The sequence below is a fragment of the Carettochelys insculpta genome, chromosome 9 (genome assembly GCF_033958435.1).
Source record: "Carettochelys insculpta isolate YL-2023 chromosome 9, ASM3395843v1, whole genome shotgun sequence".
NCBI lineage: Eukaryota > Metazoa > Chordata > Testudines > Carettochelyidae > Carettochelys > Carettochelys insculpta.
The window spans coordinates 51066201-51138289 of record NC_134145.1 but is presented as its reverse complement, the minus strand read 5'-3'; the positions used below and the strand labels follow the sequence as shown (position 1 = coordinate 51138289).

At 40.6% G+C, this 72089-nt stretch overlaps 1 protein-coding gene across 1 annotated transcript; it reads left to right on the top strand.

Moving 5' to 3' along the window:
• Positions 1-25476: 25476 nt before the first annotated feature.
• Positions 25477-46043, top strand: RGS21 (regulator of G protein signaling 21). Its single transcript, XM_075002720.1, has 4 exons — positions 25477-25487; positions 30297-30373; positions 34910-35076; positions 45840-46043. Exons 1-4 carry the CDS (start codon positions 25477-25479, stop codon positions 46041-46043), a joined length of 459 nt encoding a protein of 152 aa, XP_074858821.1.
• Positions 46044-72089: the final 26046 nt, after the last annotated feature.

The following is a 72089-nucleotide window of genomic DNA, read 5'->3' as shown; positions in this document are numbered from 1 at the left end:
TCCTGAAAACAAACACAGGCAAAAACTAACTTTTGTAGCAGGAAAAATGTTATTACTTTATTCAACACCCCTCCCCCTAAAGAGATAAAATAGGGACTTTGGTTTTCTCTTCCTCTCTTCTTTGCCAGTTCATGAGACAGTAATTTATTATTTTTGTTATACGTATTTAATATATCACCTATTTGCTTAGATAGCTCTTAATGATCAGCTTTCATTAAAAAAAAATCCATGAAACCCATCCAAATGGCCATAGGCTGTGTCTACACTACTACCTTCCTTCGAAGGAAGGATGGCAATGAGGCTGTTTGGAGTTTACTAATGAAGTGCTGCCATGCATAGGCAGCACTTCATTAAGCCAATTGCCCTCCACAGCAACTCCAAAGTTTTAAACTTCGAAGTACCAGCATGTGTTTAGCTGTGGAGCTAAAATTTTGAGGAGTAAGGGGACTTCGAAGTTGCCCTGGCACTTCGAAGTACCGGTGGGTGCAACACAGCTAGATGCATGCCAGTACTTTGAAGTTTAAAACTTCGGAGTTGCCACAGGGTGGGCAGAATTTGTTGAATGAAATGCTGCCTATACATGGCAGCACTTCACTAGTAAACTCTGAACAGCCTCATTACCATCCTTCCTTCGAAGGAAGGTAGTAGTGTAGACACAGCCATAGTAAATTTTCTTGAACTTTTAAAGCAGTTTATAACAAATACATTAAAGGAGGCTGGTCAGTTCAAATACTAAATTATGTGTCCTGTCTAATTATTGACCCATGGAATCCATTTAGAAGAGAACATTTAGAGTCTGTATTCTTAAAAGAAGAGAAAACTCACTTCACATTAAATCTTTCTGTCTGATTTATAAAAAGTTAATTAAGAGCCTAGAAAAAGCAAGTAGGAGTCAGACCTACTGAGCATCTTTTCCTTCTAGGGCATGCTCAGAATAATGTGAATTAGGGAATGAGGTACGGAAGGTAATACATTAAACATAACATGTGGTGTCTACTACTTTGACTTGCAGTTTCTTTTCAAATACAAGTTACACACATACACAAAACCTGGTCCTGAGACAATAGCAGCTGACAATTATTCTCTTCTCCATAATTCAGTTCTCTCCCTCTCACATAGCACAAGAAGATTCTCATAACAATCATTTACTTCATTGTTGAGTGCTATATTTCTGAATATTCATTATCCTCATCTTAATAATTCATGAAATCCTGCAATTAGCATCAGTTTTCATACTTATTCTGTTAGATTTAGCAGTAAATTAAACGTCATAGACTTGTTTGCCATTGTATCTGTTATTAGTTTTCCAGAACATTTCTGTTTTGAAATGGTGATGAAAGAGACACTCGCTGAGAAACAGCTACACACACTTCCAGCTGGGATTTTGGTCGCATTACAACTATTTCATCATGCTGCCAGCTTGGGAGTCCCTAAGTAATAACATGAAAGTGAAGAGAAAAATCTCCATACGGTCATCAGAATCAGAGCTGAAACAGAAGGTGAGCTAGAGGGAAACACAATTCCCCTTGTAACGTTTAATTAATTCATTTAAATTTCTGCTGTAAAAGAAACAGTAACGGATAGTTACACTTAAATATTTTAATTCACGCCATGAGCTATATAAGCTTACTCATTGAAAGGACAGGTTCTGAAAATTATTGTGAACTATACACATCCTAGAAGTAACTATCTACCCCTCCTCCACCCCCCCTCAAAAAAAACAAACTGGTCTCAGAAATAGCAATGAACTAAAGTCGGGTGGCTTATGACCATGGTATGCCAGTGGACAGGAAAATAGGAGCACAGGATTCACTATATTCATTCAGATTTTTTTCTATATTTGTTACCGTCTCAACTTCCCATACCCCTGGCACATCCACCTCTCTGATGCTTCAGGGGAAGATGACAAAAATCTGCATGTATATCCCCAAAGTTTAGTCCTGAACCCTATGATGTCAACAACCTAAAGCTTTGGAACATAAGCTCTGATTATCCACTTATTTTCTTTTCCACAGATTTGGGAAATGTTTATCATGTGCAACTCTCCTACACTATTTTGCAGCTTCATTACTTTGTGGCTATGTCTACACTTGCCCCCTACTTCAAAGGGGCATGATAATCAGGCTGATTGGAGAATACTAAGGAAGTGCTGTGATGAATATGCAGCACTTCATTAGGCTAATCCCCCTCACAACAACTTCAAAGTGTCAAACTTCGAAGTGCCAGCGTGCCGTGTAGCATGCCAAAGTGCCTTTACTCCCCCAAATTACTTCAGGGTGCCCACAGCTACACTGCATGCTGGCACTGCAAAGTTTGACACTTCGAAGTTGCCGTGGAGAGAATTAGCTTAATGAAATGCTGCATATTGATCGCAGCACTTCATGAGTATTCTCTGACCAGCCTGATTACCATGCCCTCTTCAAAGTAGGAGGCAAGTGTGGACATAGCCAGTGTGTAATCCTGCATTTTTTCTTAATACAGGTTGAACCTCTCTAATCAGGAAGTCTGTCATCCAGCAACATCTATAATCCAGCATAATTTTAGTTAGCTGGACAACCACTACTCATGTGTATAGCCAAGTTTCCCATGGTCCCATAAAGTTTGTTTACAGCCACCACTCCTGGATCTCAGCATTCTGTGCTGTTATTTAGCTCTTTCCATACTCCTGGAACATCTGTCTTTTAAGACCCAGTCAGCAGCAGAAGCATTGGTAATGCTATGAGACGATATTGACCTCCTGTGGTTCAGCAAATTCTCTCATTCAGCACTGCTCAGGTCCCAAGAGTAGTGGACGGCAGAGGTTCAACCAGTGCTTTATTTTTTGCCTATTAAGTGCTGAGCTCTTTTACAGAGAATATAATCTATCACTGGATTTTGTTTCACTGATGGTATTAAGCTGTCAAGCTGAAAAGAGCTTGAAAAGAGCATTGAAGATCAGAAGAGACGTTTCTGAGGTGGCAGAACAGCAATATAGGATGAAATGCAATGCGTAAGGAAAGCAGCCAGAAAGGATAAGGAGAAATGGTTAGAGGAGCAATGTGAAGATATAGAGAGGTATTACTGAGAATGTAAGACCAGGGAGGTGCATAAAACAATTAGGAATATTAATAGGAAATGGCAACCAAAGCAGATGGTGATGCAAGACGAGAATGAAGAAGTGCTCATGAACAGGGAGAAGATTGTGCAGCAATGGGCGAGATATTGCACCGATCTATATATAGCACAATTGGACCCAAGTGTCTCAGAGAGACTGAAGAATTGAAAGAGATATCTCCCCCAAGCATCAAGATTGAGACCGATATTTTGAAGGAGGAAGTAGAAAAAGCAGAGAAACGACTAAAGAACAACAAAGCCCTGGAAATAAGAACACGGGAGAGATGATCAAATATGGCAGGGAAAGCATGATTCAGGAAATACACCGACTATGTAATATAGCATGGAAAGAAGGGAAGGTGCCTAAGCAATGGACAAGATCTGTGCTAGTGACAATACCCAAGAAAGGAAGTACACTGGAGTGCAAGAACTACAGAATGATTGCCCTAATGAGTCATCTTGGTAAGGTGCTGATGATGATACTGACTGAGAGATTAAGATCACAGATAGAAGAACATATAACAGACGAGCAAGCAGCGTTCACCCTACAGCAGATATTGGCACTAAGACTGATAGCGGAGAAAGCTCAATGAAAAAACAAAAATGTATACACTTGCTTTGTTCATTTTCAAAAGGCATTTGACAGTATAGATCAGAAAGTGACTTGGGCGGTGTTGGAGTCATACAGAGTGGATAGCAGACTGATACTGTTGTTGAAAGTTATCAATGATAATGCAGAGGCAGCAGTGAGAACATGCTGGGAGTTGGGAAGTTGATTTAAACCAAGTACAGGTACGAGACAAGGAGATCCAATATCACCAAGTATCTTCATCACACATCTGGAGACAGTGATGGACAAGATCAAGGAAGAGGTAGGAGGGATATCTATGCACAGGAAAAGAATTAACTTGAGGTTCGTGGATGATATAGTTATCATTGAGGAAGATGATGAGCTAGCGAAAATGGTGTGGGTGTTAAACGAAGAAAGGAAGTGGTGCAGAATGATTATGAACATCGACAAAACAAAAAATGGTATTTGGAGATAAGGAAATAGGAAGGAAGATCAGTGTCTTCGGTATTGAACTAGAAAATGTAGAGAAGTTCACATATCTGGGGAGCAACTTAACGTATGATCTAGACTGTAAGAAGGAAATAGCAACTAGAATAGCGAAAGCAAGAGCGAGTTTGAAGGCGATGGATAAGATCAGGAGAAGCAAAGCAATTAGCTTAAGAATGAAGCTGGGAGTCTTGAAAGCGTGTGTATTCAGCAGCATGTTGTACAGATGTAAGACATGGGTGATAAAGAAAGATTCAAAAAGAAGAATACTGGCATTTGAAAGGAGTTGTTATAGAAAGATTCTGAGAATAGGATGGATGCAGAAGGTCACCAATGAAGAATTATATAGAAAGAACAGCCCAAAGAGAACCTGCTGCAGAAGGTTATAAAACGGAAGCTACAACTATCTGGACATATTTGCAGAATGAACCATGGACAAAAAATCAAGACCCTAGTATGTGGCATAATGGATGCTTCGAATAGGAGAGGAAGACCCCACAGAGAATGGATAGCAGATATAGTAGATTGGTGCGGAGCTAGTCTACAGAAACTAAGCCACTCTTCACTGGATAGGGAAAGATAGAAGGAAATAGTGAGAGAGGCATCAGACACCAACGGGCGCTGAGCCCACAGTTATTGATGATGATGATTAAGCAGTTGCATATTGGAATGGGAGAAGGGAACAAGACATAGAACCCTGCACAGATAGATCAGGATCCTCTGAAATGTGTAGATGGGACCTTTAATATTTCTGAATGTTTTAATCATGACATCAGGGCCGTGCCTACATGGCCATTTCAAAGTTTACTAATGAAGCGCTGAAATACATATTCAGCGCCTCATTAGCATGCGGGCAGCCGCGGCACTTCGAAATTGGCGCAGCTTGCCCAGACGGGGCTCCTTTTCAAAAGGACCCCAGCTACTTTGGAGTCCCCTTATTCCTATCAGCAAATAGGAATAAGGGGACTTCAAAGTAGCTGGGGTCCTTTCGAAAAGGAGCCCTGTCTGGACAAGCCACGCGGCGGCGAGCCACATCAATTTCGAAGTGCCACGGCTGCCCACGTGCTAATGAGGTGCTGAATATGTATTTCAGCGCTTCATTAGTAAACTTTGAAATGGCCTAAACTTCAAAATGGCCATTTGCATGGCCATTTCGCAGTTTTTGGCTAGTGTAGACGTACCTCAGAGGTCCCAACTTACAGAGCAGATAGATTCTGAATTAACAGAAGCAGTTCAGCCAAAAATACATGGAAATTCAGGTTGTTTCAGGATGAATTGGCTACTGTTTTCTAGTCATCTTCGTGTGTGTGTGAGTGAGAGAGGAGGGTTGTTGCTGTTATTGCATTCATGACTTTTACAGCAGCTTACAGCTTCTTGTTTTTTGATTGCCCTGGAGTTCAATTTCCGCTCCTTCCAGTAAATCAGAATGAAAGCTTTTCTTGGGTGATCTGGCTGCTGTCCAGCTAGCCAGTGATTGTGTGACCCTCCCCTACTGCCTGGCTGCGCATACTAGCAGCATGCACGTGACTGTGAAGAGACATAAAGGTTCCAATTCCTTTATTCAGCTCCTGAGTCTGGAACTCCAACCACCACCACCCCCCTACTCTGGTTGAATAGTACCAGGAAAAAGTGAGTTGAGGAGCAGGAGGGTTCCATCCTTGTTTAAAAAAAAATCCTGGAAGGTGGAACAAAAAAGTTCCTAGCCCAACTGCTGCATACGAGGTGGGAGAGAAAAGCCTTGCTAAATGCTGGAGAGGAAGCTCCACGTGCACATCCCCAGCAACCAGATTGTGCAAACTGTGCACATGGACTGCAGAGTTTAAAGTTCTAATGCAGACTAGTTCCTTTCACCTCCTTCCTGAGTTCCCTCCGTGTATGATCCAACCAGTATTTATGAACAGGTTCAGTCTTATGGTTAAGATCAGGTTTTTCAGCTCCAATATCAAATTAGTCCTAATGCATGGAGCAGAAACTGGAGAACAACAAAGAGGGCTGTCAAAAAAATCCAAACGTTCAGCAATAACTGCCTCCGTAAATCCTCTGTATCCACTCGCAGTACACTATCAACAGCCAAGACCTGTGGCAACTGACTCACCAACTTCCTGTCGAAGAAGATATCAGAAAGAGAAAATGGCAATGGATTAGACAGTCCTTAGAAAACTGACCACCAACATCACGAGGCAACCCTTAAGTTGGAGCCCACAATGAACAAGGAAAAGAGGGCACCCAAGAAACACCTGGCATAGAGACCTGAAGGCAGACAATAAAAAGACAGGATATGCCTGGTCAGAAAAGCTTGCCCAGAACAAGGGATACTGGTGAATCATTGTCAATGGCCTATGCTCCAAGATGTAGAAGTGGAAGAGGCTTACTACTGCTATTACTCAGTCCTATGGACTTAATGAGACTTCTTACACATGTCAAGCTATAAATATTCACAATGTTGGGCTCACAAATCCCTGCCTTTTCATACATTTGTGCATCACATTATATTCACTGAACATTGCATCTCGTTTTGCAATTGGAATTGGTTACTTTGCAGGTACCAGTCCCTATTCTGCATGTTCTGTCTATACACAATCTCCATGTTTTAGTTTACTCTTTATCTAAACTTTCCATTTTCAGGCTACCTAATCTGTTCTTCTGAGAAATGTGACTTCCTAATGTCTAATTACTTGAGGCATGAAACTAGACTTTTTTCTTTTCCTATCATTGTTTTATGTGAATTACATTTTTTAAATTTGCTTATTATTTAGAAACACATCATTAAGATTATATTTGTTGTACTTATAAGTATATAAGTTCAAATATTTATAATAAATGTATAATATAAAATTATAATAATAACATGATATACTTATATTTTCTATGATAAAATATGAACGGAGGGGTACAAGCTATGTTATAGCTCACCAGGGTGTAATTTTACATTATAAACTTGCTTTGATTTTAAAGCATCTTCCATTTTAATTTTGCTTTTATTTTAATTACATTATAAAAATGGTACAAAATATTGTTCTTATTTATTACCACAGGAAATATAGGTATGATACAGAACATAGGGCAATTAAAATAACATTTCTGGGTTCATGCAAAAAGCTGGGTGGGGAATATTAATGAGGGCAGTAGTGAAAGGGGGACAGTCTCACAGGTAAGGGAGCAAGTCAATAATCAAGAAACCAGAGGAAGACCCTGTTCTTGAGTCTCAGCATTCCTCAGCTTCCAGGATTTAGCCTAACACAGGGGGCCTGTTGAGACCCTTTTGGCTCCACCATCCACCCAAACTAGGAATAGGAGCCTATTCTGGTAGGTACTGTGGATCTAGCTGATTATGTGTTTAGAGGGTCAGGAAGGAATTCCTCTGCTCCTGCAGGCCAGCGGGGAAAGAACCAGGAACGTTTTTTGTTTTTAACTTCCTTGAAGCACCTTCAAGCCACAGTAGGTTAAGTTAGGAAAGACTTGGTACCTAATTGAGACTTTGGTTGGAGATAGAATAATAGAATCATAGAGCTGGAAGGAACCTCAGGAGGTCATCTAGCCCAGCCCCCTGCTTCAAGCAGGATCAACCCCAACCAAGTCATCCCTGCCAGGATCTTGGCAAGCCAGGACTTAAAAACCTCATAGTGATTCATCATAGACAGCTTCTAATACAGTTAAGAGAATAAACTGAATGGTTCTTCAACATAAAAGACCTGGAATTTCTGTAATGGGACTTGGGCTTACATAGCAGAATGAGAGTTTGTGGCCTTTGTGGGCCAAAGTCAAACCTTGTGCCCTTCATGGGCTGAGGTCCCCAGTCTGCTTCACTGTTTTGTCTCCATCATGGAGAAGAGGGTATTAGGATTTAAAGAAAGCAGAGTACTGGGAGGATGGGGGTGAGCCGAGGAGAGCCTACCCCATGTTGTGGATTATACATTAAAGAGCCCTATGGCTTCCACATTCGTTGATAATGTGCAGCTCGTCTACCTGTTGATTTATTACAGAATCACTATTCTGGTTTTGGACCTCTTTTATTCCCTAGCTTTATGTATTAATTTATGTATAACTTTTATAACTTTTTTAAATGTTAAAATTTGTAAAAAGCATTGGGATACTCAAAGGATTAACTAACAAAATTAAGAATGCCAGGAAAACCTTGGCTGCTTCTGAATAGATTTTTAGACTGAATAGTCTTCAAGACTACTATATCATCAAACTCAGCTCAGTCTACTTTCCCTCCCACAGTAATATCACCTCCGTGTGAGAAGTAAGTGAGGCCATGAGGAGCTAGGAAAAGCCACACAAAATGGCAGGTCCCTGCTCACAGAGCTGGGGCCAGTCTAGGGTAGCCAACTTTCTAACTGTACAAAGCTGCACATCCCTTACCCTGCCACATGCCTCTCCCTTTCACAAAGGCACTGCCCCCCTTTCTCCATCCTTTCTCCCTCCATTGCTTGTTCTCCCCAGCTCTCACTCACTTTCATTGGGCTAGGGTGTGGGGTTGTGGTTCGGGGGCGGGGGCAGAAGGGCTCCGGAATGGGGCCATGGATAAGGTGTTTGAGGTGCAGGAAGAGGTTCCAGGCTGGGGTTGGGATGCAGTGGGTGTGAGGACTCTGGCTAGGGGCGTGGGCTTGGAGAATTGGCTGGGAATGAGAGTTTGGGACACAGGGGTTAAGGTGTTTTTGGGGATGCAGGCTCTTGGGAAAAGTTTGGGTGTGCAAGAGGACTCTGGGTTGGGATCAGGGGTTGAGATGCAGGTTCCCAGCAGAGCTTAGTGCAGCTCCTAGGAAGTGACTGCCAGTTCAGTGTGGCCTCTAGATGTATGGGTAGCCAGGGAGGCTCTGTGTGCTGCCTCTTGTGCTCTCAGGTATTGCCCCTGCAGCTTGCATGGGTCATGGTTCACAGCCAATGGGAGCTTTGGAGACAATATATTAAGCAGGAGCAGCATGTGAAGCTACCCTGTGCCCATGGACCTAGGGGCAGCAGGTACCTGGTGGTGACAGGCATTTTGGGAGTAAGGGAATTTTGAAGCTGGGTGTGTGTACTTCGAAGCAGCCTGGCTAGACTGCCTGTCAGCACTTTGAAGTTATTAGCATCACATTCATGCAGCTGCCATTATGCTAATGAGGCACTGCATGTGTATGGTAGCACCTCATTGATATTCCCCAGTCTGTGTCATCTTCATGCCCCCTTCAAAGAAGGTGGCTAGTGTAGACACGGCCTAAGAGAAAGTAGGAATTCTCCCACACCACACACACACACCCTGCACAGGACACTTGGATCTGGGCTTAGGTCAGGAGTTACATACTCACTGCTTGCTGGCTCTGAATCACACAGATGGGAAGGGGCAGAGCGTGGACGCAATACTAGCTTTGCTCTCTGATGCACAAGTTTGAACAGCCTGGCCTTTATTGTCTACCAGCAAGGAAAGGACTTGTGGCTCAGCAAAGCTTCAAGGGAACAATGTTGGTTGGTGCAGTTTCTGTCTTTTGTCCAAAGTTGTACCTACATGCATATTCTGACCCTAAATATCTGTATTGTATTGAGGTTCCTGGCCAGATTGTATTCATTATTAAATGATATTTGATATAAATAACAGGACAGAGAGAGAGAATTGTGTGTTGTTCCAGCACTTTGACCATTAAAACTCAGTAAGAATTCTCGTATGTTTTCCTGGGAAATTTTTTAAATTCTCATTTAAAAGATGCATTCAAAGAGTGGTACTTTGAAATTGCTTGTTTTATTTACACACACACACATCCACACCCACACACAGACGGCTACTCAAAATTTTGAAATCTTATACTTAAAACCAGAGTTCCTTTCATTTGGCTTTCAAAACATTTTACCTGATGAATATGCATTATTTGAGTGCAAAAAAAAGAACTGATTTTCTTATGCAAAACTACTTTGTGGCATGCTGAAGACAGGCAAATTATGCCTATGGAAAAAAATAGTTTTCTAAAATGATCTTGCTCTTCTGAATCTGTGCAGTGCAACTGTAACATGGAGATTTGCATAGTGTTCTGACAAATATGCATTTGAATGCCACATGGCAGGTGGCTCCATATTACTAAAATGCTAACTGTGTTGTGAACATCTAGTGCACCTTTATTTTTCAATAGGATAACAATGGCAGTGAAGGTCTTATGGTTCACTTGTTCAGACTGATCAAACAGAACATATCCTTTCATTCCATTAACGTGACTCAGACTAAACCCCAAAAATCTAAATAGATGCTGGGTGTGGGATGGATTCAGCAGTGGTTAAGTGTTAGCTTGAACTAGGTGCTCAAGAGACGGCAAAGCAAGAAGAGCACATTTGGACCCAAACTAACCGAAGCGCACAGCTGCCTCGTAACCAGAATCAAAGCAAAGAGCAGAGAAGCACAGTTCCTTCTCCCACATTGTCTAGGTGAGTACAAAGGAATATTTTAGGCATGCAATGCAAAGGCACTTGACTTACAATGAAGATTTTTGAAAGTAGTGGAATATTGTATAGTAATGGTTAAAGTTGAGCAAATATAGATATGTTAAATATTTAATAAAACATAAGCCACCACTATGCCTCATTTGGCAATATTTGTAGGAAAAATGTCTACACTAACATCATAGAATGGTAGAATGACAGAATTCTAGGGCTGGAACGGACCTCAGGAGGTCATCTAGTCCAGCCCCCTGCCTAAAGCAGGATCAATCCCAACTAAATCATCCCAGCCATGACTATGTCAAGCTGGGACTTAAAAACCTCTAATGATGGAGATTCCAGCACCTCTTTCTTTCCTAAAGCTTTAACTTGAGTTTCCCAACAACATGAGTCTCAAAGAAAAGAAATTCTCAAGGCATGCCTTGCAAAGTTATAGGTGTTCTTCCCAGGGTTACTTCTGCTGTTTGAAAGTTTTCAAAGATGATTGAGTTGGTATATTATGGATGGGCTTCACTTGCAAACTACTCCACACAACATGGAATGTGAATCCAGCACATCCCTACTATTATAGTTTTATACAGTGTTTGTATTTTATTTGCCTTCTTTCTCAACTGACGGGCTTGAGGAGGGCGGGGAGAAGTTTAAATACTGATTGGTCAAGCTATTAGAAAAGATTGTCAGGGCCACAGTCACATATGTCTCTAAAAAATCTGACTCCCACAAGCTGGGATTGCGTGACAGGGCCTGGATCACTCAGTAATTGTCCTGTTCTGTTCGTTCCTTCGGAATCATCTGGTACTGTCTACTACTGGTCCAAAGGGACAATTGGTCTGGCCCCAAATGGTCCTTCGCATGTTCTATTGGTTCAGAAATGAACTTTTATTTATAAACAGGCATTTTTCTCTTGAATTGTTTTCATATTTTTCTACTAGTAATAAAACAGTTATCAGAACAGTTGGGTTCTGCTTCAGAAATAATTTCAGTAGGATATTAAAGCCCTAAGAAAAACTTTTCATTAATCTCTAAATGGAGTAAATATATAACAAGGAGTGTTAATGTTCTTCTTCCAGGTTTTGGGGTTCTAAACATTAAAAACAAATCGTACTACTAATTACTTTATCACTGGTGAAATCATTAGAATTAATTTTGTCACTGTACACGTAAGAATTCTACTGTAATAAAGTAGCCATATTATCTGCTATGACATCTGTGACATATTAACTGGTGCTCCATAGAGGAATCACAAGATCACTAAGCCAAATACTCCTTGTTGCTGTTTAGCCTGAACTGCAATGAGACTTCTGCTCCTGTGTGTATTTCTAAAGCATAATCAGATACTGGACAACATGTACAATAACAAGAACTGCTGATGGCTGTTTGGCAGCCGATGGAAATTGAGACTATTGTCCCAGCCCCAGTGGTGGCCTCACTGGGATGCTGGGGTGCTAGATCTAAGGGTGCTGAAAGAGCTGCTGCACCCCTGGGTTGGAAATAGTAACGACATACACTAATTACATGGTTTCCATCGTCAGCACCCCCCACTGAAAAAATAAGTTCCGACATCCCTATCTTGTCCAGTTCCTGGGAGCTTGTCACCTGCTGCACCAAAGCACCACCAGTAGAGATGACACTTGCTGACAATCAGAGCAGATTAAAGGACTAATGGGCTATGTTGTCTGAACTGCCCTCTTCACACCAGAAATATCCTTCCACAGACAGGGCTGAGGCACTTCGTATATTGACAGATAAGATGGGGAAGCTGTCCCTTCTACACTTGTGGGGAGGTCAACCATCACTCACCAGCACTAAACACACTATATATTACAACACTCATCTGATTGTATATAACGCTATTGCAGTAACTAGTTGTATGCTATCAAAAGGGTCCATGGTCATTACATCTCACCATGTCTGCTATAATGATTTGCTGTGCAATGAATCTCTTTCACAGTGGAATAATAACCTTAATGATACTTAAAAACTATGGAAAAAATCATGTGATGAGGAAAACCAAATGTAACATTTCTAAATGCATCTAAGTCTAAATTATTTGCAAAATAATCCATTCTAAACATCTTGAACTATAAAGCCAGTATTTTAAAATGGGGAAGATGTAATTTAAAGCTTGCTACAATCTGAATCCCCATTAAGATAGAGTCTCAGAATTTATGTACTTTTAAAGATAAATGTACTGTTCATATCTTTATCATTATGGCTATAAGATCTCTTTTTTTAAAAAGAGTTACGGTACTTGTGTCTCTCTTGTTTTAAGACTTCCAAATCTTCTAATTAAAGTTTCTGTTCACACTTTAAAAAAAAAAGAAGAAGAAAAGACAGGGGCTATTCCTGAAAACTCTCGCTCACATGAATAGCCTCTTTGAAGAAGAAGCACATCCATTGATTGCCAAACGTATTGTGTCTTTCAAAGGCGCAATATTTCTAGAGGCCTCTGGATCAAGGGGAAGGATACCTCTTGCTATAGTGGAACCAATGGTATAACCAGCCTTTCACCAATCCAGCCACCCTCTTCCCAGCCATTCAAAACTAAGGCTGTATGTCTGCACCTTTGAAAGGCTTACTTTGGATCATAGTAACTATAAAATGCACTAAGAGCCTCACTATTGCCAAAATATTTTAATTTCCCTTTATTTGAATTTCCAAATTGTTCCCACTCTGACATGATAATCCACAAAGAATGTTCAATCTGTTATATTATTCAAACAATAATGTCTCCATTTTGCAACAAAATAAAAGATTTTGTTCACTTTCCATCAGCTATCGAAACCAGGTATGATACATTGCATCCCCTCAAAAGTACCAAAATTAGTTAATTTATGTTGTTAAAACAGTGAATAAAAAACGTATTATGATTTGTCACAGTGTCTGAATTTAAATCCAAATGCACGAAGGGGTATATGAAGCAAGATCACAATTGGGCTCTAATTTAGGTGCAAGTTAGAATATGCAAATACATATCAATTTCTAGATTTCGTTCATTTATTTCCACACAGGTTCTGTAAGACAAAATCTTCAAAATGATTACTCCCCATGTGACTAGAAAGGTTTAATTTTGTTTATATTATGTTCCTTTTTTATTTTTTTCTCTCTTGTTCTTTACTTTATGTCATCAACATGATGATGACTGTAAATTAAAGCCCTTCATTCTCTACAAAGTCTTCAGGTCCCAGAAATGTTGTAATACCCTCTGTCACTCGCAACACGAAGGCCGTGTCTAACTTACAAAAAACTTTGAAATGGTCATGCTAATGGACAAATCGGAGAATACTAATAAGGTGCTGAAATCAATATTCAGCACCTCATTGTCATGCTGCCAGCCGTGACACTTCGAAAGTGCCGCATTACACTTGCATGTGACTCGTCTACAAAAGGGTCCTTTTCAAAAGGACCCCACAAACATCAAAATCTCCTTATTGCTATCAGCCATATCGAAGTTTTTCGTACGTGTAGATGTAGCTAAAATGTGAAAGACAGATACTTTCATTAATAAAACTACTATCAATGGTTTGAGGAATAATTAATAGATCTGGGTGTCTTTGAACATCAAAAAACAAAAAACAAAAAAAAACCCCTCAAACTGAGAGAGCACAAACATGCCCAATCTTCATGAATTTGTACCTTCTGTAAATGAGGACCCTTCAGGACACTGGAGCTGAGCACCTGAAACCAGAATGATCCAAGATGACTCCTATTTTGGAAAATATTAATGATGGGACATGATTTGTTAGAATTCACAAGATGAAATGTACAGTAAAGCCTTGAAATGCTCGATTTTGAGTTCCGCTGAACTCGCATTAACAACTCAAAATCTCACTCCCTCAAGCCCCGGCTCAATGCCCCCAGCCCTGGTTCAAACCCTCCATGAGTGGCTCCGGCTCACTTCCCTCAGCCCCTATCATCACCTGTTCACAGCTCTGGATCACACCCTACTCCCACGCCTGGCTCTGGCTCACCACACAACCCCCCTGCCATCCTTGTTCAAACCCCCGGCACGTGGCTCTGGCTCAATTCCACCTCCCTGCCCACCTGCAGCCCTAAACCCCCCCACCTCAGGTTTAACTCCTCTGCCCCCTCTCCCATGGTTCCAACCAACCGGCAGGCTTAACCCTCCCCAACTGCCCCCCCAACACCAGGACTTACCTTTCTGCTGCTTCCCCAGCAGCAAAAACATGCTTTCTGCCAGAGGAAAAAGCCACCCCACGACTTATGTGAAATTCGAGTTACCCAAGGGTATGAGGGTCCACAACCCTCGCATAAATCGAGGCAGTACTGTATTATTTCATACATGTGGAAAATTGCCCATGTATGCATAAAGTTATTTTAGTCTTCACTGTGTCACAAATTTCAGCACACACCATTGTTTCACTGAAAGCTCAGAATTGTTTCACTGAAAACACAGCACAGAGGAAATATGTTCCTGTTTAAAACACTTTAAACCCTAATCAGGAGCACAAATCATACCATGTATGTGAGAGTAACCAACTGCATAATACTAAACAAACAGTTTCAGTGTGAACAACTGGTGGATGATGTGCAGTAGGAATATTATTGATCCAAATTATTCAGCAATGAAGCTTATAAACCTGAAGAAAATCAGGATCAGTCCACAAATGAACTTAACACAAAAAAAATCAGCATTTTTTTACAGAGGGTATTTATGAATAATAGTAGGCGGGCAAGCTCAAATAACCATAAGAGCATTTCTATCAATTCATAGTTATTCATATTATTCATAGAACTATACTAAAGGCACAGGAGTTAACGAAACAGGGGAAAAAAACATTAAAGTAAAAGATTTGCTGCAGCAGATCTGACCATTGTCCATTTATGTGACATCCTGCATACAATGACCAGTGGCTTATGCTTTATGGAAAGACAAACGCAAAATAGACCATAAGGGAGCTCACGTCTCACATATCAAAAGGGTCACTGCAGCTTATGAGTTTGACAAGAGACTGGGTGGCTAAAGTTGGGCACTTGTTTCCGCAGCGTGAAGAGTTTCCAAGCAATGCTCAGTCCTCCAGGAATGGAAAGTGTTCAGCATCTCTGGGGAAAACAAGCCACCTTTCCTCTAATACAACAGATCTCACCCTCAGCTGGTGAAAGCATCTTAGTTTGATTGACCTCAATACAGCCATATCAATTTTTTCTAGCTGTGGAAATGGCCCAATGTTTAGTTCTTGATTTGCAGAGTCAGCCTGTCCCCTTCTCCTCCCTGCTCCCATTCCCTGACTAGATACACGCTGGCACAACACATGGTCCCAATACACATCAAAGTATTAGCAGATTTAAAGTTTACTTTGAATCCTGATAAATTGATTAAAAGCAGCAATTCTGAAAGCTTTTTTCATACAAGCATAGAGAACCCTGTTCATCAACCCTTATGTCTTCTGGGAACAAGCTCCAGGAACTACTCTGGGGCTACATCTACACTAGAAGTATCTGTCTACAGAAGGTACTGCCAGAACAGATGTTCCAACAAAACTTCTGTCAAAGAATCACATCTAAACATAAAAGCGGATTGATTTTTTGATCTGTTCTGTAGACAAAAGGGCTACCTGGAGCATCTACATGGCTGTTTTGTTGACAGTTTCTGTTGACAAAAAGCATGGTGTGCAGATGCTCCACGAGTTTTGTTGACAAACTCGTTTTGTGTATTAAACTCTAGTGTAGACGTAGCCTGATAGTTTACTTAAGACGGCTGAATTTGGTGAAATGTGGACTCCCACTAACATTGCTGAGACGGCCTGGATTCAGGTAGAACATGTAACATTGCACACAGAGTACTAATGTAGTAAATCACTCAGGGAAATGAGTGGCATTTTTAAAAATGGTGAAATATGCCCATTTACTATCATCAGTAATAGCAGGAGAATCAAAGTGCCAAGAAGCCCCTGTCACGGATCAGGAACCCATGGTGGTAGGTGCTTCAAAACACAAAACAAAAGGACTATTCTTCACAAAAAGAGCTTACAATCTACTCATATGTGGTTCAAAGTGAAGTGCATAAAAGTTGTCAGAAAACACTGTTAGGAGGTATAAATAGCTTTTCTCTATAGATGAAATTCACCTATATTGGTCTTATGTACCATTTAAGAGCTCAAAATAGGGCTTAAGTGGGATTCATATGACACACAGAACATGTGCAGGTTGTTTAAACTGGGATGAATTTCACTGCATCTGACTTACCTATCAGCCATTTTTTCTATGCCCCCAGAATTTTTTATGTATATAATTTCCCTGATTGGTGAAGTCAGGTGAATGACCCCATTCTTTTTCAAAAAATAAAATAATCTGGTCTTTTAGTGGCATCTGGGCCTCTAAATATCACTATTAATTAGCTTACAGGTCTGGATCAAGCTTGCTCAATTCACTATCCCTGGGAAGCATTATTCAGATGCAGTGCCATGCTACATTTAAGTGTACTGCAGGAAGTATTTACTGTTCTTAATGCATTTATATACATTACTATCATCCTGCATAACTTCATTTCACACCTCACCATGTAAAATGGTCTAACTTCTTTCTTTTTTCTCTTGCATTTAAAGACTTAGAAAACTTCTGCAGGTATAGTCAACATCTTTTGCTTTATTTTAAAGGCATGGAGGGAGATTTCCAAAGGTGCAAACAGATGTAGATTCACAATACTCATTAGACGTCAGTGGGAAGATAGCTGCCTAACTTCCTTTTGTGTTTTTAAACATCTCCCCCATGTTATATATGTATGGCAAACACACATGCCCCTGAGTTTGCTCACACACATTTAGCACTTCAAAAATGTATTCCGCCTCCCTGGATTTCGTGGCTTACTACCCAAGCTGTGACAAACTAACCATTTAACATGGTTTCAAGAAAAAAATATATTGATTGTCGGAAAGTTAATTGGTCAAAAATAAATACATATACAGCTTTGCAGAGTTTCCTGTTTGCAGCCTGGAAAAGGCCACCCAGGGACCACAAATCAGAAGATTAGAAAACCTAAAGTGGTCAACAAATGACAAAATCGATTGGAGGAGTTGTTACTGCCTGATTCAATGGAGCACTCTGACTTGATGACTTCCAATCTTCTTCATAATGTTCAAAGCAGTGAGCTATTACAACAGTAATTGACAAATTAAGAAAAACTCATTCTCAATCTGTCAGAAAATTAGATCTGTGACTATTTACAGGTGCCTGGGCAGAAACTGTATCCATAAATATTGTTAAGGATGACTACGTTCTTTTTTAATTCTCTTTCCCTGGAGCCTAAATCTGGAAGTTCAGTCACCCAGCATTTAAAATAAAGGCAAATTTTAAGCCCTTCAGGTGGCATAGCTGAAGTTATCAGCATTGTCAACATGCTTCTTGCACTTTGAATAGAAAAGGGAACTAACTTTTGGTCCTCTGTGACTGGATATTGTAGTTCTTGGTTAATTATTGTCCTATGGGGGCCCATTGATGACCAGATGGGGGAGATTAAACAGAAAGAACTACAAAATGAGGTGTCAGTTTTTTTTTGTTCTGATTTGTTTTGGCCCTTTTAGGCTGGGTTTACACTTGCCCCCAACTTAGAAGGGGGTATGTTAATCAGGAAGATTACTAATGAAGTGCTGAGGTGAATAAGCAGCATTTCATTAGGCTAATTCTCCCCCGCGGCAACTTTGAAGTGTCAGCTCAGAACTGGTGGCATGCGTGTAGCCACAGGAACTTTGAAGTGCCCATGCTACTTCAAAGTTCCTTTATTCCTCAAAATTTTGGGGAGTAAAGGCACTTTGAAGTAGTGCAGGCAACACACACCGGCACTTCGAAGTTTGACACTTCGAAGTTGCTGTGGGGGAAAAATTAGCCTAATGAAGTGCTGCAATCTTCCATCACCCTGATTAACGTGCCCCCTTCGAAGTTGAGGGCAAGTGTAGACAAGCCGCTAGAAAAAGAAAGATATGTATTATATACAGCACTGTCAGTCAGAAATACATAAGTTAGGGCAGGGGATGAACTATTTAGCTTAAAATCAAACTCCTCCTTCCAAAGAAAGCTTCTTTTACATTTTGTTTCACAAATGATTTTTAATTGACTATGTTTTGTACCGTCCATCTTGCAACATTGTTGTAGTGATGTACTACTTCTGCCCTTTCTCTAAAAGGAAGCTTTCAATCAATACAAGCAATTTTACTAAGTGTACTTTTTCTTCAAAAAGCTTTCTATTCCAGTCCATAATCTGAAGTGTGCTGTTTGTGAAGAGCCTGCAAAGAGGTTGCCTGCTAAGTTTCCTTTCACGTTTCTTCTGTTACAATTCCAAAACTACACGTTGGTCTTCACAAAATTAATCCCAAGCATTGTTACAGGCTGCAGACCGACTGGCTCAGCAGCAGTACGATGGAAAGGGACCTAGGGGTTATGGTGGATGAAAGGCTGGATATGAGTAAACAGTGTGCCCTTGTAGCCAAGAAGGCTAACGGCATACTAGGGTGCATTTGGAGGAAAATTTCGAGCAGATCTAGAGAAGTAGTTATTCCTCTTTATTTGGCACTGGTGAGGCCACATCTGGAATATTGTGTCCAATTTTGGGCCCCCCCCAGTATAAAAAGGATGTGGATTTGCTGGAGCAGGTTCAGTGAAGGGCAACAAAAATGATTAAGGGTCTGGAGCACAAGACCTATGCGGACAGGTTGAGGGATTTGGGCTTGTTTAGTTTACAGAAGAGAAGACTTAGCGGTGATTTAATAGCAGCCTTCAACTTCCTGAAGGGGAGCTCTAAAAAGGAGGGTGAGAAACTGTTCTCAGTGGTGTCAGATGGCAGAACAAGGAGTAATGGTCTGAAGTTGAAGAGGGAGAGGTGTAGGTTAGATATTAGGAAAACCTACTTCACCAGGCAAGTAGTGAAGCATTGGAATGCGTTGCCTAGAGAGGTGGTGGATTCTCCATCTCTTAAGGTTTTTAAGTCCCAGCTGGGATGACCTAGTGGGGCTTGATCCTGCTTGAAGCAGGGGGCTGAACTAGATGACCTCCTGAGGTCCCTTCCAGCCCTGTCATTCTGTGAATTTTCTTCTTTTACTACAGAGTAGGTCTGAAGCTACTTTAATGAGAATTTATTTACAATGTAAAACTAGAATCAGATAATAAATAATACATTAATGGATTCTGAAACCCTTGCAGTCACATTGAGCTTGCTTACTTATTCACACAATTAGCCTCCTGAAACTCAACAGAGTTCAGAAACACTTATGATAAAGGTTCCAATTCTGAGGTCCTGCAAGGAAGCCCAAGCTATGTGATTAGTCCCATTCAACATTAACAGGCTTGTTGACTTATATAAGTATTATTTAAAGTGAATAAACATTGTACAATTGGTTTGTGTCATTCCAGTACTCTGCTCGTGATATTTTTATCAACTTGCATCATTAGGAAAGAAACCCAGCATACTTCGTACAGGCTGAACCTCTCTAATCTGGCATTCATCTGTGATCCAGGTGATTGTGATCCAGCATGAGTTTAGTTACCTAAATGTCCATTTATCATGGGTGCGGCCAAGCTTCCTATGGTTCCATAAAGTTTGCTTGCAGCCACCAGCCCTGGCTCTCAGAGGTCTGTGCTGTTATTTAGTTCTAGTTTACCCTTAAATATATCTTCTAAGAACTCAGTGAGAAGTGAATGTGTTAATAATGCTTCTAGACAATATTGACCTTCCATGGTTTGCCAGATCCTCTTGTTCAGCACCAGTCAGGGCCAGAGAGTGCTAAACTAGAAGGGTTCAACCTATATAAAGAAAGAAAAATATGAAATTGAAAGAAAAGAGTAATGATTAGGTGGAATAGATGTCATTATCATTTAGTTATCCACAGTATGAATAAAATCATAATGTGGAGAACTAGTAAAAGGCCTAACACCTACTTCATTACCTATATATGAACCAGTTGGGAAGTTACCTAGGTCTCATGATGGCCCTATGGCAAGGCAAGAACTTATCCTTTAGGAATATATAAATGAAAACCCAATCTTTGAAAATATCTATCACCAATAAATATTAACACTACTGGAGTCTTTCCATTAATATAATCTTTTTTAGAGAAACAGAAGTCCCTTGTGATGACATACCTTTGTGATGTCAAACGTGATGCTCTGCAGAAGACTGAGATAAGATGTGCTTAAAATGAAATCCCCTTTTGCAAGGGTGAAACATTATGGGAAGCTGGGGAAATGCGTGTTTTTTATATTCTTTTCTTAACTTCCAAGGCAGTCCATGTTGTAGGTATAATAATAATGAGTAAGAGAGCACCTTCCATTGTGATTCAGTCTGCATTAAGAAAAATGAAGTTTTTCTTCATGCAGCTCACAGTAAGCCTGTGGAACTCCTTGCCAGAGGATATTGAGAAGACCAGGACTTTAACAAGATTGAAAAAAGAACTATATACATTTCATGGAGGGTAGATCCATCAATGGCTAATAGCCAGGATGGGCAGGGATGGTGTCCTCAGCATCTGTTTGTCAGAGGCTGGAAAAGGATAACAGGGGAGGGATCGCTTGATGATTCCCTGTTCTGTTCACTTCCTCTGGGGCATCGGGCATTGGCCTCTGTTGGAAGACAACATACTGAGCTAGATGGACCTTTGGTCTGAATCACTATGGCTGTTCTTATGTTCCTATGTTAGCCATTCCCTCATTCAAAAAAAAATTCAAGGACTCTGCCAGGAAAAAAATAACTTCTTCAATCCCCTACTAAGTTCTGCAGAAAGGCCCAGTTCAGCAGAGCACTTCATTGTTAGCTGAGCTTTAGCTATTGACATTTCCAGGTCTTAAGTTAAGCTCCTGCCTAAGTGCTTTGCAGAGTAGGGGTGGACTTTAAGCACATGCATTAAGTTAAGCATATATCTGAGACCACTGTGGAATCAGGGTCACAATACACATCCCCCCCATTAGGGGGCAGTGCAGACACACTTCTTGAATTCACAACCTTGGGTTGAGCAGGCCAATGTTAACTATCACTTGGAGGGGAAGCTCAGAAAAAGATCCAGGGACCCTAACTTTACACACAGAATCTTGGCTTTGTCCTTTGTGCCTCACTAAAAAAGTAATTATATTCCTTGAACAATGCTCTTGTATATTAACCATGGTATGCATTATAGCTGTGAGTCCTGAGCCTGCACACAGGGAAGTGTAAAGCTATGCTTCCTGACCAACAATACCAAAGCATCCACAGATGGAAGAATGCACCCTTACAGTCCATCGGAGGTGCTGTAAATTCTTCCCACAGCCTGCCAGATCTTCAGTCCAAATTGGAGGAGGAGTCAGGCCCCCTGGCATGCCTGCTCCATTCCCATGTGGGTTAGCATGTACCTGAAGAAGTACTATGCAGGACACAGCCCTTGTGCTTATTAGACAGTAGATGCTATGGCAGTGTTCTCCCCACACCACAAACACCTGAGGAGGGGTAAGACTGAAAGTGGTTCTGTGTAAATTAATTACAGGGTTTGCCAGCCAAGAAGCTGCATAAAGTAGCCCCTCTCTTTGCCCCATGCAGCAACCTGACTTGTCATACTCAAATTATACAGTAAACTCTTTGGACCGAGTCCACGTCCATATTGTCTCTGCACATTCTCTAGCTCAGCATTTTTAAGATTGTACCATGCTTTTGACACCCAAAACATCATTTTTAAATGTTTCGGTTTGGCAATACAGTAAACCCTCAATTTAACGGACTAATGCAGGGAGCGGTGTCCATTAATCCCAAAAGTCCATTAAATCCGAGGGTTTACTGTATTGTCAATCTCACTGAACAATAATAATTACTGTTATGAGACTCATTGACATATAGATCTTCTTAATGATTAAAATACCAGCAATATACCAGAAGCTGAGGACACCCTTCCCAGCTTCTCTCCAATCCAGCACTGAAAGCAGAGCGCTATGGTTCCTTCAGGTCCCAGCCACCTGGGCTGTGCCCTGAGCATGGGGCTCCTCCAGCTTTGCGCCACCTATGCTCTGCCCTGAGCACAGGTGGCTTGGAGCTGGAGGAGCTGCCATGCTCTGCCCTGAGCGTGGGCAGCTCAGAGACAGAGGACCGCTCCACTCTATGAGTGCAGCAACTCCTGCCGCTCTGAGCCACCCATGCTCAGGGTAGACCATGAGGGCTCCTCAGCTGCAGGGGGTGGGGGGCAGTAGTCTCAGCCGCAGGAGGTACCCAGCAACTGCTGCCAGGGACCCCAGAGCTGTGGCAGTCTCAGCTGTGGGGAGAGAAGACCCAGCAAGCGGTCTTAGCCATGGGGATGGGGGGACCTTGTGGCAGCTCTGATGAGTCACCATTTTCCGTACTGTACAGTACAATACTTTAGTTTTTGTGGGGCAGGGAAGGAGGCTAGAGGACATCTGTTATTACCAATGTCTGGTAAAACAGGGTCTGCTTTATCAAGGGTTTACTGAACTAATAACTGCAATCAAAATTTGGTCCCTTTTCTCCAAATGTCCTTGAGGAAAACAATACTGATCTGAAGAAGTGGTCGGTCCCACAAAAGCTCATCACCTAATAAATTATATTGTTAGTCTAAAGCACTACAATACTGGTTTTTTGTTTTGTGAAGATACATACTAACATGACTACCTCCCTGCGACTTTCCTTAAGGTGTTTGTTAACTCTTCACAAACTGCAGTTTCTCTCTGCTTAAGGATGTATGACAATGAAAGGACATATTGTAATGTTTTTTTTCTGTTATACGAATAGCCTGTGGGAACCAAGCTACTACTTTTTTGAACAAATGAAAACCTTAAGAATACTCTTTAAGCTTACTACCAAGTCACTAGTTACATGTCCTTGGGCTAATACAACTGCCAGGAGTTTCTACATAATGTTGAATTTTAAGGTTTTGTAATTATTTAAGATAAGATTTTGTTGTTCTGTTAGATACATTTGCATTTAATTTGCATTGTCATCAAAATCACAAGAATCTGCTTTTGCTTACCAATGAAAATATCTTGCATCTTTGTTGTGAGTGTCTTGCTGAAATACTAATGCCAACTCATACAGCTAAACTAATTTTTTAAAATATTGAGCTCAATCTTAATTTTTTTCTTTAAAAACAGATATTGGCTACGTCTACACTAGCCCCAAACTTCGAAATGGCCACGCAAATGGCCATTTTGAAGTTGACTAATGAAGCGCTGAAATGCATATTCAGCGCTTCATTAGCATGCGGGCAGCCACGGCACTTCGAAATTGACGCGGCTTGCCGCCGCGCGGCTCGTCCCCATGGGGCTCCTTTTCGAAAGGACGCCGCCTACTTCGAAGTCCCCTTATTCCCATGAGCTGATGGGAATAAGGGGCCTTCGAAGTAGGCGGGGTCCTTTCGAAAAGGAGCCCTGTCGGGGTGAGCCACATCAATTTCGAAGTGCCGCGGCCACCCGCATGCTAATGAAGCGCTGAATATGCCTTTCAGTGCTTCATTAGTAAACTTCGAAATGGCCATTTGCGTTGCCATTTCGAAGTTTGGGGCTAGTGTAGACACGGCCATTAAGAACTAATGAAGTTTTCAAAATAGTGAAGTACTTCTATGGGTAATATTGAATCAAAGGTCTCAAAAGACTAAATTAATCTCTTCTGGGATAAGTTATCTAAGGACATCCTACAGTTACCCTTTAAAAGCCAATGCAATAAAACTTGTCCCAACTGATTTTCCAGGGCATTAGCAAATATTGGTTGCCCAGAATAATCAGTCTTTGAATAAAGGTCAACCAATATTGTACTGGAAATTGTGTAATAGTACTTTGAAGAAGTCCCTAATTCAGGGAGTTACTTATTGAAGACAGACTTGTGCAGGTTTCACTTGATTAAAAATTGCCCCAACATTTATTAATTCAGACATCTTATACACTCACGGAAACCTAATAATGAATGATCAACTAGGCAGAATGTGCAGAAGAACATGAGAGGAGGAGCTACAACCAGTCTGCAGGCCAAGGTGTTTAGTGGAGTGCAGGGAGAGAAAGACGCAAAGAAGGACAGAAAAACAAGCAGAAGAAGGAGGAGAATCAGGTGGTATGAAGCAAGGGCTGGGAAGCATGGGAATAAAGAACAGAGAAAAGGAAAGATAATGCAAAGAGCAGAAGGATACAACATGAAGGAAAATACACTTATAGCACTAAGCACCATTGAAGATACCTACAGAGGTTATGTAGAAAAGAGATGTATTATGAAAGAACTGCTGCAGTTGTCACTGAGATGTTGCACAATTAGATTAGAAGAAGTAGAAGTAGTAATAGAAGTAATTACTTATTATAACATGTAAAGACCCAGCAAGCACCTCTGTGCTCTGAGTGCTGTATAAACACACAAAAGGAGCAATTCTGTCTTGCACTGCTTACAGTTGAGAGACACTAATAGGAGGAGGCCAGAGCATGTAGATACAACATAAAGTACCTGAATTCGGTACTGGATTGGCAAAGCATTATCAGGTGTATGTAGTATAGGGTCTAGTGGTTGGTTGGTTTTGGTTTTTTATTGGGGCTAGAGCAAGGGAAGATGGAGTAGGGAAAGGAAAGAGGAACAGGCCCACATTACAGAGTTTCACAGCAGGTTGATAACAACATCAGTTCAAGACCAGGCTGTAGCCCACCGGGTGATGTCTCTGTGAAGAAGTTGTCCAGAGTGTAAATAATTAAAAATGGTTTAGATGGAAACATCTCTCAAACTTTAAATAGCTATTCCTTACACTGGGGAGATTGAATTAGACTGTCTGTGATCAAAAACAAGCCATGTTTGTGAAACAGAAATAATTTGAAAGCAAGCAGTAAAACAGAATGTCAATTTGCAACCCGCTGTTTGGTTATTTGCATACTAATTGTAACATTCCTGCTGTCACATTACCTTCAGCTTGAAGATCAGTCAGAAAGAAAAATTCTGCATTACCTGTGACAGTCAGACAGTGGGACGAAAAATGCCCGTGAAGTGAGTTGTGCTTTATGGCTATTTTCATCTGAGAAGATATATGGAATGGGACAGGTGACGTCTGATTAGCCTAGACAGTCTTTATTTCCTTCCTCGTTTATAATTAATATGTTGATGTTGGTCCTTGGGGCAATTTATGCACCATACTCATGAGAGTAATCCTACTGAAGTCAGTAAGATCACTCTGAATAAAGCAAGCAGCACTGGTCTCATGAGGAAAATGTGTGGGATTAGGTCCATTCTTTCTAATTTGCCCTGCTCTTTCATACTGCTTCCCCAGGAGATTTGAAAGCAGTTAAAAATGTGCTGAACTTCCCAAGGATTTGTTATATATTTGATTAATGTTGTTTACATTTACTGGTCCAATTTTTCTGCTGGCATAACTCCACCAAAGGCAGCAGAGAACTGTCAGGCTCACAGATTGTCAGACAACAGACAATGTCACAGTTTCACATAATATATTTTATCATTTTAATTGGTTTTTAAAATATATAGGCTATACTTAGTTTCAGTTTATATAAGCATTTGTATTCATTTTTATATAATTTTGCAGTTATGATGCAAGTAAATTGACAGCTATTTCCAAATAATGCTTGCAATGTTATAGTATCAGTGCAATCCTCTGAAAACAAGGGCACACATGACAGCATGTTGATGATCCCATACCGCAGCTTGATAAATATGCTATTAACAAGGGAGGGATAGCTCAGTGGTTAGGACATTAGCCTCCTAAAGCTAGGGTTGTGCATTTCATCCCTGAGGGGGCCCTTCAATGGTCTGGGGCACATCAGTTTAAAAAAAAAAATCTGGCAGGGACGGTAATGATAGGTCCTGCTGTGAGCGCAGGGAACTGCATTTTTTTTAAATGGGAGGAATGGCTCAGTGGTTAGATTATTGTCCCTGTAAACCCAGAGTTGTGGGTTTAATCCTTGTGGTGACCGTCCAGGGACAGGTTAGATATAAATAAATAAATCTGTCAGGGATGGTGATAGGTCCTGCTGTGAGTGTGGGGGACTGGACTTGATGACCTCCCAAGGTCCCTTCCAGCTCTCTGAGTTACATATCTATAGCTCCATGTTTCACTGAATAACATTATCTGTAATATACTTCCATAACTGTGTGTAGAACACAACTCACAAACTCCCGTGTGCTTCAGTAAGGGCTGACACAATTAAGCTCTCAGCCAGTAGTTAAGAATATCAAATATAATCATACTTCAATCATGACTGAGTTGAAATTTTTAAAATCCCCACAATTTGTTAGAATGAAGTCTGAACAGGTGTTTAGCCAATGTTTTTTAATCCAGTAGGTACAGGAACATCAGCCCCTACTACGGTCAGCTGTTGGCATAAAGAACATAAAGAATAACATTCCTTAGGTGATTTCCAGAATGGATTTGTCAATCCAACAAGAACATCATACACTTCACATTAGAGGTTACCATAAAATTCTCTCCTGACTGATGGATGTCCAGTCAACCCTGAAAAAAACTGCCCTCATATTTCTATTTCAGAGAAAGCAGCAGCATAGAATTCCTGATCAGGTGTTATGCAGTGGCAGAAGAAAGATTCCTCCTGCCAAGAATTACAAATACCCTCTATAGCTGACAGACATAGGAAGCCAGCAGTGCTTTGATGAGCCAACAATCTCTAAATCTTTTAGCTGGACTGAGCTCCTGTCCTCACTAGGGGCCATAGCTCTGTGATCTAAGCATGAGATAGGAACGAACTAGACTTCCATATATGGAACCTAGCAGGTCAATTTAGATCATTCATTGTTCTAGATAAAATGAGGGATTTTCTTACCCAGTTTACTCTGTGTGAGTCTGTAATAGGGTGGACTCAACCCCATGATGCCTCCCCTGGTCTTCTCCAACTTTCTTTCCCCTCCTTCTGCTTCCCTGGGCCACTTTCCCACGGTAGTCCACAGCACCATCATTGGTCTAACACTGCACTCTCCATGGTGCTAATGGTTCCCACCCCTCCCTCGCTGGGACTCAACTCCTTCTTCATGGAGGGAAATTGAACTACTCCATTCCTCAACTCTTTTTACACAGGGCTTGCTCAGCTCTAATTGGCTTTTCTTCAAGCTGCCTTCCTACTGGCTGGCTATGATGTAGCTTCCCTGGTGCTGCCTTTAACCCTTGCAGGGAACTAGTGTGGAGGAAGTGCTCCATCACAGAATCTTTTGGATAAAGACACTCATGAGAACTAATGAACTTGCCCAAGAAGGCAGCAAATGGGGCATGCAGTCAATCAAATCAGGGGGGAGGGGAGTCAAAGAGTTAGCAGTTTTGAAATTGTCCAGGATAACCGTGCATTGAAGACATACTCTCTGTGTTTCGCCCGCTGAAGCCTACTCATTACACAACTGTGTGGGATAAAACACCTCTGTCCAGGCTCAGACAGAAACGGGTGTATATTAAAGAAACTTATTAGCCTTCACCGCCTTTCCTTAGAGGTACTGGGGTTCTCTTTTCTCCTGCGGAAGTGAAAGTGAAGTTATCCATACAACAATTTTAACCAAATTTATAAACAAAAATTACAAAAAAGAGAAAATGGAATTAAAACAAGCCATTTGCTTAACTTATATTGCTTTACCCATTTGATAAACTAAACGAAATAAGGACATTTTGGAGCATAAGCTTTCGTGGGCAAAGACTCACTTCGTCAGATGCATGAGTGGGTGGGTTTCAGAGGAGGGTTTAAAGAGGGAGTCCCAGTCAAGGGGAGGGCCAGAGTTAACAAGGTCTGTTCAGGCATGGAGGATGTGGTGCATTATCAGATGTTAATGTGGAGTTGTGAACATCAAGAGAGGAGAAATCAAGTCAGTTCAGTCATGGAGGATGTGGCCCTTTATCAGTAGCTAATGTGGAAGTGTGAACATCAAGAGCAGAGAAACTGCTTTTGTAATGGGCCAGATCAAGTAAAGAATTTTCTCAACAAAACTGGGGTTTTGTTGACAAAACTTGTGGCACGTCTACACTTAAAATGTGTTTTGGTGGGAAACTGTCTACAGAACACAGCAGTTTCCTTGGGAGACTTCTGTTGCTCCCATATGAGGCAGAATGCTTCTGTTGACAGAATCTGTGGACAAAACTTCAGTGTGGGCACTCCAGGGGACCTTCAGTTGACAGCCAGGGCTTCCAGATCACTGGGCCGACCTATTTTCAAACCTTTCTGTCAGTCGTTCTGTCAAGAGAGGGTCCGGAAGTCTGGCTGCTGTCTGTTGACAAAGCAGATTGCTCTTTTGAGTTGTTTTTATGTGTAGATATGATCTGTCAGAGGTTTTGTTGAAAGATATCTTCCAAAAATAACTTCTGTTGGTGGATCACTGTAGTGTAGACATAGCCTGAGAGCTTATAGCTATACTGGTTAGAGGAATTCTTTTGTTGACTGAGTGCTGTCTATGTAGGGAATGAAGTTTGTTTAGGTATGCCTCTTAGGGGTGTGGATTTTTACACCGGTGAGAGATATAGCTATGTTGATGTAAGTTTTCAGGTCTAATTTTGCATATATCGTCACATTCACTAAGGGCGAAAAGGTATATTTAAAACATGTTAACATCCTAATTTAGAGAATGCAAATTCCAATTTGAACATATTAGGTGGTCGAGAATAAACGTTAAGTACAGCTACAGTTTTAAGTGTAAACTGGCCTCGCTTATGCTAGAATTTTAACATTTTAGTCAACAAACCTTTTTTCCTAATATAGACATGGCCATATATCTGAGTGGCACAGTCATTCTACACCGTATATCAAAATGCAAAGCACATCTTGATGAAATGCTAAAATGTAAGTAATGGGTGGTTTAAAGGTATCTAAGCTAGAGAGATTATTCTATGAATATTTTGTTCGGTAATGTCTTTAGCAAGTGGACATTTTTAAAGAATGCAGCCTGACGAATCAACTGAACATATAAACAACCACTTTTACTGCTCTGCATCAGAAACACTTGTAGTGGAATACTTACATAATAATGGGTTTTATTCACTAGCCAGACAATGGATAACAGTTCAGATGCTCAACAAGTCTGTTTTAGATCATATTGCACAAGCATCAAGTATAAAAGGATGTTTCATTGGAAGGAAGGTTCATTCAAAATTATTAAATAATTTGGAAAAGATCTTATTCTGCTCTGACAGTTTCCTAGAATTAAATACATCAGCCCAGAATTCAAAATTTATCGAAATAATTGCATTCTTGTATGCTTCAGTAGGGGTTGACACACTTTTAGAGGTGGGAAAGAGGAACCCCCAACACTAGTAAGGAAACAAAAGAGACAGATTTGTTTAACTTAAATAAATATTTAATCAAAACCTTGCTGAGAATGAAAACGAAGAATGGATTCAGACATTTATAATCACTAGCGAACTAAGAAATAGCCCATTTATTTCTCCATTGCTAGTGCGGTAACCTTTTAGATAATTCAAGTTTTTCCAGGCAAGAAGTGTCATGTAAATTAATAGTTAATCCATTCAAAGTTGAAAAGAAACCTAGCACTCCACTACAAAAGAGTAACTAATATCTCTCCTGTATCTTAATAATAGTCCAGTCAATTGCAAACATTATTACTACTGTCTCTGAGATTAATAATCAAGTTGCCAGTGTCAAATTATATCCTACTTTGTGGTGCTCTATGGTCATCTGAACACTAAAAAGCCCAACTACTTTTAACCTTTCACTCTTTCATATAAATGGTGCAATGCTCATCACGCTTTGTTAGTGAGGTGAGAATGACATGCTCCAAGTAATAAAAAAGCTAACAGACTGTATAGGCAAAAGATGACAATGCTATTTTCAAGAGTAGATGTTGTTTCCACAGGTCAACCTCTAGGCAAACAATGGAACGGTCTGAGTCTGTGGATACACTGCTGGCAAATAAAGGTAAGAAGTATCTGTGACTGTAAAAACATGTCGACTGACCCTGTTTATCTGAGATCACTGAAAGCTTTGGCACTGACTAGAGAGGGGGCAGATTCAAGACCAAAGTTGCTATAATTAAATGTCAGTTTGATCTGACTATACCACCTACAGCTCGTAATTTTTAAAACTATCTGTTTTTTTAAAAGAAATATAAACATGTGCCTTCAGTTAAAACACCACTGAAGAATTTGGATTATTTTGATGATGTTGCACAGCCAAGATGGAGGATAGAATTTTTCCAGAGCATCTTCTAATTTGACTTCAGTTTTTCTACTCAAGGAAGTGAGCATTTTCTTTAGTTATAGTATCACACCTGAATACAAAAGAGTTTCGCTTCATTTACAGGATCGGACTAATACAGTAGATAGTCTCTTTCTGCCTATTTGCATCTGCAAAAATATTCTAAACAGTGGCATCTTGAAGATTTGGGACTACATTCTCCAGTGATGTAATCGATGATTCATTGATTCTTGTTTCATACTTCAGGAGTCTGATCCATAAAACAGTTATTCACATACATTGTCTTTGTGTGACTAAAAGCTACTTATTATGTAAGTAAGATTTTACAGAATGAGGTATAAGAGAAGAGGTTGAAGGAGTTTGTAACTGCATGGGGAGCTGTGGTGTAGCACTCCAGAAAGCCAGTGAGGAAAGAAGGTTTTCCCTCTGATCTTAGCACAAGGGGAAGCAATGCTACAGGACTCATTTCTCTCGCCTAAATACACCAACACACTTTATCATATTCCAAATGTAAGCTTGCAAGTATCCTAAACTGATAGGTTGGAACTTTGCAATTGTGCAAAGTAAATATATCTTCATTCAGATGCCCAGAAGTTAAAAGAGGAGCTGGAAAAGCAGCTGAGGTTGGTTGTAAAGGAACAGGTCAAGGAGAAAGTCTCACTAAAGTGTGTAATCAGTGGTGTGTAGGTCCAAAACATGACTATCATTGAGGCACCAGATAAAGTGGCCTTCCCCACAACTCTCACCTTAGATATAATTAGAATGTACATAATCAGGACCATGATACTCTTCTAACCTCTTTGTTAGGTGGCACTGAAGGGTTTATGGGTCACAGGAACATTTACATAGCCAAAATTATGTGAATTTAAGGCCCTGTGTAGAACTAAGATTTAATCACCGTTAACTCATGCAATAAACTCAAAAATTAATTGCAATTAAAAATTAATTATGATGAATTGCAGTTTTAATCACACTGTTAAACAATAAAATATCACTTAAAATTTATTAAATATTTTGGCTGTTTTTCAACATTTTCAGATATATTGATTTCATTGTCACAGTTTTTTTTATTTTACATTGTAAAAACGATAAACAAAAGAAATAGTATCTTTCAACTTACCTCGTACGTTTGCTCTCTATCATAGAAGTGCAATTTACAAATGTAGGGTGGTTCTTTTTGTGTTATATAACAGCATTCAAAATCAAAACAACATAAAACCTTATCACCTACAATTCTACTCAGTCTACTTCTTGTTCATCCAATCACTAAGACAAACAAGTTTGTTTACACTTACAGGCAATAATGATATTGACTTATTTAAAATTTCACCAGAAAGTGATAACATATTTTCATGGGACTTTTGTATCTGGCTATGCTAAATATTTGTGCTTCCACACTTCCACCACCTTTCCAGAGAATATTACCATGGTGATGACACTTGTTAAAGATGCATTAATTAATTTTGTGAATAAACTCCTGGGGGGGGGGATATTGTGTATATCTAGCTCTATTTTATCTCCAATCTGCCAAATATTTTAAGTTCCATATGATGACTCCGCACATTTGTATTAAGAATTTTGTTGCAGATTTGACAAAACACAAAGGAAGTGTCAATGAGCAATTTCTAAAGATAGCCACAGCCTAAGGTTTAAGAACCTTAAGGGATCTCCAAAATCTGTGAGGACAAGGTGTGGACCATGCTTTCAGATCTAAAAAGGCAAAGCTCTAATTAGAAACTTTAGAACCCAAACTGCCAAGAAGAAAAAACATCAATCTTCTGCTGGTGACAACTGACTTAGATGATGAACATGCATCAGTCTGCTCTGCTTTGGATTGCTCTTGAGCAGAACCCACCATCAGAATGGATGCATGCCCTCTGGAACTGTGGTCAAAACATGAAGGGTCATGCGAATGCTTACCGCATACGGCATATAAATATGTGACTCTGGCTACAACAGAGCCTTGTCAAAGTTTGTTCTCACTTTCAGGTGGCATTCTGAACAAGTGGGGAGCCCAATCTCCTGCAAATATAAACAAACTTGTTTGTCTGAGAAATTGGCTGAACAAGAAGTAGTATTGAGTGGACTTGTAGGGTTTAAAGTTTTACATTTTTGAGTGCAGGTATTTTTTGTACACAATTCTACATTTATAAATTCGACTTCAGTGGTAGAGATTGCACTATAGTACTTGATTTAGTGATTTGCAAAATACTATCTGTTTTGTTTTTACATTGAAAATAATTGTAATCAAATCCATAAAGTGTGCACTGTTCACTTTCTTTTCTGTGTTGTAATTAGAATCAGTATATTTGAAAATGTAGAAAACTGCCAAAAATAATTAAACAAATGGCATTCTGTTACTGTTTAACAGTTCAATTAATCTCATGATTAATCTCAATTAATTTTAATCTGATGACATCCCTTATTTTTTGTATTTCAGTGCTTAATGTGCCGTAAGCTACTATGTAGAATTCATTTTCTTTTCAACCAACATCACAGCCTTCCTCAGATGCCACTGAAGGAGCAACATAGTTATATCACAAAGCTAATTTAGACCCTGATGTTACAGATCTGCATGCGCTTCAATTTGTACACTATAGGAAGGGTAGGGCTCCAAAGCACACTTATTTTCAAATAACTGCAGTTATTTCAAAATAACTATGGTAGCGTCTACGTGACAATCACCATTTAGAAATAATTTTGAAATAGCAGCCATCTTATTTCAAAATTGGTAAACTGGGGCTGTGTCTACACTACATTCCCCTTTCAAAAGTGGATTGCAAATGAGTGAGCATATTCTCAACTTGATCTTGCTTCTGGGAGAGCCTTTTCCAGAAGAAAAACAGCCATGTAGAAAGGTTTCCTTCGAAAGCAAACCCATTTCCAAAAGAACCCTTCCTCCTGAAACAAAAACAGCTGTTCCTGAATAGCTTCTTTCAGAATAAGTTTGGTGTGTAGATATATGCTTAAGACTACTCACATAGCTTATGTCTACACTAGAGTGATCTGTTGGCAGAAGGTACTGTTGGAAGATATTTTCTGAAAAAAAACCTTCTATTGACAGATTGTGGCCAGACTGCAAAGCAGATCAAAAGAGCAATCCACTCTGTTGACACAAAGTATCCAAACTGCCCGGCCAATCTATCCGTGTAGTTTAGACATAGACAGAGACAGACTGAGCCTTCCCCCTACAGCCTGAGCTGAGAACCAGCTGGCTTTTAACTCAAATTGCACAGGCTCCTGCATTAAGCTCCAGAGGTCCCCTGTTGACGTCAGCCTGTTGATGGCTATACTATCAGGGTATGTCTGCACTTGTCCCCAATGTGGAAGGGGGCATGGTAATCAGGATGATGGGAAATTACTAATAAAGTACTGCAATGAATATGCAGAGCTTCATTTGGCAAATTCTCCCCAACAGCAACTTCAAAGTGTCAAACTTGAAAGTGCCTGCATGCCGTATAGCCACAGGCACTTCAAAGCGCCTGTGGCTACATGTATGCTGGCAGTTCCAAGTTTGACACTTCAAAGTTGCTACAGGGGAGAATTAGCCTAATAAAGTGTCACATATCCACCACAGCGCTTCATTAGTAATCTCCTGTCATCCTGATTACCATGCCCCCTTCAAAGCTGAGAGCAAGTGTAGACCCACCCTACCAGTACTATACCTAGTAATGCCTAGAGGAGCCACCTGAGATTAAAGCCCCCTCTGGAGTCAACACTAGAAACAAACAGAAGGAGAAGCACCCATCCCCAGAATTCTTAGCAACTAAATAAGCAAGATTAACTGGATTTCCTGAGTATCCCTACTCTGGAGAAATGAGGCAAGAGAGTTCAAAATGCCACAGTGGAATTCTGAGGCGTAGTCAGGAACCAAACAGCTATCTACTACATCCCACTATGGGGCTTAAATCCCCAAACCTGTAAACAGTAGAAAGTTAAGACTTTTTCCAGGCATTGGTCAATCATTCTAATATAAGTAAATATCTTCCAACAAAAAATACTTTTTACACATCAAATTCTGCACTTCTTTGTTGGAAAAAACTCTCCTTGATTACTTTATATATTTGCGGAGAGAAACACAATAAAGAAAACAAACAGAAGCCAACTATCTTCCTTCAACAGGAGTTTGTCTGAATGGTCAGCCCCCAAATGCTAACAGTTCCTTATGCCAATATAACTAAATCCTGTGGTCAGTTTTCAGACCAGACTGCTACTTCGGTTACATCTGTCTACTAATTTATTCTTCTATTTCTGCAGATGGCTTGGCTGCCTTTAAAACATTCCTGAAGTCTGAGTTCAGTGAGGAGAACATTGACTTCTGGCTAGCCTGTGAGGACTTCAAGAAAACCAAGTCTTCTGCTAAAATTGCCTCAAAAGCCCAAAAGATTTATTCAGAATTTATCCAGGCTGATGCTCCAAGGGAGGTAAAATAGCCATTTATGCATTCTTCAGATAGTGTCTAGGGATAGTCCTCAACTTGCAAAGCTAAGATTCAGAATGTCATGATATTCAGGGCCACAGGGTGTCTACAAGAGAATGCATTCATGAAAGACAACTAGAGACAACAAACAGCTTGAATTCCAGCTAAGCTTTTCTCATTTACTAGAGAATACAGCCTTTTTAGAACTCTTGAAAGCACATGGAGACATCTAGTGTCTGAAAAATATACACTTCAAATAAATATTGCATAGGATTTGGGTTCAGCCCTATGTCTTAATGCATGCATTCTTGTTTTGATGCAAGAAGAGGTATGCATAATCACACTCTCAATTTTATCATGACTTTAGCAGTTTGGGGGCATTTTTATTGGTCTCATGTGAGCAGCCTTTCATCATGTTAACTCATGAATTTTCCCTTACTCAGACTGTCATTTTCATTACTGTCAAGGGGATTGACAAGAGTACGATGGTAATTTCCCTACAGTCTAGCTGCTTGTGGAAGTGAGGCTGCCTGTAATCAATGTGGCTGCTACCTCCAAAATGACTCCCACTTTACAAAGGGCTCAAGTAAAAAAGCTGTTAAAAAGCAGAGTGTAAGGAGCATCAGAGAACCAGTAAAAAGTGCATGTACAGAATGCGGGAGGAGCAGGTCGGGTGGTGAAGAAGCAGGCTTGCACTGCAACTCTAATGAAGGCTGGAGGTAGGCTGAAGAAAGAGGAGGTATGGTAATGGAGTTGGAGAGATGTTAGGTGGCAGCTTTCCCACCTTAGAGAAGGAAGAAGGCAAGAAGAGCACCCCTCTTCCAGTAATCAGGGGAAGGACACATTTTTCATGTGTACCTGAGGTTGAATTTTGACCCTTAAAAGCTCTCACACACTTGGGAGCAGGTGGCATCCCTCTAAAGCTGGCATATAAGAACCCCCACAAATTAATTATTTTATAGCATCTCAAGATTGATAAGCCAATGTCGTGATTTTTGAATGGTAGGAAATTGGCAGTTCGAGCCGCATGTTCCCTTTCCTTGGTTTTTCATTGATTATAGGCTTCTTTATCATATGATAAAGAACATTCCTTCAACAAAGTAAATTAGTGAATGCTGCTGGCTACTATTTCTTCCTTTAACAAGCATGTGTTTGGTGTAATGAATATTGAAACATTACTTTTGAAATACTCCTGACACAATGTCCACTTTCATCATGGAAAAAAAAATGAATGAGCAAATGTATGAATTAGCCACCTTTATGAAGTGTGCTCCCTTACTGCCCTTTATGCTGACGTTTCTGCTTTTGATAGTGACAGTGTTTTGAATGTACTGATATCTTCTGGGTGATCAAAGCTCTTTTATTATACAATTGTTATTATTATTGTTAAAAACAAAATTACAAAAATTGTAGGCCAAATCCAATCATTTTTGTCTTACTGAAGTCAATAAGTGTTGCAGGTACTCAACACCTCTAGATTCAGAACATGAAAAATGTGAATTAAGTTATGTGGCTGGAATGTGAATTAAGTTATGTGGTGATAACTAAAAGGATATTATAATTACATGCAGATAGTGCCAAGTAATTAAACAGCAGAGACTTTAGTTTGATACTTAACCGTCCATAAATCCCACTTTTCAAAAATTATTTTGTAACATGCCCTTTCTTCTGCATGAGGTAAAGTAACACGTAGACTTCGCAATTTAAAAACAAAATAAAAATATTAAAATGCCCTTTAAAACTTCATTGTCTATAAGGCCCTCTAATTTCGGTTTTTACCAATTCCCACTTTGCCCAAATTTTTTTTCCACCTAATTTTTGGACATACCAGAAGTCTATGGATCCACCTCTTCATTCTGGACAGAGAGATGGTGGCTTGGTCCCCCCTTTCAGAGTCCCTGCAGAATGACACAGTATGCCTGTTCAGAGGACTGATGTTCTGTTTGGTGGCTGCTGTGAGTGAGTAAAACAAGCAGGGAGTTGGGAACTAGCAGTCAAGACCAGCCAACCTAACCTCTGCTGCAAGAGATCCACAAGACTTCCTTAACTTCACCATCATGGTGAGTAGGAGGGACTTCTACCATGAAGTTCCTTGTGAGTACCCAAGCTATTCCTCCTCTTTGGGATATCCCACTATCCTCACCTGATACCTCCCAGGGGTACTCAGGTACCTCTCAACACCACTTAATGACCTCTGTGAATACAATAGGGCAACATTTCTTCCTCCAGACATCCCACGGTCTCTGCCCATTGCCACTTCTGTGTAGAGAGCATGTTGACCCCTTCAGATACCTATCCTACTGCCTGGCTGCTGCTAGCCATGCATACAGGGAACCATGCCCCCACTGGTTAGCCCATGTTTGCTGCCCTCTCTTGAGTGCCATGTGCAAGAGAATGCCAAATGATATGTACTGTTCAGACTCTAGTTGGTGCCACGTGTAACACACCCTTCATTAAGCTCACAACCACTGTCCTTCTTGGCAATATAATAGAGCACCTCATAGTAAATTAGAATGTCTCTCTAAGAAGGAAGAGCTGTAGTTAGGTACAAGAATCAGACATTCTAGTAGAAGCCCTACAAATCTACTGTGCACAAGGAGCACATGGCATGGTGTCAAAGTAAAAGTAGCCGAACTGGTGCCAGAAGAGACTACAAGCAGAAAAAAAATGGTAATAAAACATTGTAAATGGAAAGGATACAGCAACAAAATTTTCAGGAACAATCAAATCAAGAAACCACTCTTCAATGGTCCTGAGAACTTTAGTTTTAAATGACTTTCAGAATGGACAGTCTAGCTGTGGTATTTTGCAAGTTTTTGAGCCAATAGAAAATTCCACCAGGAAACTGAAGGTATTCAGGTCTCTTCTTTAATATATTCTATGGCAAAGCAGGCAACGTAGATCTTTAAACCTTTTGCCTTTACTGAAGACTATTACAAATACCACTAAGAAAGAATTTAGTATGCTTTTGATTTCATACTTATATCACAAAGAAATGTGGTCCATGAAAGAGCATGTTTTCACCAGAGAATCCAAGAATCAGGAGAAAAATTTTGATTTTATTTTTTGTAATAAAACTTCTGCATGCATTGGCCGAAAACTTTGATTTTGGGACTGCAAATATTATAAAAGCACAGATTAGATAAAACTATTTCATGTGAATTATATGTTAAAGACACACTTAAAAACACATATTAAAAACAGCTAAATGTACAAACTGCTACCCACTTAGCAAAAAGGTTTGAACTAGTTTAACAGTAGGATGAGAGGCTGGAAGAACTTAAAAAAAAAAGAATCTTGGTTAGAAACAGTAAAAAGATGCACCATTCTTGTTAAGAGTCATTACTATAAAAGCCCTGAAGTTCTGGGGAAGTCACAAGCTACCAAGAATTTCTGACTAAATACACAGGATTTGGAAAAATTCATGGCTAAAGACGTGTGTCAAGCTAAACACAAAATATATAATAAGTGCACAAACTATGGACACTTTGCAGATGTTTGCCATAGCAAGGTCACCAGGGAATTGACTAATATTACTGACAACCAAAGCCCTTTGATTCTGGGACATATCACATGTGATGACAGCCTGTGTGGAGAGCAAAACTGAATATTCACGGCAATACTATTGACTAAGTACCTGATGTGACCATTGTCTCAAAAGGGACCTGTAATCACCTACAACCTCTCCCAGAGCTGAAATTAACTGCCATCTAGTTTACTAGCCCAGGGGACGTTTTAAATTTCATGCATCACTTCATCAGAGAAACAATTTACAAAGACAAAAAAGCTTTGTATTCCAAATACCTGTGATCAAAGGATCAAGGTCCAACAATCTTCTTAGCCACACCATGGCACCCATAATGGGTCTAGTGAGAAAGACAGAAGAATTTGATTTACAGAGGCTGGGCTCTTGAAAGGAGATTGAGTACAAATAACCTTAAAAAAAAACAATGCTGAATCAAATATTTTACACATCCATTGCAGGATCAAATAGATAGGCCTTTCTGAACAAAATGTAAGCCAACATGGTGATCTGCTCCATTAGTCCTGGTTATAAAGAAAAATAGAAACATACAAAGTGGTATGGAACTAAAAGATTTAATGAAATATTTGTGAGAGAAAAAAAAACAAAATGACATTTTCCCCAAAGCAAAAGAAGTTACAGTTCTCTCCAAAATGGATGCTTCAAACAGATTCTGGCAACTTCCGTTAGTCAAGGTGTTCTAAACCGACTAAGAAGATTTTGCTGTTGTGATTACCATTGCAGCTGACATTTATAATAAAATAATAATGGCAAAACCGTTAAACACAAATGGAACTGTAGCTTCCATGGATGACATTTGGATATATTGTTTTTTGATGAAAGAACACAATAAAATCCTTAGAAAAGATCAAAGCCTAGTCAGTCAGTCCAGAATTTAGCTAAACTAAGAAAAAATCATTTTCCAAATAGCTCATATTGAGTTTTTAGGGCGATGAACCAAGATAGAATCAATCCTAGCTCTGAGAAAGTCAAAGTTATTTGAGAATTGAATGCACCAACTAATGCTCCTGAACTGAGAAGTTACTGAGGATGGTAAAACTACATTGGCTCATAACTACAAGGCTTTTCTATAGTTACAAAATCATGAATGAACTGCTGAAATCTTAGGTATGGGGGTGAAATTAAGAAATTGCCATCAGAAAGGGTAAAAGAATTTTTCTCAACATCTCCAGTATTCAAATATTGTGATGTGACCAAACCCACAACGGTCAGTCAGGATGTGAGAAACTATGGTGCTGATGGGGTTTGTCTACACTAGACCCCTCTTTCGAAGGGGTCAAGCTAAGCAAGCAGTTCGGAGGAGGCTAATGAGGAGCTGCAATGCAGATGCAGCACCTTATTAGCATAATGGTCTCCATGGGAACTTCAAAGCATTGATAAGCAGTGTAGGCACGAGTGCTTCGAAGTACGTGCCAAACTTTGAAGTTCCCTTACTCCCAAAACGTTTTGGGAGTAAGAGAACTTTGAAGTTCGGCAGGTACTTCAAAGCACCCACAACTACACTACCTGTCAGTGCTTTGGAGTTAGCAACTTTGAAGTTCCCAAGGAGACTATTATGCTAATGAGGTGTTGCATCTGCATAACAGAACCACATTAGCCTCCTCCAATTGGGCTGATTAACATGCCCCCTTCGACGGGCAGGGCTAGTGTAGACAATCTCATGGTGTATCATTGCAACAGCATGGGCCTGAGTAGAAGCCAGTTCTGTTTTGCTTTCACATGCTCACAGAAGCAGAAAACTACATGTACAGATGACAAGGAGTACCTGGCAGGTATAGGTCATGTGAGAATTTTTACAAATATCCATATGGATCAGGTTCTTTTACACTGATAGCACACTATAAACTGCTTGTAACTCTAATTAATGGGAAAGACCTGGATCAAACACTGTTGTGATGCCAACACCCATCAATAAAGTTAATGTGATTTAACCCAATTGCTAAATATGTTTCAGAGAAAATTGGACAGTAACAGAATCACTGTTTCAGAGCCCATCATTGCACCTGTGAACTTGAAGATGACTTAAGGGTATCTGTGGATGCTGTGGGTGCAGACAAACCAGTATCCAAAAAGATATATCATGTACAAATAAACAACCTTGGCAGAAATGCAGCGTAAAGAAATTCAAAGTTACTTGGGTCTGCTGGCCCTAAAGGATACTAAGGAAGTGATGAGAGACTACTTTGCTGTACATGGGCAATTAAGCAAGCCAGATGGTCTAATGAGGAAAAGCTATCGCACTAGAATTCCAAACAAAATGAGAGGTGAAATCCTAAACCTCATCCATGAACAAAATCAAGGACTAATTAAAGGCCATGAACAGGTAAACCAGGCAGCATGGTGGCCATGCATCAGCAAGGATGTTAAGAATAAAGTATCTGCATTTGAAAGATGCAGAAGGAATAGACCAAAATAATACAAAGAACCTTTAATAAGGCTACCAGCTACACCTTGGAAGACAGATGCAGATGTATGTAATTTCAGAAGACCTTACATAGTTCTGGTGGAATATTTTTTCCAAGTAGATAAAAATAATGTATTTAAAAGACATAACATATCACAGTGTTATGGAGAAACTGAAGCACTTCTGCTCATTTGAGTATTCCAGAATGATCAGTGATGGATGATGGACCACAATTTACAACAGCAGAATTTAAATCTTTCTGAGTGGCATATGATTTTGATTGTATTACTAGCAACCCACAAGTGAATTGGAGGTGTGTAAGACAGCTGTACAGAAAGGGAAGAAATTCCTGCAGCAGGAAGATCCAATCCTTGCTCTTTTGAACTAGAGATCAGAACCTTTTGGGTATAGTCCAGCAAAACTAATGATGGGAATACATCTCTGAACTACGGTTCCAACCTTGGGAAAGAGTCCATCTGTGGACAGAGTTGAACAGAAAGAGAGACGCCAAGGCAAGAAGAAAGGCAAAAGAGAGCTTCCAAACAATTTTTATCAGATCTTTCTCTCAGAGAGCTCACAGATCTCAAAACTTGTGACTGTGTCAAATTGGATGGAGGAAAAACACCAGACAATTCCACCTGGTGCAAAAAAATAAACACCCAACTCATACATGATAAAGATAGACAGTCCAATGGCTCAATGGAAATCATCGATAATTTCTCCTCAGCAACAATCATCAAAAGAGCAAGCAAACCCTACGAATAGCAGGCACAGGACAAGAAGATAAGTCAATTTCAGAACCAATCACAGCCAGTCATTGAAACTAATGAACAGCCAGGTAACCAAGTTGATACATGTTTAGGTTCTGTAATTAGAAAATCCAGGGTTGTGAGCTTAATCCTTGAGGAGGCCATTTAGGGATTGGGGCAAATAGATGTTAGGGATGGTTCTTGGTCCTGCCAAGAGGGCAGAGGACTGGACTAGATGACTTCCCAAGGTCCTTTCCAGTTCTAGGAGGTGTGTGTGTGTGATGCAAGAATTTGAAATCTACACCGAACTCTAAAGATGGCATGATTTTGTAAATGGTAGAGATGTAAAACTTAGAGATGGAACATAAGAATGTTAAGTTGTATTGTTACTATCAGACACTGTGTGGTGCTTTCTGTAACACACTAAGACAAACTCACAGTAGCCTTCCCTGCCAGTTCAATAAAGAATTGCATGGTGAACACACCTCTGGTATAGCTCTCTAAGAAGGAAGCTCTGTAGCCATTCCATATCTGGTACATGAATCAGACCTGGTAGTAGCAGCCCTGCAAGCTACTGTATACAAGTAATGCATGGCTCCAAGAACTCTCTCCCTGCCCTCTACACCCTCTGATTTTTGACTCGCACGATAGCTCCACTGAGTAGCTGGGCCTCTCAGCACAGCCCTGATAAGGTGGTATCACACAGAACACAAAGCCCTGTGCTCCAGTCCTCTACAAAGTCCTCTACTAAACACCGCCACTGGCACTTTCCTGACTCTCATTCTGTGTCCCACCTCTGAGACAGGAGATGTTGTGATTTGGACACGGGAGTCCTGATCAAGTCTGTTCTCTACAGTGGCTGTCAGGTAACAGCAACCCATTCTAAGTGCTGGAGAAGCATAGTTCACCAAAAGGAAATCATTCTAAAGGCTCTTCCTGCTGTTGCTGTTCCTGAAATGGAAAATAGAAATCATAGGTTCATAAACTCTTACTTTTCTATATTTATTCATATTTATTCATTTTTCAAAATCCTCCTATCTTCATTAACCTCATTATTTACCTGAAAATTGTGAGCTAATTTTTGCATTGATTTTCACCCTTTTTTAAATTTTTTGTAACAAACCCTGATAAATTCCCAGAACATTTTAAATAATATAAACACCAGAAAGAAAGAGACAAATATAATAGTTCCTTTGCTCCTTATCAGCCACTATAAGGTAGGTCAGATCTGAATAAAGTTCAAAAAAGATTCTAACTATGTTCAATTGAGCCAAACTATGTATCACTAAGGATACAGAGCACCAGAAGTGTACATGGCATTAACAAAGTACGTTTGATGTAGAGATGGAGATTTATTTCAAGTCTAAGACCTGAACAGTGAGGATATTCAGACCCAGAGCTCAAGATCAGGACCCCAAGAGGAACAGAACAGAACAGAACAGAACAGAATAGAATAGAGATACACATCTCACAGAAATGGAAGGGACATCAGGAGGTCATTGAGTCCAGTCCCCTGCCCTCTTGGCAGGACCAAGCTCCAAGCCTTATGCACTCCTCTTCACTCAGCAGTTTTCAATGGGGCATGTGTTACTGAGGCTATGTCTTCACTTAGAGCTGTTCTGTGACTCCCAGCTCACATAGAAGTACTTATACTAGCACTTTCAGCTATTCCATTAAACATAGTGTACCTGTGGTAGCACAGGCTTTGGTGAGTGGTGACACTGCTTGGGCAGCAAAAAAAGTATACCTAGGGCAGCTAACCCATGTTAGTGTTCACTGAGCCCTGTGCCACCATGATTGCATTCCTATGTTTAGCCAGTTGGCTCCGACTGAGCACAAGTATGTCTGTGGAAGGCGGGAATCAAATACACACAGATCCTGAGTCATTTGGTAGTTTTCAAAATCCCACCCTCCACCTTTTATCTTCACTATGCTGTTTAGACCAGGTCGCTTATTGTTTCTCATTCAGACACTGTGTTCCACACCCTAACAGGGACCTTCTGCTTAAATACTGAGCTCCAGAAAACGGTAGGGATCTTTTAGTGCACGCTTTATGTGCTTATGGCAGTCTTCTGTCCAATCCAACATCCTAGTACCTTGGCTTGAACCCAGCAGGGCCAACAGCCTCCGCAGGTCCCAGAGCAAGGTGGGGTGACCAGCTCTGTGCCCTCATAAGGGGTGGGGCTAAAGGTGGAAGTGATGGTACTGAGGACAGTCAGCCCATAGCACCCTCCTGACCTTGTCTCTGGGCCCTGGACCCCACTCTAGCCCTCAGAGCCATGCAGAGCAGCACTCCTGAAGCAATTCAAATGGTCCCAGGGTTCCAGTCAGCACTGCTGCTGCAGACAGAAGCTCTGGGCCACTTTGAAACTCTGGGTCCTGTGGCAATTGATCCATTACACCTCCTCTGTTGGCAGGACTGACTGAATCCCCCAGTATTGGAAACCCACCATAGATTGAATGTAAAAAAAATCTGCCAAAATGGCAAGAAACACACAGATTAAAACCCAGTAAGTGTAAAGAGTTAATACAGAGTTTTCAAAGGAAAAAGAATATTTTAAATGATTTCCCTCTCATTTGTTGCTAATTAACTGCTGATTAATTTTGTCTTGATCTTATTGTAGGTTTTAGGAAAGAAAACAGATTATTCCTGCTGTAATTTGTTATCCCCCAATTAACTAAAATTCAGTCAGATGTTTGCCAAAATGAATCCAAAGTAATTGATCATGTCGTCTTTTTGAATGGGGGCCCAAATGCAGGTACAAGAAATTTTGCAGTCATGGGTGAGTGCTTTGAGCAACCACTGGACTGCTGCTGCACCTGGGCTTAAGAGACAACCACTCTGGCAATGTAGCCTATCAGGCAGCCTTTGGGCTCATTAGATTGCCAGGAGAGTAGTTCTGCTACAGACCTTGCTTCCAGATTAGCTTTGCTGCAGGACCTGGTTCTTGACAGCAAAGACAACACATGGGAGAACTTGCAACACTTCTGAATCACAGTACCTCCAAGAGCTAGTCCTGGGCTGATGAAGCTTACACACTGCCCCTTAGCTTGCTCAGCCTTGCACAGCCTAAAAGTCACAATCTAGTCCTATGGAACTCAACACCTTGCACAGTCACTCCTCCCCCCTATTTCTTCAGTGTTCTCATAAGGCTTTATAGGTTTCAGTTAGCCATACCGAACTTCTTCAATAAGCAAGTATAATTATAGTCATTTTATAAATGGGCCACTTGAGGCACAGAACTGAAATGAAAAACCGGGAATCCTGGTTTCCAGTTCAACAGTCCAGACACTTAGGTGCACACTCCCTATTTGGTTTAATGAAAGGAATTATCAGCATTTGTTTCTTATTTTAATAAAGAAATCTATTTGTGGTTCTCTCTCATTCCCATAGGGACATGGACTATTTCCTCATCAATAATCCTCCAGGTTAATTGTGTAGCTAGAAAGCAATATTAGAGAATTATTTAACTTATCTGCTGGAAACAAGGATGAAAGCCAACCCTGTGTGATCATCTTGCTCTCATGGACCATTGTGTTATTATTGTTGTTAATAATTGGCCAGTTAAAGAACAAACAGGAAGTCTATTGTAAGCTCAAAAGAAATGTATTATTGCCTTTATGATTAATAAGTAACACATCTGTGATTCAATTGGAGAACAGAACTCCCTTTAGCTAATAATTAACATTCAAATAACCCTGGAATGGTTGGAGAATTAAGGTATCTCAGCTGATTGAGTTGTGTGCACTATGAAACATCTTTTACAAAAGATAGGTCCCTGAAATGAAATGCAAATGGTTTCCTTTCTGTATTATACAGAGTTACAATTTTGTGCCTTGAGCTATCCTTAGATAATCAAGAGCATTTTTTAAACTTCTTTCTGTAGTGATATCACCTCTTTTAGCCCAGGGAGCCAAATTAAACTAAAAAATAAAGGTACTAACTGCATGCTAGTTTGCATCAGATAATATATGATTTTTTCTCAGAAAATATTATTTGCATCATGCACAGATGTAAAGTGCCAATTCTCCAGTAAAATTTAAATTAATTTTAAACATCTTTTCCACAGATTAATATTGACTTCACTACCAGAGACCGCATCACACAGAACATCTCGGAACCAACTCTGAAATGTTTTGATGATGCTCAGAAACTGATCTACAGTCTCATGGCCAAGGACTCTTTCCCTAGGTTTCTAAAGTCAGAAATGTATAAGGAATTGGTAAATAAGCAACAGAATGGAAACCAGAAAAGATGGCTCCCATTTTTGTGAATGAGGTAAATATCAGACACAAGGATTATGAATCTACTCAATACTTTCCCTTTCAACTAAGTTTAGCATACTATATTATTAAATGGTTATGCAAATTACATCTAAGAATTTCCATTTGCTTTTGAAATACAAAATGCACTATACTAAAATGTACAATATTACTAACAGAGCTGGATGGAGATTTTTCAATGAAATGTTTTCTGTCAAAAATTCTGAGGCATCAAAACTGAAACTTTCCATAGGAAAGGGTTAGGTGTAACTAAATTTTCAACTCAATTTTTTTGAAAAGTTACAAAACTGTCCATATGAAAAAATCCATTTTTCCATAGTGAAAAGATTTCATTTTGAATGTTATGCTAAATTTAGTTTAGTGAGACAAAAATAGAAAAATAGTTGAAATAAAAAATAAGACAAATATTTTGGTCACTTTGTGATGCTCCCCAACCAAAATTTGGGGGGATATTTGGACGAGGAAAATTGTCAATATTCTGACTCTTCTTCTCAACTTGGAGATGAAAATATTTTGAAATCTCAAAAAATTTTGCAAGATTGAAAAATGTTCTAATTTCTCATGTTATTCCAAAAAGATTTAAAAATGCAGCAAAATATTTAAGTTTATTATGCCCATTTATTTTCCAACATTCTGTATGAGGTAGCACTCAGATCCAAAGAGGAACTCATACACAACGTTGGGAGCAACCTGGATAGAAACTGGTTGGGGAGAGGTGCAGATGGAACTGTATAAAAACATCCAACATATTATATATAGATAAGAGCCTGTGAAGATCATGACTTCATGGTTTGCACAGAAACAGCTCACTACTACAATTTTTCCTAGGCAGAAGCAAACACCCTGCTTCCACCTCCTGATGAGGTTACAGGTGCTCATTTGGTGGTTAGCAAAGCAGTTCCCGAAGGAAAAAGGGACAGGAATAGGCCAGGCATATCCTACCAGTGGGGTGGGCATTGGTCAGTCCTAACCTGATTTGCTCCATGCCCAGCTCCAGTCTAGGCCCCCACTGATGCTTCCTGTGCAGCTGGTAGGAAAGGGGGTTGATGCTGACAGTACAGTGACTAGGAACTCCAGCCCACCCCACAGCAGCCCCCACAGAGTCCAGGGCAGACACCATAGAGCTAAGACCTGGTTCCTTCCTCTCTGCTGTAGCCAGACTTGCTTGGAACAGGAACAGGTAAGTGAGAAATATGGGGGATGGACCCTGGACTCTGCTCCTTGACAACTTGTGGTGGGGGGTTTTCCCTGGACCTCTGGGGGCTGCTTCGAGACAGGACAAGTAGGATCTTTTAATCACCAGGTAGTCAGCACCATCCTCTATTCCCACTGGCTAGATAGGAAGCAGCAGTGGTGGTCTGGGCCAGAGCTAAGTATGAAGTGAAATTACTGTCCTGCACAGAGCTACATGGTTCATTTGCACACTGATCCAGGTGGTGTTTGTCACCTGGGCATTTGGTGTCTCACACTTGCCCCCACTTCCTCTATGCCTTTCCTCTCTACCTCCTCCAGGATGGGACCAGCCTGGGAACTGCCCAACAGCAGCAGCCATGGCCTCCCTGCTGTTGGGAAAACTACAGCAATTTGAAGGGAGCCTGAGACTGACCAGCGTTTAAAAGAAAATCAGCAGTTTTCTCAGACCCTTATCGATAATTAGCTATTCAGATCCACCGCCTGTTAATTCTGCTTTATGCTACTCATTTTCTGTGATCCAACATAGTCATGTAATATGCTTAAGCAAAATCAATGACGTGTTTCAAAATGCTGCATGTCACTGGAGCGCATATGTAAAGCAGTGTTAATCCATGTGCTATATTAGCCAAATCACTTCCAGAACAGGATACATAGTTGCTTGCCTTATGATAACATATTCTGATATCATCATTACTGGCAGCAATTCTCCTATCAGCTCCCTCTTGCTGAATCCACACATTTGCCCAACATGGCTATCAGTGCTAAAAGGAGGACACGTGCCACCAGAGGAAAGGAAGGCAGGGGCATTATGGTTATGAGCAACACTGTAACAGCTAAATCCTGAGCCCATTTCAAATAATGAAGCTGTAAGCTGGCACATGCTTAAGCAGCAAAAGTGCTCCGGCCAGGGCGCAGAACCCATTCTGCTGCAGCAGTAGGGCTGCCAGTGTGGGGGAGAGGGAAGCAATTGCTCCCAGACCCCTTTGAAATGCTGCGGTAACTCTGTGCCGTTGCTCTGTGCTCACTGGGGGGAGGGTTAAGAACATAAGAATGGCCATTATTGGGTCGGACCAAAGGCCCATCTAGCCAGTGCGCCATCTGCTGATAGTGGCTAGTGCCAGGTGCCCCAGAGGGGGTGGACCGAAGACAATGATCAAGCAACTTGTCTCCTGCCATCCATCTCCAGCCACTGACAAACAGGGGCCAAGGACACCATTCCTACCCCTGGCTAATAGCCGTTTATGGACCTAACCTCCACGGATTTATCTAGCTCTTCCTTGAACTTTCTTATAGTCCTAGTTTTCACAGCTCCTCTGGCAAGGAGTTCCATAGCTTGACTGTGTGCTGTGTGAAAAAGAACTTGCTTGCATTAGTTTTAAATCTGCTACCCACTGATTGTCCTAAGCCCCTCCCCTTCCACCCTTGGTTCTGCCCTTCTGGGGTGGGAGCCGGGCCTCCCTCCCACCTTGCCCCATGTCCACGACTGCTGTTGACACCACTGTGCAGCAGCTACCACACTCAATCCCTTTAGATGATCCCTTTAGATGATTTCTATCTACTCAGTACTTTCCCTTTCAACTAAGTATAGCATACTATATTATTAAATGGTTATGCAAACAGGGATGAATTATTGTGCAGCAAAGAATCCTAAAGGTCTATCCCTCCTACAGTCTACCTATCTCTGATCCTCATCCTTACATGGTGTTCACCCTATATGTGGCTTGATTCCCTGCACCTTTTGTAAAGGTCACCAGTTCTGCTACAAGATCACCTTCTCTGTTGCATTGCTAAGTTACTATTATCTCTATTAACCCAATAGACAATGGTCAGGACTGAGTGCACATCCAACATTGTTATACCAATTAAACTGTTATTAAGATAGGGGGATGCCAGTGGATTATCGGGGTAGCTACTTCCGCTCTCATGTTCCAGTCCATTCCAAAATAAGGGGGAATGAAACAGTCAAAAAATACCATAGCTTTTGAAGTCCAGAGTCTCCTTTTTCCATAAGAAGAATTTGTCTCCCACCACCACACTGCAAGAATCCATAGTAATGCAGGCAGCACAAGTTAGGGATGCCACAGGAAATCATTTTGTCAGCTGTACAGATAACCATTAAGTATGCAGAAGGCCTATGATATGGCATAACATATTCTAAATAACTTAACGGTCAACCTTGAATGTACATGAGATATTTGCACTACAAAATTATGTTTAAGCCAGAATAGTCTCTGCATTTCAATTTGTATAAAAAACAATTAACTAGCCTGATTATTACATCAGTATCAATCCAGCTGCGATATCTGCCACACATTGTTGTTGTTTATAATACAGCTTTGACAAACAATACATCAATATGAACAAATACAGATGAATATTTCCAAGCTGAGCAGTGGTGAAAAATTGCTTAAACAGAACATAGATAGAAAAGGTGATATTAATTTTGAAAGGGATTATGTACTGTAATGCAGGTAAAAATAAGACTGAATTCACTTACAGCAAAAATGTCACCGATAGTTTAACAAGTCTGTTGTTCTAGCACCTGTTATTTAATATCCTGTACTGTATCTAGCTTAAAAATCAGCTACTGAAGGTATATGCCTAAGAAGAACACTCCTTTTGCTATTAACGTTTTTAACTTGGATAATGATAGTTTAATTAAATGTGCTTGAACTTTTGTCATTTTTAAAAAGAGTCAATTTCAATCATTTGTATACTTAACAACAACTATGATTTGGAGCTGCTGAATTAATGTCACTGAATCCTCCATGAATTTTTTTCTCTAATCTTTGTTATTGGTTTTATACATTTAGAAGAGAGGTTTATAAATGGTGGATAACATATATTGTAAATGATAATGAGTTAGGGATAATATTTAATAAATAGCTTCTGTCTAAGAATCTGGTGCAAGAACAAATGAACATATCATAATACACTTGTCTAAGGTTCTCTGTATTTATTACATTTAAATATCTCACTACTTTATTAACTGTGTGACTATGAAAAAAGGAAATAAATGTGTGCCATTTCTATTATTAATTTCTCTTTTTTCCAAACATTTCATGTGCACTGTGCACCTATAATCATACACTCAGTTTTCACTAATTCTTATGATAATACGGAGAATGCAGACAGGGAAAAGAGCAGACTTTCTATTTCATCATAAAAACAGGTTTTTGAAATATGTTGTTTTAAATATAACGAGCTGTCTTGTGACACTTTAGAAATTAACAAATGTATTACATTATGAGTTTCCATGCGTAAAACTCATTTCATTTCATTAGATGGCATTTAGAGCAGCAATCAGTATAGTATAGGATATTCCACAACCAACTTACGTACTATGGTCAGCAATATAATTGTCAAAGGACTGTCTCATTCTTTGACCTTCATTGTAAACTATTAAATTACACAAGAAAGAACTGATAATGTGTTCAACTGAACTCAAATTCATTTGTAATGTTTTATCTGACATATATAATTATTACACTTTGCATGGTGGTAACTGAACTCACATGCAGTATAAAAATACTTTTTCATCTGTAATTCCTTAATTAAAAAATATTACCCTCAAGCACTAGGTTATGAATTTGCTGTTGACTAGGCCTTGCAACAATTTTCCCAAATAATCATTTTCAAGTCCATCATATGAAGTGGAAACTTACAAGTTTAAATAAATGAATCATTTATAAATTCATATGCAATCAATAATAACTGGGTCTCACAATTAATTCATTGTAAAAACACCCAAAGCAATAGCAATATTTGGTGTACACGCACATGCTACATGCATGCCGGAACTTCAAAGTTTGACAGTTCACTGCAGTACTTCATTAGTAACCTCCCATCGCCCTGATTACCAGGCCCCCTTCGAAGTTGGGGGCAAGTGTAGACCCAGTCCTGGAGGCAAGGAAATGCCTGGCAGAATATTATTTAGATCTTAATCCTAATTTATGAGGAAAGGGTTTGAAAATTGCTATACATAGAGGCTGTAGTCAACAGGGTTATGGTAATAAGACACTTTGGGACATGCTAATGAGGCATGAATATGGAGCTCCTTATTAGCATAATGGCAGCTGTGCGACCTTTGAAACTGCTGGTTTCAAAATGCACACCGCCCATGTAGCCAGGGGGGCCTTTCAAAATGGACCTGTAATTTCAAAAGCCCCTTATTCTCAAAACCAGATGGTAATACGGGGCTTTCCAAATCAGGGGGTAATTTCAAAAGGTACCCAGCTACTGGCAGTTTCGAAGCACGCGCAGAATCCGTTATGTTAATGAGGCACTGCATATTCATGGCAGCACCTGATTAGCATATCCCAAAGTGCCACATTACCATAGCCCCTCCGAAAGGAGGAGCTAGTGTGGCCACAGCCAAAATCTTCATTCATTTACAGACATTATTTTGCTGTCAGCAGATAAAACTTTAGGGCCATAATCCTCCCATCCTGTTCAGGCAATACCCCCAGTGACTTCAAAATGTTTCTAAAACATTTTGGCCACATCTACGCTATAGCAATCTTTCAAAAGACGATTTTCCAGATGATCTTCTTTTGAAAGAGTGCTTCCAAACACAAAAAAAAAAACAATTGAAAGGTTGATCCACTCTCTCAATAGACAGTGTCCACACAGCCCCTGCTCTTTCAAAAGAATGGGCCAGGGACTGAAACATCCAGTGCTGTAAGCTTTTTCGAAAGAAGCTTTTGAAAAGAGTTGCTGTTCCTGATCCAGGTGCGGAAGAGGGCTTCTGGTAAAAGAATAGAATTTTTCAGTTTTGGATTGAAAAAGCACATGTCCTGTGTGGACTCTCAGTATGTTTTCTCAGAAGAAGGGGCTGATATTCTGAAAGAACTTTCTAGTGCAGACATGGTCTGTATGTTGTTTTATGTGCAATTTCCAAAGAAAATCATTTTTATCATAACTACTACGTTGCTACTTATACATGCAGTATTCAGATAAAAGGCAATATCAAATGGGAATTTTGTTTGATTAAGGATTGTACAGTTTACCAAAGTCTAATATATTCCTACATTTATGCCCTAGATAGAGTGGGACACATACGGAAAGAATAAACTGAAACTTAAAAAAAAAAGTGTTTATTTTCTCAGGTGTTCTTTAATATGGAAAACTTGCTTCATACTTTTATAACATCAGCTCATCAACAAAAATAATAAAAAGCAAACAATTCAAATAAGTTCCTCCCTCACTACAATGTGTCTGTAGAGTAAGGGACAGGCACTATATTGCAACTCAGGAGATTTGGGTTTAAACATGGCTTTGCCAAAGAACGTGGGTGACCTTAATTGCTGGATTTTTCTGTGACTTACTTCCCTACCTATAAAATTGTATGATAACTCCCTTACTTCAAAGGTTCTGTAAATTTGTGAGGCCCGCAAATGCTACAGAGAAGGTTATATTGGTAGGTTTCAGAAGACTGTTGAGCTATGGTTTTCCTGTTCCACTATTCCACACTGTCAAAGATAACAAAACAAAGGTTTGAAATACTGATCGTAAACTCTTTAGGGAATGGATCAAATCTGTGTATGTTTGCACAACGCTGAGTCCTCTGGAATATCCACATTTTGAAACACTCAACAGATTTGCACCCTAATCCATGCCCATTTTCTATTACAGGAATAAGGATATTTTTCTCCAGTCATCATGATGCTAAAAAAATCACATTTGCGTACACACACAAGCTTTGGAAGCGTCTCCTAAAATCTTGTTTCAAAATGGACTGAGGCAAAGCAAAAACCTCCAAAAATACTGAGGCTGTGTCTACACTACCACCTTCCTTCGAAGGAAGGATGGTAATTAGGGTGTTGGGAGTTTACTAATGAAGTGCTGCTGTGCATATGCAGCACTTCTTTAAGCAAATTCCCTCCCCCCTCCCATGGCAACTCCGAAGTTTTAAACTTTGAAGTACCAGCATGCATCTAGCTGTGGCACACAGGCTGGTACTTTGAAGTACCAGGGCAACTTTGAAATACCAGTGGTACAGTGCGGCTAGACGCGTGCCAGTACTTCGAAGTTTAAAACTTCAGCGTCGCCACCGGGGGGAATTTGCTTAATGAAGTGTTGCCTATGCATGACAGCACGTCATTAGTAAACTCCCAACACCCTAATTATCATCCTTCCTTCGAAGGAAGGTGGTAGTGTAGATAAGCCCTGAAGGATCTGCATCCTACTTCTTTGTTTCCCCCAGCTCTAGATATTTTCCACCAATGGCAAATCCTGAACTCTTCAGTAATATGATTGATTCCAGGCACATTCTCTTGTGAATCAGATGCCTACAGCCATTTCAGCTTCTCACCAGTCTCAAAGGAGCTCTTACTTCCCAAGTAAGAATAAACAGCAAGATTGGTGGGATTGAAAACATCAAATTAATTTTTTTCTTCCTTAATCCCAAGTAGACAGCTCCTGAAATTTCTGGATACTTAGGGTTTAAACTTGTTAAACAAACTGCATTATATAATGAATTTTCTTCCTTGTCCGCCCACACACACACTATATATAGACTTCATATATTTTCTGCTGAATATCTTTGTTGCCATTTTAATTAATGTGGATTTTCAATTAGTATTTCCCTGTTCATTTCAGTATATAAGTAATGCTTTGCTGATTTAGCTAATGAAAACATTTTGAGCAAATCTAACCAATGAAAAAGTCTGTAACAGGTTTAAGAATAATTCAAATTAACTAATATGAGTGTTAAAAGAACCAAATAAACCAACTAAACAGCTCTGACTATCTAAGATTAATCTCAATAAAGATAATGTACATCATTTGTTAAGACTCAATTATATTTTGTGGCTGTAAATATGTTCTAACACACATTCTACAAGAACCTCCAAATTGTAGGTTTTGTGTCTTCACTGATGGACCTCATCCAATGCCTACTGAAGTGATATGAAAAGCTGAAATTAACATATACAAGGCTTAGATCAGTCTGTAGATGCATCATGCACAGTCCCTGTCCATCAGAACAATTAAATAAAATTACTATTGTAATAATTTGCCTGCTTGATTTTCTTTTAATTAATTACTTTGTAAGACTCCTAGTCAACAGAATACTATTTTTCCGACCAGAAAACACCCTTCTTTCATTACACAGGTTTAGTCATTTGCATTTAAAATTAATAATGCTATATTTTTCCTCCTACTCCAAGCCTATTTGCATTCAGGTTTGCATGTAAGCTATATTTAGTTCAGTGAATAATTTCCACATTTTGACTGACAGTGTTAGAAACAAGCAAGGTACACTGTGTATAAAATGAAAACACCTGTCCCGAGGGAAATAATTTTTGCTAATGCATTGGTTACTGCTTCTCGTGACATCAATATCTTCATCACTTTCTAGAAACGCAGGATCATAAAGAAGCTACAACAGTTATTTTCTATTAAATAGTTTCTAACAATTGGACCAAATGTTATAGATAGTGTTGCCAATTCCAGCACTTTGATTGTGAATCTCATGCTTTCACGTTTTTAATCAAAAACCTCAGCATCCAGAAGCAATAGACTACATGAAAATCTCACTTTTCATTTTTTAAAACTAGCTAGCCCTGATAGTTGCAGAGAAAGACCTAAAAACATTTTCTCACAAATATGGAATTTTCATCTAAAATTACACTTGTTTGAACTTCAGTAGTGGCAACAGTCACAGAATCATAGAATCACAGGGCTGGAAGGGACCTCAGGAAGTCATCTTGTCCAGCCCCCTGCTTCAAGCAGGATCAACCCCCACTAGGTCATCCCAGCCAGGACCTTGTCCAGCTGGGACTTAAAAACCTCAAGGGATGGAGAATCTACCACCTCTCTAGGCAACTCATTCCAATGCTTCACCGCCCACTCAGAGAAGTAGTTTTTCCTAATATCTAACCTACACCTCTCCCTCTTCAACTTCAGACCATTACTCCTTGTTCTGTCATCTGACACTACTGAGAACAGTTTCTCACCCTCCTTTTTAGAGCTCCCCTTCAGGAAGTTGAAGGCTGCTACTAAATCACCGCTAAGTCTTCTCTTCTGAAAGCTAAAGAAGCCCAAATCCCTCAGCTTATCCTCATAGGTCTTGTGCTCCAGACCCTTAATCATTTTTGTTGCCCTTCACTGAACCTGCTCCAGCAAATCCACATCCTTTTTATACTGGGGGGCCCAAAACTGGACACAATATTCCAGATGTGGCCTCACCAGTGCCAAATAAAGAGGAATAACTACTTCTCCAGATCTGCTCGAAATGCTCCTCCTAATGCACCCTAGTATGCCGTTAGCCTTCTTGGCTACAAGGGCACACTGTTTACTCATATCCAGCCTTTCATCCACCATAAACCCTAGGTCCCTTTCCATCTTACTGCTGCTGAGCCAGTCGGTCCCCAGCCTGTAACAATGCTTGGGTTTCTTCCACCCCAGGTGCAGGACTCTACACTTCTCCTTATTGAACCGCATCAGATTTCTTTTGGCCCAGTCCTCCAATTTATCCCAGTCCCTCTGGATTCTTTCTCTACCCTCCAATGAATCTACCTCTCCCCCTAGCTTTGTGTCATCTGCAAACTTGCTGAGGGTGCAATCCAGTCCCTCATCCAGGTCATTAATAAAGATGTTGAATAACACTAGCCCCAGAACCGAGCCTTGCGGCACTCCACTTGAAACAGACCGCCATCCAGATATTGAGCCATTGACCACTGCTCATTGGGCCCGACTATCAAGCCAGCTTTCTATCCATCCTATAGTCCAATGATCCAATCCAATTCTTATGGACAAGAATGTTGTGGGAGACCGTGTCAAAAGCCTTGCTGAAGTCAAGGTATATCACATCCACTGACTTCCCCATGTCCACAGAGCTTGTTACCTCGTCATAGAAGCTAATCAGATTGGTCAGGCAGGACTTGCCCCTGGTGAATCCATGTTGGCTAATTTTGATCACTTTCCCCTCCTCCAAGTGCTCCAAAATGGATTCCTTGAGGATTCCCATGGTCCACCACCAAACAAATTCAATTATCCTAACCATTCAGGGTAGAAAAGGGAACTTAATGTCACTGGAGAGAGGAAATTTCCAATCACCTAATCTGGAACTCAAGATTTGCTTTTAACACCCTAGAAGACTTTAAAATACTGGACTTTAAAAATCACAGAATTATTCAAGGAACAACATGGGTCAAATTTTAAAACAATGACATTATATTACCATTTTTCTTTCCAAAACCAAGAACTCTAATCTTGCTACTAAACTGGCTCAACTTTTGCAACAGAGGGTTATGAAAAATATCACCAAGAAAAAAAATATGCTGTATTTAAATAACGTGTTAGTATGGCATACCATAAAAGTTGTAAGGCTAATTTCAGATAACCTGCATAATTCATATATGGTTTCACCAGCCAAGAGCAATGCAAGCATCCCAAACAAATGCCGATTAAACCTTCACAGCACCCACACTATAATTCCATATAATAAACCATTTTGCTAGTCTTTAAAGTGCTACTTGACTGCTTTTTGTTTTGATAGAGGTGGCCTGTGTCACTGGAGGAAGGGAGTGCAGCTACTGCTCCAGCACAGGGAGGAAAGGGGTGCAACAGAGCCTAGGAGTTGTGAAGGAGCTGGGATAAGCTGCAGAGGACATGGCCCCTGGACTCTCCTCCACCAGCTGCCCAGCATCTTGTAGGGACAGACTGACTGCCAGGTCAAATAGGAAGAATCAAATCTCACTTCACTTCCCAGCACTCCAGGCCCACATATCCACCACACCCCAGTTAATATCCCTGCACGGCCTGTCCTATATCTCCAGATAAAATCTCTAAACTTCAGAACATCTAAATCCCACAGATCCCGCAAACTATGGTGAATCTCACCCTAACCCCTGGCCCTTAGCAATAAAGATTATAAACTGCACTGAATCTCATTGAACTATAGTTCCCAGAACAACCTGTAACCCCACTGAATATGCTGGATTTGATTTTTCCTTACCAACCGGGCAGTCAGTCTGTCTCAACAAGGTGCTGGACAGCTGGTGGAGGAGCTGTCCCCTGCAGCTTACCCCAGCTCCTTGGCTCTGTTGCACCCCTCTTCCCCCAAAGCATTCCTCCCAGAATGGTCCAAAAAGACCCATCACTCACTGAAACTCATTGCACCCCCCAGGCCAGTCCCCAGATGGATCCCCCCCACCAATTACACCAAATTTCACTGCACCCCCAGCCCCAGAGACCCCTCACATCCCACTGGACCCCAATCCCATAAGTCTCAAAGATTCATTCAAACCTGAGAAACCCCAATCTTAAGTGAATTTTATTGCCCCCCTCCCCTGCTAGACCTCCAATTCCACTGAAATTCAATGTGCCCATAGCCCTGTACTACTATAGAGATCCTCCAACTATACAGAGTCTCTCTATTCTCTCCATATCCAGGATCCTACTTTTCCTAAACTTCTAAACCCACAGGGTGTATTTTAATATTTACATGAGCCTTATTGCCTCATTTAAAAAAAACAGTTTTCCTATAAATAGCGTTCTGAGCTAAAACTGAATACATTTATGTATTAGATGTTTAAAACATTTGCAGTGTTTCACATACATAAAAATTTACTTGGACTGTGATTACAAAAGACATTCCATTTTTTAGACCATTTCTAACACCAATTAAAAGATTTGTTTTCCCGTGTAAGCAACTGCTGTGTTTAGCAATCTTCACTGGGATAGGATGGGGCTTATGGGGCACTCTGTTAGGGCATGATCCATAATATGAAGATTTCCAAACGTCCTTTTTCCATATATAGTGTTTTAATCACATGGATACTGATTATACCATTTTGCACAGTTCAACTTATTGTTTTGAATGGAAAATCTGGGTGCATACAAGATAAAAAATTATATCGTGAGTTAATTTGAGGATGCATCAAACCAATGGAAAAGTCCCATGGACTTAAATGGGACTAGAATTTCATATTGTGTGTCATTCATTTTAATTAAACACTTTAAGATGGGGAAGGTGGTAAACTTTCATTAATAATGAAGGTTCATCAAACAGCAAAAATCATTTTTTTTAAAAAATGCATTTGATTTCAACCAAACTATGTTTTTCCACAGAAAGGTGATTATTTTCCCAGACCATTTTGATTGGTCATCAAAAATGTTTTAGCTGAAAACTAAGGATCTTTTCTCCCTGAAAGAAAAGTCAACATTTTCTATAAAAACACTTTTACCACAGTTTTCAGTCACAAGAAAGCTTATTACTTACATAAGGTACTAAGACAAGCTATTATGAATGGTTGAGCTAATTTGTCTTTTAAAATATTATGTTCTATACAGAACATGTATAGTCAAATGCAGAATGATTAGACTGACATCAGGAAATCTGTGAAATCCTTGTAAAATGACACTACTTAAACAGGAAGATGATACAAGCAATGACACTGATTGATACAAGGATTTTAATTCTTTTAGTGCTAATTTTTTAAAAAATTCTATGCTCTCTCTGTATACGTAAGCTTTTGTATTGAACTCATCACTGTAAAAGAACTTATCTTCCTGCAAGTCCATTGAAATCTGTGCAGCATTATCACTTGTCTTGAGGTATTATCAGCAACTATATTATCTGCACAGTTTAAAATTTGTTTGAATTTAATTTTTAGAACACATGAACTGTTGGAATGCGATAAAATGGCAACTGTGAAACATCTTGTATTTGCTTATGTTTATGATATAGCTGAGCCTTTAATGGATAAAAACAAATGAACGTAGATAGAGGTTCTTGTGGCATGATGTATTTTATTTCTTCATTTTAAAGGATAACCAACATTTTTGGACCAGGCAAACACACTAATCCTGGGACTTTTTATATTCCCATATATTATATATATGGCCGTGTCTACACGTGCCCCAAACTTCGAAATGGCCACGCAAATGGCCATTTCAAAGTTTACTAATGAAGCACTGAAATGCATATTCAGCGCTTCGTTAGCATGCGGGCGGCTGCGGCACTTCAAAATTGACGCGCCTCGCCGCCGCGCGTCTCGTCCGGACGGGGCTCCTTTTTGAAAGGACCCCGCCTACTTCGAAGTCCCCTTATTCCCATCAGCTCATGGGAATAAGGGGACTTCGAAGTAGGCGGCTTCCTTTTGAAAAGGAGCCCCGTCTGGACGAGATGTGCGGCAGCAAGGCGCGTCAATTTCAAAGTGCCGCAGCCGCCCGCATTCTAACGAAGTGCTGAATATGCATTTCAGTGCTTCATTAGTAAACTTCGAAATGGCCATTTGCGTGGCCATTTCGAAGTTTGGGGCACATGTAGACGTAGCCTATATGAATAGTCACATGAATAATCATTACTTGTACTATGATCCGATGGAGAGAGTGCATAAGACACCACTGTCATTTAAAAAAAAAAAAGATTCATTAAAGCAGACAAAAATAGCCATTAATATGTTGGGGTCTTCTCCCTTCCCACTTCCCCTGCAAACCCAACACACATAAAAACTATTAAGAGCTACATATAACAAAGGAGATTTACATGAAGAGTAGCACAACTGTAACAGATCTTCTTGGTGGAATTTTAAAAGTGCACAGGACTGGCCTACTGCTGCTTCTGTTAAAATCAATGGGAAAACTATTCTTGATATTAATGGAAGCAAAGTTAGGCCACTGCATAGAGTTTCTGAAAATCTCTCATGGCCCCATTGATGGACTATGCAATAGAGCAGAGCAAAAGGACAGATTTTCAAAAAAAGCTCAGCTCTCAACCCAGTTGGACTTGTAGTCTGAGTGCTGTTGTAAAGCTGAGTACTTCCTTAACATTCCTAAATAGGTGGTAGACTCTGAAAATCCACAAATGAATACTAAGCGCTTTTGCAAATATAGTCCCAAGACTACTATCCATTTTGCAATTTTACTTTCTAAGGTAAATATCCACATATTACATCAGATTCCTCTACTTTACACACACACACTCAGTCCTCTCTAAAATCTACAATTATATTTCTGGATTTTTTTCATTTGAACATATAATAGAATCATTAGTATGTTACCAACAATTCTCTTTATTGATTGCTTTATCTCTTCCTCCTTTCAAATACCTTATTTACAAGTGTTCACCAGTATTCTGAGAAGGACATACATTTCCTTTCTTTGATTCACTTGTAACAAATAGAAACAGCATCAAAAAGTTGCCCTTTTCATGCATATCCAACACCATAAATCAGCCATGTTCATTAAATGAAAAAGTCGTTTTTAGAACAACAAAATTCACCCCTATTCATATGCCAGTCTTAGTTCTATGTTCTACTGTTTTCAATAAAACTGGCACATAACACAAACTGTTAGATTAGCTGCAGTCAGAGGATAAAATACCAAACAATGCCCTTTTTGAAAACAAAGACTGTAATAAATGTGACACACACAAACACACTCAAGAGCCACTGAACTTTATTACCTGGCCCCAGTCACCTGACAGAGATTATGTTACAAAAGGTTAGCACCCTTTCACATTGCAAGAGTCAGGCTCCACAGACTCCAGTGGCTATTGTTACACCTGTGTGCTGATGCTCAGCAACACAAATTGTACATAATGAGTCTGGAAGCCAGAAAATCATGCAGAAATGTCTCGTCTGATAACTTCAGTGAAGTCTCTCTTTTGTGTTCATTATAACCTGTTGTGTCTCTTCTTCGCTATGCTCTCTTGAAATTCTGAACTGTATGAGCTGAAAGACTGCTAATTCCCAAACTAAAATTTGGGTCATGGTGAAGGTAACACGGTTAGCCCTTGGCATGTTGCAAGACTCTCTTTCCCCTCAATTCCTACTATGTGAAGTGTTTGAATTCAGTCCAGGAGGATATCAAAAAGAGAGAAAAACACTGGATGAGGGAAATGCTCTCACACCCACCAATATAAAACCAAAACATTTCCAATCACCATTTTATCTATTGCATGAGATGATTTTTGTTGTTGCATCTCATGATCTCTTGCAGTCATTCTGTGAAAATTTGCCATCATTCAAAATTCCCATAATTACAGGAAAAAGTGAAGTAAAGCTAATCTCAGCTGAGGGCTACCTTTTATTTCAACTCTTTACATGTGAAAGTGATGTTTCCTGAGTTAAGCCTGGGTCAGAACAAAGGTCTCTCTAGCCAGGTGCACTGACAGAGAAGTGGCAGGGGTGGTTGTTCCAGGGCCCAGCATTTCAAAGGGACCCAGAGCTCCCACCACCACCTCTGAAGTAGCAGCAGAGGCAGTCAGAGTTCTCTTTTAAATGCTGCAAAGCTCTGTGCCGCCATTGTGCACATGGCTCTGAGGGAGTGAAGCTGGAGTGAAGCCCTGAGGGAGCTGACTGCTCTAAGACCTGCCCCTTCTGTCCTTGGCCATGCCCCTCCAAGGGGCCAGGGAGCCAGACCCCCTCCTCAGCTTGCCCCCAGGTCCATGGTGGCTGTCGACACCAGTGCCTCTAGCCCAGTAGCCCATCTTTCGACAGTGGCCATTGACAGGTAATTCAGAGAGAATGAAAAGAATGGGTAGTTATCAAGTGATTCATCCCCAGTCAACCATTCCCAGCTTTTGGCAAACAGAAGTTAGGGGCACTATCCCGGCCCATCCTGGCTAACAGCTATTAAAGATGGTTACCATCTTCCACTGTTTCCAAAGAGAGCAAAGTTTGTCTGTTCTCAGTGAAAATGGCAGCTCCCTAAGCTCTGTGGTTTGGAAATGGGACTGGAAACTTTGAAAGGACATGAGAAAAGCTGATGGAGGGCAGGAAAGAGACTGAGGTGAGATAACAGAGGGATGTGGGGTGTAAGAGAATGAAGGAATGCACAAGCAAGGCTGACAATGAGGGGGAAATGAAGGAAAAGGGGCAGAGAAAATGTAGCGTAAAGGTGAAAAGAAAGCACGAAAGAAAATGGTGTGAATTGAGGTAGATTTGCCAGTGAAGAGCACAAAATTAATGTGCAGGAGGTATGAGAGATCATCAGGAAACTTTATTGTGAAGGGAGGTAATTAAGAAGAGAATGAGGTAAGAAAATGGAGAGGGTGGGCAGAATGGTAGGTCTCAGCAAAAAGACTGAGAAGTTAAACTTAGCCTCCTCCAAGCAGGAAGCAGAGAACTCACTTTTTTTGGTTGACCACATTTAATACTTTTTTTTTTTTCAACCTGACATGCTCCAGTGATGTCACCCCTTCACCCTTTTTTCCACAGTCTCACACTCTTATCTGTGTTTCCTAAAGCCTCAGCTCCTGGAATCAGGAAAGTGTATATGGCTATTAGCTTTCGTTAAAAAATAAAGTTTGTAGGTTTCGTATTTGCTAAGAAAGATTGATTTTATGAAATAAGTGGGCCCAAAAGGCTCAAAACCTAGAAGATAAATAACATTAACCCCCAAATTTAATGCTTTCGTCTCATACTTTTAAAGCCAATCTCATGGCTTTTTGAGGTCTGACTCACGATTTTTGGACATTTGAGGTGGTCAGTACTGATAATTACACACAAATTTGGGGTTGGTGGCTTCCTGTTAATGGTTGAATGTCAGAAGTAATTTTTTTAAAAATTTTATTCAAAGTCTCATGTGATTTTGAATAATGGTCTGACAATGTAGCAGTAGAGGCATATAAGGCAAGCAAACCACACAGAATTTTTGTCCCAACATCTACCCTGCTCTGTGAAAGACAGGTAGATGAAGCAGTCAACCCAGAGAGTATTAGGTCCTTACCCTGACCAAGATGGAGGGGCCAGTATCTCAGATGACAGGAAGACAACATGAATGAGGAAGGCACTTTGTCGCAACTTTGACCTAGCTGCAAGTTATAGATGAAAGACATAGGTGATACAGGCACATCATAGATAGTGGTATGTCTGCACAGCCTATGCCTTTCAAACTGGGTTGAGGGACTTGGACTGCAGCTCCCCTCCTCCCCCAAGGTGCCACCCCTTGACTCCACCTTGGAGGGCTTTGCTGATCCCCAGGGATGGAAGATGACAGATGCAAACCTGCCTCCTCCTGCCCAGGCCCATCCTCTAGCCCATGGCTGTCCTACATTTTTGTGTAGTGTCTCAGCACAGAACCAAGCACAGAGCCTGGAAGAAAAGTACAGGGAGCTGAAGCTGGGGTTTATGTACAGAACGCAAGCAATGCCACATCACTCGGGGAGAAGGAGAGCCCTCTCAGTGCTGCTCTGCATCCCTCTGTGCTGCGTGAGTGCATCCGGCAGGCTCCTTTGCTCTCCCACTCACTGTGAGTACTCTCTCTTACCTGGAATATTTGATTATTTGGCAACCTCCTGGTCCAATGGATGCTGGGTATCAAGAAGTTTACTGTAAAACATTAGCTAATGACCACTTGAAGTGTGTTCTCCTTATTTCTGAAGCTATCCTCCTTCACTGCATCTAAATCAGCATAGTTATGTGCAAGCTTTGTCCTGCTACTGGGTTCTTTTTATTAAAAAAAAAATTAAATAATTCCTTCCCTCCAAATGTCACCTTATGCTCTTTTGCAGACATATCGACGGCACATAAGTATTTGAGGGAGTCTAATATAAACTAAGAACTTGGCAGTTCCGACTTACATCTGAAAGCTAGGTACAAAGACTCATTAGTAAAACTGTACCGCAATGTATCTAGAGAGACACAAGCAACTCAGAAATTACCTTTTGATTTCAGAGCCTAAACTGCTGGTGCGTTCTGTAAGGCTATGTCTACACTTTCCCCCTTCTTTGAAAGGGGCATGATAATCCGGCAGATGGGAGATTACTAATGAAGTGCTGCAGTGCAAATGCAGCACTTCATTAGGCTAATTCTCCCCCACAGCAACTTCGAAGTGTCAAACTTCGAAGTGCTGGTATGCCGTGTAGCCGCAGGCATTGCCTTTACTCCACAAAATTTGGTTTTGGGAAGAAGGGGCTTTCAAAATCAGAGGGGTTGTTTCGAAAGGCCCCCAGCTACAGAGGTGGAATGCATTTCAAAACCAGCAGTTTCAAAGTGTGCATGGCTGTCGCTATGCTAATGAGGCACCGCATATTCATAGCAGTGCCTCATTAGCATATTCCAAAGTGCCACATTACCATAGCCCCTCCAAAAGGAGGGGCTAGTGTGGCCACAGCCTAAGTGTTGCATTGGTGAATTTCCAATGTTGTTCTAATGTTCTCCCGCCCCCCAGCCCCATGTCATGGCTTGCTTTTTTCACTCTATAGTACTCTTCCTTGAACACCTTTGTGAGGAGATTTGTAATTTGATGGTTCCTTCATCAGGTTCTGGTATGTTTCTTGCTTACTGTATACTTTACTGGATTTTATACATAATCGTATCTATTACAGCCTTTAAAATTCAGTATTATTTTTCTGAAAATGCACAGTACTGTAAATACATTGGCTAAAGGTAGAAATTCCTGGTGAAGAAAGACATTGTGATGAAGTGAGAAATAAACCAGAGGGGAGATATGAAGATGGCGGACAGCCAATCCTTCCAGGGTAGTGGTTGTGTTTAGATCATGAAAAATCATAAAGGTGTAATTTTTTTTTACTGGGGGACTGTGATAATAGACTCTGCCACATTTCACAGAAAGCACCACGACCGTGGCTCAAAATTCCTTCATCCAAATGTAAAGAGGCCACCAACAGCAAGGAACTGCACTAAGACTATCTGGATAAAAGGATTACATGCTGCCAATTGCAGGAACAGTAGCCGAAAAAAGGCTAAGAAGCCAAAAGACAAGTGCTGCCAACACTAACAAAGAAGTAAGAAGAGAGAGATGGAGAGGCTGAAGAAGCCTTAGGGGAAAATAAGAGGTGGACAGAAAGAGATAGGATGCTAGTGCATTAGGTCTAGGCACAGTCACTAAAGAAACTAAGCTTATTATTTTATTCTTCACCATGTTTTAGATGAAAGAATTTTCTTTGTGCTCGGGAGCCTATTCTGAACTGGAATATCACTCCTGTTAAGAAAACAATTATGCATGTTTGTAGCAAACCAAAGCCCTTCTTTGTATGGACTTAGAATCATCTTCTGGGCTTGTAACCAGAGGTGCCATCTAGTTACCACACAGGAGGCCATGTTGTATGCTGAAAACATCAGCTATGAATAGTAAAAACATCCTGATCTCCTTTGACTCTGAACCTAACTTCAGTGATTTCTTAACGTTTTGGGTGTGTGTGCATGCCAAATTGTCAGTCTGGGTTAGTACTACTCTTGCAAAGCACTTTCTTCTGAGGGCATCCAGTATGGTGAAGAAGCAGCCTCTAAAACATTCAGTTCCGTGATATTGCCATTGAACTGTCATCCATTTCTTTCCGGAGAAAGTCCCCTTCCAGAATCTGACTAGTGACAAAATAGTGTGCACGTTAGGAAGAGATCCTAAACCTGTTTTGCTCTGTACATTATAGACTTCTTTGTAATATCCAGACAATCTCCTACACCTTGCTAGCATTTTCTATTTATTCTTAATTTTTTTTTCCAGGAAGACAAAGGCAATGTTTTCATGAATTAAAATGCTAAGGAAGATGAAGAACCAGCAACGCTGTTCTGTTCATTTCTTCCTCCTCCTACTCGTCCTCCAGATGAAAAGCTTGAAGGGAAAGCCTTTAGTTCTGACACCCTCTGGTGACAAGTCAGAGGAACTTCTTCCGGGGATAGCATTGGTCAGTCTTTTCCCTACATTTCCAACATATATAAAGTTTTACTTCTATGGCACGATGGAGCTTGGGAACCTGAGTCAGGTGAGGAGTCCTGCCAATCTTTTCTCCCAACAGGTATGCCTCTATCTTTGCCCCTTTGAGCATGAAATGCCTCTTAGCTGCTGCCTATATTTCAAAAGGTGGTAGCCTCTGACATAAAGGTAAATGCCCAGTGTCTGCAGCAACATCACCACCACCTGACCCATCTTGCAGGGATGCACAGCTGGGGTGAGGTGGGTGTTGTGGTAAGTCTGAGCATGAAACAAGCCATCTCTTAAGGGGTAGGTTATTAATTTACTATCCTCTCTGACAGCAGGTGCTGGATTCTGCCACTCTGCCTATAGAATAGCACAAAGCTGAAAGGGAAGCCTGGAGAGAGAATTTGCCATTTATTCTACTATCCTGTCCATTGCTATCCAGGATATTTCTTAAGATACCAGTGCAAGCAATATGTCCGCAATAGATATGCATTTCATGGAGACTCGAGCATCAACAAAGGGACCTGTACTGAACTGATGCACCTGAGGTCCAATGCAGAAATTAAGGAATTTCTTGTGTGAACTTTGAATAGGAAAAGAAAATTACTCATCCACTGACCTAAAAGCATATTAGTTCTTATTGCCTGTAAGTCAGTTATCTAAAGTAGGCTGAAATCATCTGTTCTGGGGAAGCCCATTTTGCCTCTTTGGCAGAGCAGGTGGGAATTAAGAAGCAGATAACTAAGGATAAGTCTGTGCACCTGTTATTTCAAAATAACAGCTGTTATTTTGAAATAAGCATCCTAGCATCTACACAACGTAACTGCTATTTCAAAATAATTTCAAAATAGCAGTTGCCTTATGTTAAAATTGGTAAACCTCTTTCTACATGGACTAGCACCTGTTTCAAAATAGCTATTCTGAAACGTATTAAAACAGTCAGGGAATAGTGCTTATTTCGAAATAAGCCGTAGCGCATCCAATGGCTTTATTTCACAATAGGCGTGTAACAGGGTCCACCTGCTTGGGGGCAGCACTTTGTGGTCAAGGGGTGCCATGTAAGGACTGTGATCTGACTAGCTTTGTCTGTGGTGCTGCTGGTTTTAGTACTGGGCTTCTGGCCCGTCTCCAGCCACTGGACCTGGGCCTTACCAAGTCTAAGTTCAGCTTGCACTTAGTTGTCATTAGTGCTGCTCGTCTCCCAGACGGTTTATAGATCTGCTTGGGCCAAGCTCCTGTGACAAACTGCCAGGATCTAACCTAGAAGCTTCTTTTCTACCAGCCCGCTGCATCCTGATTGGCTGCTGCACAGATAGCCACTCCATCCTGACTGGAGGACCTCTTTTCTGTTCCTTTCACTGGGATGCGGTGGGCTAGGCTCTGGTTTCCTTAAAGGGGCATCGGGGCTTAATCCACTAAGCACTAATAGCTAAGTGCCATTACAAAATGCATTTTTGTGTGTAGCAGCATTAGTCAAAAAAGCAACAAACATATCTATCTTCAAAGACCAACAATAGTCTAGCCATAGCCTAAGCGAATTCTAATGACTGACCAAGAAGTGAAATATTTAGTAGTCAAGTTAGCAATTTATTTCTCCATTCTAAATTAGTCACTAATGACCACACTTCATCTGTCATCCTAGGACATCATAACTTTACAGATGTTCGTTCCTATGTGTGCCTGACTGCAGTTGGTACCACAAGATTGACTTGCATTTATCCAATCTATCCATAAGGTTTAGATGTAATTCAGGTATTCTCTCAGATTGTATTACCATGTAAAACCTGGAGTCAGTGACATGAACTGATCCAAATTGTGTATGTGTTAGAAGCCACACACTGATGGAATGCAAATAGTCTTGCTGAAAATCTAAGATACCAGAAATACAATTAGGTAAATGACTTAAACTTCCACTTTTTAATCAGTTGGAAGTTATGTAAACTTTACACCCAAGATAATCATTCCATACATGACCTACCAAAGTGCCTGCAGCAGTTTCATGATCCTCAGTAAGACTAAATGCACATCTTTGCCTGGGGATTTTGAAGTGCAACAGTTCAAATATTAACTCCTTGTCTAGTCAGACGAGGAAATCATGAACTCCTCAAAAAATGTCAGGTAATATTAAAACCTATTTTCCACTTTCCTTTCCAGTTTGCTGATCAGTTTCCAAGCAGTGGAAGGACATTGCTGAGCTATAGATTCCTCCCTAGCCAACTCCATAAGCATAAAATCACAGAATTACAGAATCTTAGGACCTGATCTAGTACAGCCACCTGCCTAAAGCAGGATCAAGCCTAACTAAATCATCCCAGCCAGGACTTTGCCTAGCCAGACTATTACACCTCTCCCTCTATAACTTCGGATCATTGCTCCTTGTTCTGACATCCATCAGTACTAAGAGCAGCCTCTCTCCATCCTCTAGAGCCCACCTGTAGGAAGTTGAAGGCCACTATCAAATCTCCCCTCACTTTTCTCTTCTGCAAACTAAATAAGACCAAGTCCCACAGCCTTTCCTCATAGGTAATGTGCTCCAGCCCCCTAATCATTTTAGCTGCTTTCCACTGGACCCACTCCAGTTCATCCACATCCTTTCTATAATGGGGGGGGGGGTCCAGAACCGGATGCAATATTCCAGATGTGGCCTCACCAGTGCCGAATAGAGAGGAATAACAACATCTCTAGATCTGCTATAAATGCTTCTCCTAATGCACCCCAATATGCCATTAGCCCTCTTGGCTACAAGGCCACCCTGTTGACTCATCCACTGTAATCCCAGGTCCTTTTCTACTGCACTGCTACATAATCCTTCAGCACCCAGCCTGTAACAATGCTTGGGATTCTTCCATCCCAAGTGCAAGACTCTGCACTTGGACAGAAGAAATGTGATGAGGTTCAGCAAGGACAAATCCTCTAATTTATCTACGTCTCTCTGGACCCTACCCCTAATTTCCAATGTATCTATTTGTGCCCGTAGGTGAGGGTCATCCACAAATATGCTGAGGGTGCAATCCATCACCTCATTCAGGTCATTAATAAACATGTTGCACAATACTGGTGCTAGAACTGATCCTTGGGGATCCCACTAGAAACTGCCTGCCAATCAGACATTGAGCCATTGATACCTACCTGTTAGACCCAACCATCTAGCCAGCTTTCTATCAGTCTTACAGTCCAGGTACCTGATCAATACTTCCTTAACTTATAGGCAAGAATGTTGTGGGAGACTGTATCCAAAGCTTTGCTAAAGTCAAAGCCATTGACTCCCCCATCTCCACAGAACTAGTTACCTCATCATAGAAGCTAATCATATTGTTCAGGCATGACTTGCCCTTGGTGATTCCATGTGGACTACTCTTGATCACTTTCCACTCTTCCAAGTGCTTCAGAATGGACTTCTTGAGAATTCCCTCCATAATTTTTGTGGGGACTGAGGTAAGGCTGACTGGTCTATAGTTCCCTGGACTATTGTTCTTTCCTTTTTTAAATCTGAACCCATCAATTTGTGTGCTTCTAGCTTTCATAAATAGCTCTTAACCTGTTCTTTCCCCACCCAGGGCTGCCCACCTCCTTCCCATACTGCATTCCCTAGTGCCTTAGTCTGGGAGCTGACCTCATCCCCAAAGACTGAGGCAAACAATCATTGAGTACTTCAGTCTTTCCCATATCATCAGTCACAAGGTTACCTCCCTCATGCAGTAACAGTCCCATGCCCTCCCTGATAATCCTCTTATTGTTAACATGCCTGTAGAAACCTCTCTTGTTGCCCTTCATGTCCCTTGCTAGCTGCAATTCCAACTGTGCTTTCACTTTCCTGCTTACCCTGCCCCCAGCATTCTCCAGCCATCCATTTATACTCCTCCTTAGTCATCTGTCCAAGTTTACACTTCTTATATGCATCATTTTTGAGTTTAAGCTCACCAAGGATTTCCCTTGAAGCTGGTTGCCTACCATATTTGCTTTTCTTATGGAATATTGGGATTTTTTTCTTGTGTCTTCAATAAGAATTCTTTACAATACTGCCAGTTCTCCTGAACTCATTTCCCCTTCATATTAGCTTTCCAGAGGTTCCTGCCCATCAGTTATCTCAGTGAGTCAAAGACTGCTCTTCTGAAATCAAGAGTCTGTATTTTACTGCTCACATTTCTTCCTTTTTTCAGAATCCTGAAATCTACCATCTCATGATTGCTGCAGTCCAGATTGTCATCCACTTCCATTTCTCCTACTAGTTCTTCACTGTTTGTGAGCAGTAGGTCAAGCTGTGCATGCCCCCTGGTTGGTTCCTTCAGCAGTCATACCAGGAAGTTATCCCCAACTTTCTCCAAAAACTTCCTGGTTTGTCTATGTACTGCTGTATTGGTCTCCCAACAAGTGTCTGGGTGATTAAAGTCTCCCATGAAAACCAGGGCCGGTGATTTGGAAGCTTCTCTCAGTTGTCTGAAATAATCTTCATCTACATGATCTGGTATCTGTTATAGACAGCCAACCACAAAATCACCTCTCTTGCTTCAACTTTTAAGCTTAACCCAAAGACTCTCAACTGGCTTTTCTCCCTCCATATAGTGGAGCTCTGAGCAATCATATTACTTTCTCACATATATCACAACTCCTCTTCCTTTTCTCCTCTGCCTGTCCTTCCTGAACAGTGTATACCCTTCCATGACAGTGCTTTAGTTATGTGAGTCATCCCACCAAGTCTCCATTATTCCAATCACCTCATACCTCTTTGACTGTGCCTCTAACTCTTGTTTGTTCCCCAGGCTTCCTGCATCTGTCTACAAACACCTTAGATAATTAGCTGATTGGCCTACTTTCTCCATTTCAACTAGGGGTCCTCCTTTATGGTTCCTTCTTCCTTCCTTCCTTCCCTCCCTCAGGCTTTGTGTCACCATCCCCTGATGAGCCTACTTTAAAGCCCTCCTCACTAGGTTTGCAAGCCTGCCCACAAAGATGCTTTGTCCTTTCTTCATTAGGCAGATCCCATCACTTCCTAGCAAACCTTGTTGCCCAAACAACAGCCCACAGTTGAAGAAACCAAATCCCTGTCTTCGACACCATCTGCGTAACCATGCATTTACTTCCACGATTTGAAGATCTCTACCTGGCCCCCTTCCTTCAACAGGAAGGGTGGATGAGAACTCCACTTGCTCTCCATATTCCTTGAGCTTCCTTCCCAGAGTTACATAATTCACAGTGATCTGCTCAAGGTTGTTCTTTGCTGTGTCATTAGGTCCTAGGTCATTAGGAGAAGTAGGAAGGGGTAATAATCCACAGGTTTGATGATTTTTGTAAATCTGTCACAGCCTGGATTCTAGCTCCTGGTAAGCAGCAAACTTCCTGAGATTCCAGGTCTGGATGGCAGATGGATGACTCTCTCTCTCTTAGGAGGGAGTCTCTGACCACTATGACCCACCATCCTCTCTTTGGGGTGGTGATCATAGGACTGCCATCCCTAGGACTACTCATTTCATGCTTTCCATTCTCCGAGAGGTCTCCGCCACAACATTCTCCTCTGTTTCACCCATGCAGAGAGCCTGAAAGTGGTTGCTTACCTCCACACGAATTGGAGGTACCTGAATTGGCTTTCTTCTCCTGGAGGTTACATGCTTCCAGTTTTCTTCCTTGTTTTATACTGCCCTCTTTGGTTGCTCAGCCTGCTGTACTAAATGCTGCCTTCTGTCAAAGAAGTCTTCACCTTCTCTGATGGATTGGAGGGTTGATAGTGTGGCCTCAGGTCCTCTAACCTCTTCTTCCAAGATGGCTTCCAGCTTGTACTTGGTACATATGAAATCTCTTCTGTCTTCTGGGAGGAAGACAAACATAGCATATGCTGACTGAATGGCTGAACAACTGACTTGCCAGTAGACTTGTCACTATCCATTTTCCCCTTTCTTTAGGGAATTCCCTCAGATGACATAAGAGCCACCTTGAACAGCAGAAGAGAAACAAAACTATAGAAAAAGAGACCAAAAATAATATGGGGCTCTCCCAAGGCTAATTCCCAGGCAAACTCCCTTGTTGCAGCTGCAGCTCATCATCCTCCAGCTGCTCGCCTAGCCTCTGACTTTTGAAGCCTTCTCTCCTTTGGTCCCTCCTACCCCTGGTGAGTCACAGGGGGAGGGGCTCACTCTTATATACACTAACTGCCACAGTAACTGAGCTCAATCAGTAACTGAAATTCAAATTCAAATTCAAACAAACCATCAGCTTAGTAAACAAATACACCC

Bases quoted from the DNA above. Each gene is read 5' to 3' on its own strand.
- RGS21 (XM_075002720.1), top strand. The intron at 30,374-34,909 runs GTAAGAAGTATC...CTATTTCTGCAG, and splicing joins TACACTGCTGGCAAATAAAG to ATGGCTTGGCTGCCTTTAAA. The intron at 35,077-45,839 runs GTAAAATAGCCA...TCTTTTCCACAG, and splicing joins AGGCTGATGCTCCAAGGGAG to ATTAATATTGACTTCACTAC.